Source organism: Aegilops tauschii, chromosome 4 (genome assembly GCF_002575655.3).
Source record: "Aegilops tauschii subsp. strangulata cultivar AL8/78 chromosome 4, Aet v6.0, whole genome shotgun sequence".
Lineage (NCBI taxonomy): Eukaryota > Viridiplantae > Streptophyta > Magnoliopsida > Poales > Poaceae > Aegilops > Aegilops tauschii.
The window spans coordinates 441,196,952-441,269,040 of NC_053038.3; the positions used below are offsets into that span (position 1 = coordinate 441,196,952).

At 49.1% G+C, this 72,089-nt stretch overlaps 1 protein-coding gene across 1 annotated transcript; it reads right to left on the reverse strand.

Annotated features, from left to right (window-relative positions):
• Positions 1-29,592: 29,592 nt before the first annotated feature.
• Positions 29,593-30,420, reverse strand: LOC109778861 (pollen allergen KBG 41-like). Its single transcript, XM_020337447.2, has one exon. It carries the CDS (start codon positions 30,418-30,420, stop codon positions 29,593-29,595), a length of 828 nt encoding a protein of 275 aa, XP_020193036.1.
• Between the last annotated feature and the right edge of the window lie 41,669 nt (positions 30,421-72,089).

Below are 72,089 nucleotides of genomic sequence, written 5' to 3' on the forward strand. Positions count from 1 at the left end.
CCAATTTGTTTCAAGGCAACCATGGACCGGGCGGCGGTTCGGGACCCGGATCCCACGGACCGGGTTATGGTGGTGGCGGTTCAAGTTCTGGATTCCAGGGCAATCAGGGCAATCAAGGCAGTCAGGGTGGTTACAATCAGCAGAATAATCATGGGAGTCAACAGCAGCAACAGTCGGGTTATCAGAACAACCTGAAGCGGTTGAATAGTGGACAGTATCATGTTTTCACCACTAGCTTATGCAAGAGCGACCAGAAGCTTCATAAAAGGATGGTGAACTCCGTTGAACCGGCAGTTCCCTGTTATTTGCGCTGGTCTGAGCAACCCATCGTGTGGAGCCGAGAAGATCACCCGCCCCGGGTTAATAATCCGGGTCATCTGGCGTTGGTAGTGGCACCACAGGTTGGAGGGTATAAGTTCACCAAGGTACTCATGGACGGAGGTAGCAACATTAATATTCTCTATTATGAGACTTTCCGTCGCATGGGGTTAGCATATAAAAATCTTAAACCGTCGAATACTGTTTTTCATGGCGTGGTACCTGGAAAGTCGGCGTACCCAGTTGGTAAGATAGCTCTGGAAGTTGCTTTTGGAGATGATCATGACTCTCGATCAGAGACCTTGACCTTTGAGGTGGTGAAAATCAAGATCCCTTATCATGCCCTGTTTGGACGGCCGGCTTATGCCAAGTTCATGGCCAGGCCCTGTTATGTTTATCTACAGCTCAAGATGCCGGGTCACAAGGGGACCATTACAGTACACGGGAGCCGGAAGGTAGCCTTGGAGTGTGAAGAGGGTGATGCAGCTTATGCTGAGTCAGTTTGTGCTACAGAGGAGTTGAAGTTTTATAAGGATAATGTTGATCCGGCCGATATGACTTCTTTGAAAAAGCCAACTACAGAGCATGATCCGACACTGAAGTTTAAATCGGCTGATGAGACTAAGCTAGTCGATTTCGTTCCTGGCGATTCATCCAAGCAGTTTAGCATCAGCGCTAATCTAGATCCGAAATAGGAAAGCACGCTCATCGAGTTCATCCGTGAGAACCGGGACATCTTTGCATGGAAACCTTCTGATATGCCAGGTGTACCGAGGGAACGCGCTGAGCACACTCTTAATATTGATCCCAAGTTTAAACCGGTCAGGCAATTTCTTCCTCGTTTAAATGAAGAAAGGCGCAAGGCCATTGGTGAGGAGGTAGCCCGGCTCTTGGCGCCTGGGTTTATTGTTGAATTTTTTCATCCTGAGTGGTTGGCTAATCCGGTGCTCGTACTTCAGAAGAATGGCACGTGGCGTATGTGTGTGGACTACACGGATTTAAACAAGGCTTGTCCGGATGATCCTTTTGCTCTCCCCCGTATTGATCAGATTATCGATGCTACGGCGGGTTGCGAGTGTTTAAGTTTTTTGGATGCTTGCTTTGGTTATCATCAGATAAAGATGGCAGTTAAGGACCAGGAGAAAACGGCTTTCATAACTCCCTTTGGAGCCTTCTGCTATGTGTCTATGCCTTTTGGGCTCAAGAGTGCCCAGGCGACTTATCAGCGATGTGTGCAAAATTGCCTTCACAATCAGATTGGGCACAATGTTCATGCCTATGTAGATGACATGTGGTGAAGTCAAGAGAGAAGGAGACCCTGATTGATGATTTGAAGGAGACATTTGACAATCTCCGGGTCTACAAAATGATGCTTAATCCGGCCAAGTGTGTTTTTGGTGTACCGGCAGGCAAGCTTTTGGGTTTTTTGGGTGTCTAACAGAGGCATTGAAGCTAATCCGGAGAAGATCAAGGCCATCACTTCTCTAGCTAAACCGGCGTGTATCAATGTGAAGGAAATATGCCCTAGAGGCAATAATAAAGTTATTATTTATTTCCTTATATCATGATAAATGTTTATTATTCATGCTAGAATTGTATTAACCGGAAACATGATACATGTGTGAATACATAGACAAACAGAGTGTCACTAGTATGCCTCTACTTGACTAGCTTGTTAATCAAAGATGGTTATGCTTCCTGGCCACAGACTAAGAGTTGTCATTTGATTAATGGGATCACATCATTAGGAGAATGATGTGATTGACTTGACCCCATTCTGTTAGCTTAGCACTTGATCGTTTAGTATCTTGCTATTGCTTTCTTCATGACTTATACATGTTCCTATGACTATGAGATTATGCAACTCCCGTTTACCGGAGGAACACTTTGTGTGCTACCAAACGTCACAACGTAACTGGGTGATTATAAAGGTGCTCTACAGGTGTCTCCGAAGGTACTTGTTGGGTTGGCGTATTTCGAGATTAGGATTTGTCACTCCGATTGTCGGAGAGGTATCTTTGGGCCCACTCGGTAATGCACATCACTATAAGCCTTGCAAGCATTGCAACTAATGAGTTAGTTGCGGGATGATGTATTACGGAACGAGTAAAGAGACTTGCCGGTAACGAGATTGAACTAGGTATTGAGATACCGACGATCGAATCTAGAGCAAGGAACATACCGATGACAAAGGGAACAACGTATGTTGTTATGCGGTTTGACCGATAAAGATCTTCGTAGAATATGTGGGAGCCAATATGAGCATCTAGGTTCCGCTATTGGTTATTGACCGGAGACGTGTCTCAGTCATGTCTACATAGTTCTCGAACCCGTAGGGTCCGCAAGCTTAAAGTTCGATGACGGTTATATTACGAGTTTAAGTGTTTTGATGTACCGAAGGTAGTTCGGAGTCCCGGATGTGATCACGGACATGACGAGGAGTCTCGAAATGGCCGAGACATAAACATTGATATATTGGACGACTATGTTCGGACACTGGAATGGTTTCAGGGAGTTTCGGGCATATACCGGAGTACCGGGGGGTTACCGGAACCCCCCGGGGAGACTAATGGGCCTATTGGGCCCTAGTGGAGAAGAGGAGGGGCGGCCAAGGGCAGCCGCGCGCCCCCTTCCCCCCTAGTCCGAATTGGACAAGGAGAGGGGGCGGCGCCCCCTTTCCTTTCCCCCTCTCTCTCCTTCCCTCTCCTCTCCTACTCCCACTTGGAAGGGGGGAGTCCTACTCCCGGTGGGAGTAGGACTCTTCATGGGACGCGCCTAGGGTGTCCGGCCCCCTCCCCCTCCTCCACTCCTTTATATATGGGGAGGAGGCACCCCTTGGAGACACAACAATTGATCCCTTGGATCTCTTAGCCGTGTGCGGTGCCCCCCTCCACCATAATCCACCTCGGTAATATCGTAGCGGTGCTTAGACGAAGCCCTGCGTCGGTAGAACATCATCATCGTCACCACGCCGTCGTGCTGACGGAACTCTCCCTCAAAGCTCGGCTGGATCAGAGTTCGAGGGACGTCATCGCGTTGAACGTGTGCTGAACTCGGAGGTGCCGTGCGTTCGGTACTTGATCGGTCGGATCGTGAAGACGTACGACTACATCAACCGCGTTGTGCTAACGCTTCCGCTTTCGGTCTACGAGGGTACGTGGACACACTCTCCCCTCTCGTTGCTATGCATCACCTTGATCTGGCGTGTGCGTAGGAAATTTTTTGAAATTACTACATTCCCCAACAGTGGTATCAGAGCCAGGTTTTTATGCGTTGATGTTATATGCACGAGTAGTACACAAGTGAGTTGTGGGCGATACAAGTCATACTGCTTACCAGCATGTCACACTTTGGTTCGGCGGTATTGTTGGATGAAGCGGCCCAGACCGACATTACGCGTACGCTTACGCGAGACTGGTTCTACCGACGTGCTTTGCACACAGGTGTCTGGCGGGTGTCAGTTTCTCCAACTTTAGTTGAACCGAGTGTGGCTACGCCCGGTGCTTGAGAAGGTTAAAACAGCACTAACTTGACGAACTATCGTTGTGGTTTTGATGCGTAGGTAAGAACGGTTCTTGCTCAGCCCATAGCAGCCACGTAAAACTTGCAACAACAAAGTAGAGGATGTCTAACTTGTTTTTGCAGGGCATGTTGTGATGTGATATGGTCAAGGCACGATGCTATATTTTATTGTATGAGATGATCATGTTTTGTAACCGAGTTATCGGCAACTGGCAGGAGCCATATGGTTGTCGCTTTATTGTATGCAACGCAATCGCCTTGTAATTGCTTTACTTTATCACTAAGCGGTAGTGATAGTCGTAGAAGCAATAGTTGGTGAGACGACAACGATGCTACGATGGAGATCAAGGTGTCGCGCTGGTGACGATGGTGATCATGACGGTGCTTCGGAGATGGAGATCACAAGCACAAGATGATGATGGCCATATCATATCACTTATATTGATTGCATGTGATGTTTATCTTTTATGCATCTTATTTTGCTTTGATTGACGGTAGCATTATAAGATGATCTCTCACTAAATTTCAAGATAAAAGTGTTCTCCCTGAGTATGCACCGTTGCCAAAGTTCGTCGTGCCCAGACACCACGTGATGATCGGGTGTGATAAGCTCTACGTCCATCTACAATGGGTGCAAGCCAGTTTTGCACACGCAGAATACTCGGGTTAAACTTGACGAGCCTAGCATACGCAGATATGGCCTCGAAACACTGAGACCGAAAGGTCGAGCGTTAATCATATAGTAGATATGATCAACATAGTGATGTTCACCATTGAAAACTACTCCATTTCACGTGATGATCGGTTATGGTTTAGTTGATTTGGATCACGTGATCACTTAGATGATTAGAGGGATGTCTATCTAAGTGGGAGTTCTTAAGTAATATGATTAATTGAACTTGAATTTATCATGAACTTAGTACCTGATAGTATTTTGCATGTCTATGTTGTTGTAGATAGATTGCTCGTGCTGTTGTTCCGTTGAATTTTAATGCGTTCCTTGAGAAAGCAAAGTTGAAAGATGATGGTAGCAATTACACAGACTGGGTCCGTAACTTGAGGATTATGCTCATTGCTGCACAGAAGAATTACGTCCTGGAAGCACCTCTAGGTGCCAAACCCGCTGCAGGAGCAACACCAGATGTTATGAACGTCTGGCAGAGCAAAGCTGATGACTACTCGATAGTTCAGTGTGCCATGCTTTACGGCTTAGAACCAGGACTTCAACGATGTTTTGAACGTCATGGAGCATATGAGATTTTCCATGAGTTGAAGTTAATATTTCATGCAAATGCCCAGATTGAGAGATATGAAGTCTCCAATAAGTTCTACAGCTGCAAGATGGAGGAGAATAGTTCTGTCAGTGAGCATATACTCAGAATGTCTGGGTATAACAATCACTTGATTCAACTGGGAGTTAATCTTCCGGATGATAGCGTCATTGACAGAATTCTTCAATCACTGCCACCAATCTACAAGAGCTTCGTGATGAACTATAACATGTGTCGGCGTTCTGGGAACGGGGGTCCCCAGACTTGCCTGCCTGCGGCCCACGGCGTGGCTAAGTTAGCGGGCCGTACGGCCCACCTTCGTCAACAAAGCATCAAGACCCTCGCAAGGGGTCAAGCCTCGCGAGGCGGCCGGCGCAAGACCTCCTCGGGAGTGGCCTAGCCAGGCAGGCTCACGAAGAGCGGAGATGTCAAGGCGGGGCAAACCTCACGAGGCTTTCGTGTTGTGAGCCATGACGGTCGACACCAGGCGGGCGCCAGCACGCGCAGCCTCCTTGTTTCCTCTTTGATGCTAAGGAGGCAAGCGCAGGCGAGGAGTACCGAGGCATCAGGCAAAGGTTGCCATATCGGTGCAACCAGACCAAGACCAGAAGGATGGCAAGACGGAGGTCACCATGGAGCTCAAGACGGCGTCACCACCAGAGCCTTTTGCAGGCGAATACCGCTTTTGTCAGGATAGCTTGTACTAGCTATTCCCCTTCAAATTCGCCTGCCATTGTTGGCTCCCTTCCCGCTCAATATTTGGGGAGAGGACCAGGGCTTGTATAAGTAGAGCTAGCCACCATAGTATGGGGGATATAGAGCAGTTCATCTAGCTCTCACCCGCTAGTCCACAGAGCACAAGAACACCTCAACCTCAGGAGGCTGTTCTTCCCCTTGTACTGTTCATCATCAGCCCAAGAGGCAATCCACCACCACCACACTGGAGTAGGGTATTACACCACAACGGTGGCCCGAACCAGTATAAATCTCGTGTCTTTCTGTGTTGCGAGTTCGTCGAGTTCGTCCGCGAGATCTTAGTGAGCTAGGGCGTAGATCGGTAGGAGGGAAAAACTTCGCACACACCCCAGAGTTCGAACCTTAAGGGTTTTGCCGGAACCCCACATCCGACAACATGCAAGGGATGGATAAGACGATTCCCGAGCTCTTCGCAATGCTAAAGGCTGCGGAGGTAGAAATCAAGAAGGAGCATCAAGTGTTGATGGTCAATAAGACCACCAGTTTCAAGAAAAACGGCAAAGGGAAGAAGAAGGGGAACTTCAAGAAGAACAGCAAACAAGTTGTTGCTCAAGAGAAGAAACCCAAGTCTGGACCTAAGCCTGAGACTGAGTGCTTCTACTGCAAGCAAACTGGTCACTGGAAGCGGAACTCCCCCAAGTATTTGGCGGATAAGAAGGATGGCAAGGTGAACAAAGGTATATGTGATATACATGTTATTGATGTGTACCTTACCAGAGCTCGTAGTAGCACCTGGGTATTTGATACTGGTTCTGTTGCTAACATTTGCAACTCGAAACAGGGACTACGGATTAAGCGAACACTGGCTAAGGACGAGGTGACGATACGCGTGGGAAATGGTTCCAAAGTCGATGTGATCACCGTCGGCACGCTACCTCTACATCTACCTTCGAGATTAGTTTTAGACCTAAATAATTGTTATTTGGTGCCAGCGTGGAGCATGAACATTATATCTGGATCTTGTTTGATGCGAGACGGTTATTCATTTAAATATGAGAATAATGGTTGTTCTATTTATATGAGTAATAACTTTTATGGTCATGCACCCTTAAAGAGTGGTCTATTTTTGATGAATCTCGATAGTAGTGATACACATATTCATAATGTTGAAACCAAAAGATGCAGAGTTGATAATGATAGTGCAACTTATTTGTGGCACTGTCGTTTGGGTCATATTGGTGTAAAGCGCATGAAGAAACTCCATACTAATGGACTTTTGGAATCACTTGATTATGAATCACTTGGTACTTGCGAACCATGCCTCATGGGCAAGATGACTAAAACGCCGTTCTCCGGAACTATGGAGCAAGCAACTGATTTGTTGGAGATCATACATACTGATGTATGTGGTCCAATGAATGTTGAGGCTCGCGGCGGGTATCGTTATTTTTCTCACATTCACAGATGATTTAAGCAGATATGGGTATATCTACTTAATGAAACATAAGTCTGAAACATTTGAAAAGTTCAAAGAATTTCAGAGTGAAGTTGAAAATCATCGTAACAAGAAAATAAAATTTCTATGATCTGATCGTGGAGGAGAATATTTGAGTTACGAGTTTGGTCTACATTTGAAACAATGTGGAATAGCTTCGCAACTCACGCCACCCGGAACACCACAGCGTAATGGTGTGTCCGAACGTCGTAATCGTACTTTACTAGATATGGTGCGATCTATGATGTCTCTTACTAATTTACCGCTATCGTTTTGGGGTTATGCTTTAGAGACAGCCGCATTCACGTTAAATAGGGCACCATCAAAATCCGTTGAGACGACGCCTTATGAACTGTGGTTTGGCAAGAAACCAAAGTTGTCGTTTCTTAAAGTTTGGGGCTGCGATGCTTATGTGAAAAAGCTTCAACCTGATAAGCTCGAACCCAAATCAGAGAAATGTGTCTTCATAGGATACCCAAAGGAACTATTGGGTACACCTTCTATCACAGATCCGAATGCAAGACATTCGTTGCCAAGAATGGATCCTTTCTAGAGAAGGAGTTTCTCTCGAAAGGAGTGAGTGGGAGGAAAGTAGAACTTGATGAGGTAACTATACCTGCTCCCTTATTGGAAAATAGTTCATCACAGAAACCGGTTCCTGTGACGTCTATACCAATTAGTGAGGAAGTTAATGATGATGATCATGAAACTTCAGATCAAGTTGTTACTGAACCTCGTTGGTCAACCAGAGTAAGATCCGCACCAGAGTGGTACGGTAATCCTGTTCTGGAGGTTATGTTACTAGACCATGACGAACCTACGAACTATGAAGAAGCGATGGTGAGCCTAGATTCCGCAAAATGGCTTGAGGCCATGAAATCTGAGATGGGATCCATGTATGAGAACAAAGTGTGGACTTTGGTTGACTTGCCCGATGATCGACAGGCCATCGAGAATAAATGGATCTTCAAGAAGAAGACTGACGTTGACGACAATGTTACTGTCTATAAAGCTCGACTTGTTGCAAAAGGTTTTTGACAAGTTCAAGGGGTTGACTACGATGAGACTTTCTCACCCGTAGCGATGCTTAAGTCTGTCCGAATCATGTTAGCAATTGCCGCATTTTATGATTATGAAATTTGGCAAATGGATGTCAAAACTGCATTCCTGAATGGATTTCTGGAAGAAGAGTTGTATATGATGCAACCGAAAGGTTTTGTCGATCCAAAGGGAGCTAACAAAGTGTGCAAGCTCCAGCGATCCATTTATGGACTGGTGCAAGCCTCTCAGAGTTGGAATAAACGTTTTAATAGTGTGATCAAAGCGTATGGTTTTATACAGACTTTTGGAGAAGCCTGTATTTACAAGAAAGTGAGTGAGAGCTCTATAGCATTTCTGATATTATATGTGGATGACATATTATTGATTGGAAATGATATAGAATTTCTGGATAGCATAAAGGGATATTTGAATAAGAGTTTTTCAATGAAAGACCTCGGTGAAGCTGCTTATATCTTGGGCATCAAGATCTATAGAGATAGATCAAGATGCTTAATTGGACTTTCACAAAGCAGATACCTTGACATAGTTTTGAAGAAGTTCAAAATGGATCAAGCAAAGAAATGGTTCTTGCCTGTGTTACAAGGTGTGAAGTTGAGTAAGACTCAATGCCCGACCACTGCAGAAGATAGAGAGAAAATGAAAGATGTTCCCTATGCTTAAGCCATAGGCTCTATCATGTATGCAATGCTGTGTACCAGACCTGATGTGTGCCTTGCTATTAGTTTAGCAGGGAGGTACCAAAGTAATCCAGGAGTGGATCACTGGACAGTGGTCAAGAACATCCTGAAATACCTGAAAAGGACTAAGGATATGTTTCTCGTTTATGGAGGTGACAAAGAGCTCGGCGTAAATGGTTACGTCGATGCAAGCTTTGACACTGATCCGGACGATTCTAAATCGCAAACCGGATACGTGTTTATATTGAACGGTGGAGCTGTCAGTTGGTGCAGTTCTAAGCAAAGCGTCGTAGCGGGATCTACATGTGAAGCGGAGTACATAGCTGGTTCGGAAGCATCAAATGAAGGAGTCTGGATGAAGGAGTTCATATCCGATCTAGGTGTCATACCTAGTGCATCGGGTCCAATGAAAATCTTTTGTGATAATACTGGTGCAATTGCTTTGGCAAAGGAATCCAGATTTCACAAGAGAACCAAGCACATCAAGAAACGCTTCAACTCCATCCGGGATCAAGTCCAGGTGGGAGACATAGAGATTTGCAAAATACATACGGATCTGAATGTTGCAGACCCGTTGACTAAGCCTCTTCCACGAGCAAAACATGATCAGCACCAAGGCTCCATGGGTGTTAGAATCATTACTGTGTAATCTAGATTATTGACTCTAGTGCAAGTGGGAGACTGAAGGAAATATTCCCTAGAGGCAATAATAAAGTTATTATTTATTTCCTTATATCATGATAAATGTTTATTATTCATGCTAGAATTGTATTAACCGGAAACATGATACATGTGTGAATACATAGACAAACAGAATCACTAGTATGCCTCTAGTTGACTAGCTTGTTAATCAAAGATGGTTATGTTTCCTGGCCATAGACAAAGAGTTGTCATTTGATTAATGGGATCACCTCATTAGGAGAATGATGTGATTGACTCGACCATTCCGTTAGCTTAGCACTTGATCGTTTAGTATGTTGCTATTGCTTTCTTCATGACTTATACATGTTCCTATGACTATGAGATTATGCAACTCCCGTTTACCGGAGGAACACTTTGTGTGCTACCAAATGTCAGAACATAACTAGGTGATTATAAAGGTGCTCTACAGGTGTCTCCGAAGGTACTTGTTGGGTTGGCGTATTTCGAGATTAGGATTTGTCACTCCGATTGTCGGAGAGGTATCTCTGGGCCCACTCGGTAATGCACATCACTATAAGCCTTGCAAGCATTGCAACTAATGAGTTAGTTGCAGGATGATGTATTACGGAACGAGTAAAGAGACTTGCCAGTGACGAGATTGAACTAGGTATTGAGATACCGACGATCGAATCTCGGGCAAGTAACATACCGATGACAAAGGTAACAATGTATGTTGTTATGCGGTTTGACCGATAAATATCTTCGTAGAATATGTGGGAGCCAATATGAGCATCCAGGTTCCGCTATTGGTTATTGACCGGAGACGTGTCTTGGTCATGTCTACATAGTTCTCGAACCCGTAGGGTCCTCACGGTTAAAGTTCGATGACGGTTATATTATGAGTTCATGTGTTTTGATGTACCGAAGGTAGTTCGGAGTCCCGGATGTGATCACGGAGATGACGAGGAGTCTCGAAATGGTCGAGACAAAAAGAATGATATATTGGACGACTATGTTCGGACACCGGAATGGTTTCGGGGAGCTTCGGGCATATACCAGAGTACCGGGGGGTTACCGGAACCCCCAGGAAACTAATGGGCCTATTGGGCCCTAGTGGAGAAGAGGAGGGGCGGCCAAGGGCAGCCGCGCGCCCCCTTCCCCCCAGTCCGAATTGGACAAGGAGGGGGGCGCCCCCCTTTCCTTTCCCCCTCTCTCTCCTTCCCTCTCCTCTCCTACTCCCACTTGGAAGGGGGGAGTCCTACTCCCGGTGGGAGTAGGACTCCTCATGGGGCGCGCATCGGGTGGCCGGCCCCCTCCCCCTCCTCCACTCCTTTTGATATGGGGAGGGAGGCACCCCTTGGAGACACAACAATTGATCCCTTGGATCTCTTAGCCGTGTGCGGTGCCCCCCTCCACCATAATCCACCTCGGTAATATCGTAGCAGTGCTTAGGCGAAGCCCTACGTCGGTAGAACATCATCATCGTCACCACGCCGTCGTGCTGACGGAACACTCCCTCAAAGCTCGGCTGGATCGGAGTTCGAGGGACGTCATCGAGTTGAACGTGTGCTGAACTCGGAGGTGTCGTGCGTTCGGTACTTGATCGGTCGGATCGTGAAGACGTACGACTACATCAACCGCGTTGTGCTAACACTTCCGCTTTCGGTCTACGAGGGTACGTGGACACACTCTCCCCTCTCGTTGCTATGCATCACCATGATCTTGCGTGTGCGTAGGATTTTTTTTGAAATTACTACGTTCCCAGCACAATGACGTCCAACATCTGGCAGGTCGTATTGTGGCGCTAAGCCGGTTTATAAGCCGGTTGGGAGAGAAGGCTATTCCTTTATATCAGATGATGAAAAAGACGGATGATTTTGTTTGGAGTGATGCTGCTAATGCGGTGTTTGAGCACTAGAAGAAATAGTTGGCTGAGCCGCCCGTTCTTGCAGCTCCTATTGATAAAGAGCCGTTGTTGTTATATGTGGCTGCCAATGCCCGGGCTGTTACCGTAGCTATTGTGGTGGAACGGAAGGAGGCAGGCAAGGAGTACCCCATTCAGAGGCCGGTTTACTACATCACTGAGGTGCTTATTGAGTCCAAACAGAGATATCCGCACTGACAGAAACTTGTATATGGGGTTTTCATGGCAAGTCCAAAGCTTAAACAATACTTTCAGGGTCTTCCCATCACTGTGGTTAGCTCTGCTCCTCTGGGAGATATCATCCAAAACAGGGAGGCAACTGGCCGGGTTGCTAAGTGGGCCATTGAGCTTGGCCCGCACGGTTTAAAGTATGTGCCTCGTACGACCGTCAAGTCCCAAGCACTTGTGGATTTCATCAATGACTGGACGGAGTTGCAGGCACCGGAGGAAAAGCCAGATAACACGTATTGGACTATTCACTTTGATGGGTCCAGGCAATTGGAAGGCTCGGGGGCTGGAGTCGTGTTAGCTTCCCCTCAAGGTGATAAATTTTGTTATGTTCTCCGTTTGTTGTTCCCTTGCACTAATAGTGCAGCTGAATATGAGGCCTTATTACATGGTCTTCGGATGGCTAAGGAGATGAGCTTAAGCCGAGTAAGGTGCTTTGGGGACTCAGACTTGGTGGCTCAGCAACTCTCTGGTACTCGGGATTCTAAGGATCCCCTCATGGCGGCTTATCGACGAGAGGTGGATGTCATTGCTGGTCATTTCAAGGGTTATCAAGTCGAGCACATTGATCGGAGAAAAAATGAAGCGGCTGATGCTTTAAGCCGGTTGGGTTCTCAACGTAAACCGGTGCCGCCTAACGTCTTTCTTGATGTTTTGCATAACCCGTCGGTCAAGTTACCTACGGAGGAAGATTAGGCTATTCCTGATCCGAAAGCTCAGTTGGTGGCAGCTCTTCATGCAATTCCGGATTGGACAGTCCCTTATTTGGCTTATATGACCCGGGGCGAGTTTCCTGAGGATGAAACCTTAGCCAGGTAGATAACCCGACGGTCTAAGTCAATGACAATAGTCAATGGCGAGTTACACCATTGCAGTGTTACTGGGGCTTTTCAAAGATGTGTTTCTTCAGAAGAGGGCCATGAGATTCTTCATGAGATTCATGAAGGGGATTGTGGTCATCACGCCGGATCTAAGTCTCTTGTGGCTAAGGCTTTCCGTCATCGCTTTTATTGGCTGGCGGCTCATGCTGATGCAGAGGACCTGGTCAGTAAGTGTGATGGTTGTCAAAAGTTTTCTCGGCGCGCCCATGTGCCGGCTCAAGAATTGAGGATGATTCCAATTACTTGGCCGTTTGCAGTCTGGGGGCTTGACATGGTTGGGCCTTTTAAGAGGTCCAAAGAGAAGAAGACCCACCTCTTGGTAGCGGTTGACAAGTTCACTAAATGGGTAGAGGCAGAGCCAGTGAGTAAGTGTGATGCAGCAACGGCGGTTCAATTCATGAAGAAGGTGATCTTCCGCTTTGGTTTTCCACACAGCATTGTAACAGACAATGGCACTAACCTCTCCAAGGGTGCTATGAAGGACTTTTGTTAGCGTGAGCACATCCAGCTTGATGTGTCATCAGTGCCTCACCCCCAATCTAATGGTCAAGCTGAGAGAGCCAATCAAGAGATCCTGAGACGCATCAAGCCCCGGCTTATGGTTCCCCTGCAGAGGACGCCGGGTTGTTGGGTGGAGGAGTTACCTTCCGTGTTATGGAGCATTAATACCACCCCAACAGATCTACGGGTTACACGCCTTTCTTCATGGTTTACGGAGCAGTGGCGGTTCTCCCTAGTGATATCCGTCATGACTCACCTCGCGTGGCGGCTTATGTTGAAGCTGATAATGAAAAGGCACATCAGGAAGCACTTGACCTGTTGGATGAGGAGCGTGACATTGCAGCGGCTCGTTCGGCGATTTATCAGCAGGATCTGCACCGTTACCACAGCCGCCGGGTTAAAACCAGAACTTTCCAAGAAGGCGATCTGGTGCTCCGGCTTATTCAGGATCAGACTGATATGCACAAGTTATCCCCACCTTGGGAAGGACCCTTTGTGGTTAGCAAGAATCTGAACAACGGGCCATACTACCTTGTCGATGTTCGAGAGCACAAAGACTCATGGAAATCAGAGGAGGAGACCCACCGGCCGTGGAATATTGCTCATCTTCGGCCTTACTACACCTGAGCCACAGGCTCTCCTTATGTACATATTCTAGACAATGTATATATTATGATTAATATAATAAACCGGCATCCCAGCTAAAGCAGGGCCTCTGTCGTTTTTCTCTTTTCATGAATTTTTGGTTACTTGGGGGCTTCCGGTTTATGTGCAAAGTTATGATTCCCTTTGAATCGGCTTATAAGCCAAATTGAAAAAAATAACTTGGGGGCTGCCCACCCAGGTTAAAGGGACCAAAGAGAGTCTGTTGCCAAAGCAACAGCTCAAACATAGGTGCCCCTTGAGGACAGCTCACAATATTACCTGGGGGCTCTTTTGTTCTAAAGAACATATGTTGCTATAACCCTTGTGATAGGCTTAAAAGCCAGGCTTGGAAGCCAGGTGTATTCACCTAAAACCCCGGGTTATCCTGCCTGTATGCCAGATGCTTCTCCATCAGGTAATCCTGATTGATCCGGCAAACTCTTAACAATCAATCTTTTCCACAAGACCCTGAACTTGTTAAGGTTAAAACGCCGGTTTATCATGAGAGGGCATGGTTTACGGATAGCAAGGAGAAGCTCAGGCTGATAAAGCCGCCTTCCTTGAAACTTGGATAAATCGGCCTGTGATGCATGATGCTACTTTGGCCCCGCGTACTCCTGATAAGTCTATCTTTAAATAAGAACTGAACTTATCTGGGTTAAAATGTTGATTGGGTAATGTGAGTGCTGACTCACGGAAAGCGCGTACCTTCCAGTGGCTAATGCTAGTTTCATTGAAGAAGATATTTTGGCTTGGGGGCCTATGAAAGCCTTGGATTTTTTTTCTTGATTTGATTTTAACGTCTTTTTGCGATTTTTCTCTTATGACATCGCAGTACATGGTTGCAAATCAACAAGGCTTATAAAGCCTCGTGAGTCATATATGATATCCGGTGTTTATTAACCCGACCTGGTTTTTGACTATAAGTCGCCAATATGAGATAACATAATATCTGGTGTTTATTAACCCGGCCCTGGCTCTCTTCATAAGCTGGCAGTATATGGTCAATTACCAATATTTCAATTTGGGTTTTCGCCCTTATCACATTGGCTTGGTAAACCGGCCGTGCAAGTACACATCACAGGTATGATATATCTGTATTTTTAAATCCATCTTTGGTTATAAACTAGGCTGTTTTCCCCATAAGTTTATGTTGGGTATCATAACCCGTCTAGCGGTAAACCGCCGAGACGCTTGTTATCTGTTATATGCAGGAACAAATTAAACATTGCTAATATCATAAGCATACATGACATATTTAAATATAGTAACTCATCAGTGTCATGCAAAAACAACATATGCGCGATGGCATAGAAGATCGAGAGTTTGAACTAGCCTATTACAAGGCGTTTGATGCCCAAAAGAATGATTGTTTTCAACAAGACTTGCAGAAAGCAGAAGCTAATCCGGCTCTGGTTTATGAGTCTTGGCCGGGCTGACTGGAAGGTTGCGGATCATCCTGCGCCGGTTCATCATCCTCGTCTCTACCCAGTGGCTGGAAGTCAAAGGTTATCCAATCGATCCCAGTTAAAGCTTTGAATACAGCTTCATCACTTATAAGGGTGGAGGGGTCAATATCAGGGGCATAAGTATGCTTACGGATTGGAGGAGTAACATTTGGAGCATCATAACTTGGCGCGCTAACTTTCTTCTTGTTGGCATCATAAATCGACTGATAATATGAAAGATCAGTCTCCTCAACCAATTTGCTAGCCAATGGACGCATTTCCCTTGTTATGGCCCTAAGGTCTTCATTATCAAATTCTGACCCGTCCTCCTTTATGCTCGGGTAGCCATTTCCAACATCGGCCGGATCAAGATCAGATATCCATGCCTTGGCCTGAGTTAATGCATTCATAGCACCGGCCCTAACAGCTGATTTCTTCAATTCTTCAAATCGGGCAAGCATCATAGCCAGCCTTTCCAATGTCTCCTTGATCAAGGTTGGGGATGGTTTGTTATGTGAGGCTCTGCAGATGACCCGTTGTACACCGGTATATAACTGCTCTATAAGTGTATAGGCAGCTTTCAGTTTCTGGTGCATATCCGAGCCAAGATGGGTAACGCGACTTCCTGCATTATCAACAATGTCGGTAAACCGGCAGTTTCATGGATATTACATGTTTTAAGCTTAGGAAGAGGTTCTTTACCAAAAACAGCAGAGGTTATGGCATTGATTTGCCGTTTTAAGCCAGTCAGCTCCTCTGTTACCGGTTTAAGGGCTGTTTCAGCATCCTCAGCCCTCTTTAGCAGAGTTGTTTTTTCTGAGTCCCAGTCTGCCCGCTTGTCTTTGAAGTCTTCCTTCAATTTCTCCATGGTTGCTAAAGCGCTGGAAAATTCTTCCTTGGCCTTGGAAGTTTCTGCCTCTTGAGACTTGATATTTTCTTGCAGGTCGGCGATTTGAGATTCCTTTTTGCTAAGATCAGCCTGCAAAAGACATTCAATTTATGAGTTGGCAGTACATATTTGAAGTCCCAAGCACATAACAAGTTATACACTTGGCACTTGGGGGCTAATGCCTATTGCTTCTTATCAAACGTTATTACAAGTCCCAAGCACATAACAAGTTATACACTTGGCACTTGGGGGCTAATGCCTATTGCTTCTTATCAAACGTTATTACATGTCCCAAGCACATAACAAGTTATACAGTTGGCACTTGGGGGCTAATGCATATTTATGAAGAGTTAACAATATTTACCTCATATCGCTCCTTCATCATGTTCACTAAACCGGCTTCATAGTCACGGCTTGTGTACAAACGGTTTAAATACCCAGAATGGATGTCTTGGGCGTTGAGGTGGGCATAACTCTCCAAATCTGATTTCCATTTGCCTTTGTCAACAGCAGAGTTTTCTTCTTTGGCACTGTGTTTTGACAGAGCAATAGGGTTGCCAGGGGGTGTGAAGCCAAAGCCAGTAACTACAACATAATCCGTTTTATCATCAGCAGCTTTGACTGGGCTTGGCGGTTTATCAGTAACTTGGACTGGGCTTGGCGGATTACCTGCATGACCCGTCGGATCAATTTCCATCTGCTCAACAAAGGTTTCATGATCTTGCGGTGGCGGATCGTCAAGAATGGTTTCAGTATTTGGATGAGTTTGTTCCGGATTTTGTTCCAGATCTGGTGGAGTACTATCATCAGCCGGTTTATTCAGCATTGCCTTCTCGCTGCGCCTGGCCTGGTGGTACGTCTCCGTCGTATCTATAATTTTTGATTGTTCCATGCCAATATTCTACAACTTTCATATACTTTTTGGCAACTTTTTATACTATTTTTGGGACTAACATATTGATCCAGTGCCCAGTGCCAGTTCCTGTTTGTTGCATGTTTTATGTTTTGTAGAAACCCCATATCAAACGGAATCCAAACGGGATAAAAACGTACGGAGAATATTTTTGGAATATTTGGAAAATATGGGAGGAAGAATCAACGCGAGACGGTGCCCGAGGGGGGCACGAGGCAGGGGGCGCGCCTGCCCCCCTCGTGGGCCCCCCGTAAGGCGGTTGCTGCTCTTCTTTGGCCACAAGAAAGCTAATTTTTGGGAAAAAATCTCGGCGAAGGTTTCAATCCAATCGGAGTTACGAATCTCCATATATATACGAAACGGTGAAAGGGCAGAATACGAGAATGCAGAAACAGAGAGACAGATCCAATCTTGGAGGGGCTCTTGCCCCTCCCATGCCATGGAGGCCAAGAACCAGAGGGGAAACCCGTCTCCCATCTAGGAAGGACCAGAGGGGAAACCCGTCTGAGTAGATTTTCGTTGTCCTATCGGTGGTTGATGAATTGCTATGATTGATTTAATTTGCTTGTGGTTATGTTGCTGTCCTTTGGTGCCCATCATATGAGCGCGTGCGTGGATCACACCATAGGGTTAGTTGTATGTTCATAGGACTATGTATTGGAGGGCAAGAATGACAGAAACTTCAACCTAGCATAGAAATTGATGCATACGGGATTGAAGGGGGACCAATATATCTTAATGCTATGGTTGGGTTTTACCTTAATGAACGTTAGTAGTTGCGGACGCTTGCTAATAGTTCCAATCATAGGTGCATAGAATTCCAAGTCAGGGATGACATGCTAGCAGTGGCCTCTCCCACATAAAACTTGCTATCGGTCTAGTAAAGTAGTCAATTGCGTAGGGACAATTTCGCAACTCCTACCACCACTTTTCCACACTCGCTATATTTACTTTATTGTGTATTTATCTAAACATCCCCTAGTTTTTATTTACGCGCTCTTTATTTTCTTGCAAACCTATCCAAAAACACCTACAAAGTACTTCTAGTTTCATACTTGTTCTAGGTAAAGCGAACGTTAACCGTGCGTAGAGTTGTATCGGTGGTCGATAGAACTTGAGGGAATATTTGTTCTACCTTTAGCTCCACGTTGGGTTCGACACTCTTACTTATCGAAAGAGGCTACAATTGATCCCCTATACTTGTGGGTTATCAAGACCTTTTTCTGGCGCCGTTGCCGGGGAGTCATAGCGTGGGGTGAATATTCTCGTGTGTGCTTGTTTGCTTTATCACGAAGTAATTTTTATTTGCTATTCTTAGTTGTTTTCTATCTTTAGTTATGGGTAGGAAACGCAAAATACCAAACAAATTAGTTGTACCTACTAAACCAATGGTTGAAGACCCACTCAAAATCTATCACACTCCTGAAGCTTATTACTTGGATCATCTTCAATCCCTATGTGCTCGTGCTGAAACCCCAACTAGCTTAGTTGAGGGCAAATCTTTAGATGAGCATGCTTGTTATGTGTGACACCGTATATCTGAAAAAGGGAACTGTTTACTGGATCAAATTCATCGTTTGCAATGCTATGCTTGGAATGTATGTGAAATATATGATGTTACTTGTTGTTCTGAAAACCCTAAGAAACACCTTCCCTACCAATGTGAGTTTATCCATAATGGAATCATATCTTCGTATGCTAAAGGTGTTTATAGTAACTACGATGTTCAACAAATTGAAGAATTTGTTGCTTTTAAGGGTGCTTATGAAATTGCTTCTTTGATTGAAACGTATGATGCTACTCTTTACAAATCTGAAAATTTTGCAATACTTGAATATTGTTATGAGAATTATGCTTCTAATGCCTATGTTAAACCATATATCGAGGTCTCCTCCGCTGTCCAAAACGAGACTAATATTTTGCAGGAGTCTATGGAAGAAGAAATTGATGAAACTATGAGCTCATTGGATGAAAAATATGATGAGGAGAGCGAAGAACAAAAGGAGGAAGAGCGGATTAGCTACCCGTGCCCACCTTCTAATGAGAGTAACTCTTCAACTCATACATTGTTTAATTTCCCTTCGTGCTTACCGAAGGATGATTGCTATGATGATTGTTATGATCCCGTTGATTCTCTTGAAATATCCCTTTTTGATGATGCTTGCTATGCTTGTGGCCAAGATGCCAATATGAATTATGCTTATGGAGATGAACTTGCCATAGTTCCTTATGTTAAACATGAAATTGTTGCTATTGCTCCCACGCATGATAGTCCTATTATCTTTTTGAATTCTCCCGATTATACTATATCGGAGAAGTTTGCCCTTATTAAGGATTATATTGATGGGTTGCCTTTTACCGTTGCACATGATGATTTTCATAGATATATTATGCATGTGCTTGCTGCTCCTACTTGCAATTATTATGAGAGAGGAACTATATCTCCACCTCTCTATGTTTCCAACATGATAAAATTGCAAGAAACTGCTTATACTATGCATTGGCCTTTACTATGTGTGCATGAATTGTTCTTTTATCACATGCCGATGCATAGGAAGAGAGTTAGACTTCGTCATTACTTGATATATGTTGCTTTGTGCTCACTACTAAATTCCAAGTCATTGCTAATTAAAATTGGCTTTGATATACCTTGGGATCCGGGTGGATCCATTACTTGAGCACTATATGCCTAGCTTAATGGCTTTAAAGAAAGTGCTGCCAGGGAGACAACCCGGAAGTTTTAAAGATTCATTTATTTCGGTTGAGTGCTTTCATATAGTTTAAAAACAAAAATAAAAATAAAGAGGGGAACCTAAAACTTTTTCAGAAAAGGAAAGTGAAAGTGAGAAAGACGAGCATTGTTAAAGTGGGAGGTAGCCTTGAACTTTGTTCATGCTCACGGAAACTTTGTGAATCTTGATTACAGAAACTTTTCAACAAAAATAATTATCCCCTTGTAAAATTCCATTGTATTATAAAAATAATGCGCCAAGATTTTCCTTTAGGATGTTTACAATGCTTGTTGGTTTGTACGGTGCAGGACAGAAACTTTGGCTGTAGTGCGCGATTTTTCATTTTTTACTGGAACGTCAAACGGTTCTGAAACTTTTTGCACTGTCTTTATATACAAATTATTTATTTGTCTTAATTGTGGAAGAATTGTTTAAGTACAAGAAGTGTGGTTAATGTTCAGATTGCTACAGACTGTTCTGTTTTAGACAAATTCTGTTTTTGATGCATAGTTTGCTTGTTTTGATGAAACTATCAATTCCTATCAGTGGATTAAGCCATGAAAAGTTATATTACAGTAGCTATAATGCAAAAACAAAATATGAAATGGTTTTCAACAGTACTTAGAGTAGTGCTTTGCTTTATTATACTAACGGATCTTACCGAGTTTTCTGTTGAAGTTTTGTGTGGATGAAGTGTTCGATGATCGAGAAGGTCTCGATGTGAGGAGAAGAAGGAGAGGCAAGAGCTCAAGCTTGGGGATGCCCAAGGCACCCCAAGTAAATATTCAAGGAGACTCAAGCGTCTAAGCTTGGGGATGCCCCGGAAGGCATCCCCTCTTTCTTCAACAAGTATCGGTATTGTTTCGGATTCGTTTCGTTAATGCGATATGTGTAAATCTTGGAGCGTCTTTTGCAATTAGTTTTTACTTTTATTTAATGCACCATGCTGGTATGAGATAGTCCTTGGTTTATTTACAGGATTCTCTATGCACTTCACTTATATCTTTTGAGTATGGCTTTATAGAATGCTTCATGTCGCCGTTTGTAGAATGCTCTTTTGCTTCACTTATATTTGTTAGAGCGTGGGCATATCTTTTGTAGAAAGAATTAAAACTCTCTTGCTTCACTTATATCTATTTAGAGAGATGACAGGAACTGGTCTTTCCCATGGCTAGTCATAAAATCCTACATAAAACTTGTAGATCACTGAATATGATATGTTTGATTCCTTGCAATAGTTTTGCGATATAAAGGTGGTGATATTAGAGTCGTGCTAGTTGAGTAATTGTGAAATTAAGAAATACTTGTGTTGAGGTTTGCAAATCCCGTAGCATGCACGTATGGTGAACCATTATGTAACAAAGTTGGAGCATGAGGTGTTCTTTGATTGCTTTCCTTATGAGTGGCGATCAGGGACGAGCGATGGTCTTTTCCTACCAATCTATCCCCCTAAGGGCATGCGTAGTAGTACTTTGCTTCGAGGGCTAATAAACTTTTGCAATAAGTATATGAGTTCTTATATGACTAATGTGAGTCCATGGATTATACGCACTCTCACCCTTCCATCATTGCTAGCCTCTTCGGTACCGTGCATTGCCCTTTCTCACCTCGAGAGTTGGTGCAAACTTCGCCGGTGAATCCAAACCTCGTGATATGATACGCTCTATCACACATAAAGCTCCTTATATCTTCCTCAAAACAGCCACCATACCTACCTATGATGGCATTTCCATAGCCATTCCGAGATATATTGCCATGCAACTTCCATCATCATCATATACATGACTTGAGCATTTATTGTCATATTGCTTTGCATGATCGTAAGATAGCTAGCATGATGTTTTCATGGCTTGTCCGTTTTTTGATGTCATTGCTACGCTAGATCATTGCACATCCCGGTACACCACCGGAGGCATTGATATAGAGTCATATCTTTGTTCTAGACATCGAGTTGTAATATTGAGTTGTAAGTAAATAAAAGTGTGATGATCATCATTATTAGAGCATTGCCCCAGTGAGGAAAGGATGATGGAGACTATGATTCCCCCACAAGTCGGGATGAGACTCCGGACTTTAAAAATAAATAAAAGAGGCCAAAGAATCCCAAATAAAAAAAGAGGCCAAAGATACCCACCAAAACAAAAAAAGAAGAAAAAAAAGAAAAAAAGAAAAAAATGAGAGAAAAAGAGAGAAGGGGCAATGTTACTATCCTCTTACCACACTTGTGCTTCAGAGTAGCACCATGTTCTTCATATAGAGAGTCTCTTGAGTTATCACTTTCATATACTAGTGGGAATTTTCATTATAGAACTTGGCTTGTATATTCCAACGATGGGCTTCCTCAAATGCCCTAGGTCTTCATGAGCAAGCAAGTTGGATGCACACCCACTTAGTTCCCAGTTTGAGCTTTCATACACTTATAGCTCTAGTGCATCCGTTGCATGGCAATCCCTACTCCTCACATTGACATCAATTGATGGGCATCTCCATAGCCCGTTGATTAGCTGCGTTGATGTGACACTTTCTCATTTTTGTCTTCTCACACAAACCTCCATCATCATATGCTATTCCACCTATAGTGCTATATCCATGGCTTGCGCTCATGTATTGCGTAAGGGTTGAAAAGGCTAAAGCGCGTTAAAAAGTATGAACCAATTGCTCAGCTTGTCATCGGGGTTGCGCATGATTTGAATGCTTTGTGTGGTGAAGATGGAGCATAGCCAGACTATATGATTTTGTAGGGATGAGCTTTCTTTGGCTATGTTATTTCAATAAGACATAATTGCTTGGTTGGTATGCTTGAAGTATTATTGTTTTTATGTCAAAAGATAGACTATTGCTTTGAATCACTCGTGTCTTAATATTCATGCCATGATTAGATACAAGATCAAGATTATGCTAGGTAGCATTTCACATAAAAAATTATCTTTTTTATCATTAACCTACTCGAGGCCGAGCAGGAATTAAGCTTGGGGATGCTGATACGTCTCTGTCGTATCTATAATTTTTGATTGTTCCATGCCAATATTCTACAACTTTCATATACTTTTTGGCAACTTTTTATACTATTTTTGGGACTAACATATTGATCCAGTGCCCAGTGCCAGTTCCTGTTTGTTGCATGTTTTATGTTTCGCAGAAACCCCGTATCAAACGGAATCCAAACAGGATAAAACGGATGGAGAATATTTTTGGAATATTTGGAAAATATGGGAGGAAGAACCAACGCGAGACGGTGCCCGAGGAGGGCACGAGGCAGGGGGGGCGCGCCTGCCCCCCTCATGGGCCCCTCGTAAGGCGGTTGCTGCTCTTCTTTGGCCGCAAGAAAGCTAATTTTCGGAAAAAAAATCTCGGCGAAGGTTTCAATCCAATCGGAGTTACGGATCTCCATATATATACGAAACGGTGAAAGGGCAGAATACGAGAACGCGGAAACAGAGAGAGACAAGTTGACAGATCCAATCTCGGAGGGGCTCTCGCCCCTCTCATGCCATCTAGGGAGGAGGTCAAGGAAGAAGAAGAAGAAGAAGAAGAAGGGGCTCCCTCTCCCCTTCTCTTCCGGTGGCGCCGGAACGCTGCAGTGGCCACCATCATCATCATCGCGATCTTCACCAACACCTCCGCCATCTTCACCAACATCTCCATCACCTTCCCCCTCTATCTACAGCGGTCCACTCTCCCGCAACCCGCTGTACCCTCTACTTCAACATGGTCCTTTATGCTTCATATTATTATCCAATGATGTGTTGCCATCCTATGATGTCTGGGTAGATTTTCGTTGTCCTATCGGTGGTTGATGAATTGCTATGATTGATTTAATTTGCTTGTGGTTATGTTGCTGTCCTTTGGTGCCCATCATATGAGCGCGCGCGTGGATCAGACCATAGGGTTAGTTGTATGTTGATAGGACTATGTATTGGAGGGCAAGAGTGACAGAAGCTTCAACCTAGCATAGAAATTGATGCATACGGGATTGAAGGGGGACCAATATATCTTAATGCTATGGTTGGGTTTTACCTTAATGAACGTTAGTAGTTGTGGACGCTTGCTAATAGTTCCAATCATAAGTGCATAGAATTCCAAGTCAGGGATGACATGCTAGCAGTGGCCTCTCCCACATAAAACTTGCTATCGGTCTAGTAAAGTAGTCAATTGCGTATGAACAATTTCGCGACTCCTACCACCACTTTTCCACACTCGCTATATTTACTTTATTGTGTCTGTATCTAAACAGCCCCTAGTTTTTATTTAGGTGCTCTTTATTTTCTTGAAAACCTATCCAAGAACACCTACAAAGTACTTCTAGTTTCATACTTGTTCTAGGTAAAGCGAACGTTAAGCGTGCGTAGAGTTGTATCGGTGGTCGATAGAACTTGAGGGAATATTTGTTCTACCTTTAGCTCCTCGTTGGGTTCGACACTCTTACTTATCGAAAGAGGCTACAATTGATCCCCTATACTTGTGGGTTATCACCTGGGCTCTGAAGATAAGATGCAAGTTGCAGGTTAAGTGCAATGGTCAATCATAAGGCATGAAGGGTTAATTAAGTATGCTCACCCCGGGACAGTTTTGAGGACTGGAATTTGTGTTCCTGTTGACTCGCCAGAGGAAGAAGTTCCCTGATAATTTGAATCAGACGGATTAAGAGGTTGTCGGAAATAACCCGCCTTGGGATAACATGTGTCAGCAGTATAAGAGACCTCTGGGCGACGTTTACGAACCGACGTATTAGGTAAACCGGAAGAAGTTACCACCTGGCCGCTATGACGGGTTGTGCGGCGAGCTTCATGTTGCTGTTTCTTCAAAAGAAAGTTTGGATCCAAGTGAGCTAGAGGGTGAGAAAATCTTACTTTCCAGCTTGCTTGACGGGTTTTCTGGGTTGGCTGAGGGTCTGAGTCAGAAGAAAGAATAATTACCTCTGCGTCCCCAGCACGGCTAGCTTCTGCGTCACCCTGATAATAATCATTGTCAATGAGGTGTATGAAAAAAGAGCCAAGTGAATAGTGTTCTACCTCTGACTCATGATTATCATCATCGTCATCAATGTTTAACTCGGTGGACTCGGCGGTTTTCTTCTTGGCAAGCTTCTTGTTGGCCTTGTTTTTGACACGGGGTGTTTTGGCAGGTTTATCTTGCGTTTTCTTCTTCCAGAACGGATCATCACCCTATTAAAGATTGAAACGATTATCAGGGGGTTTAAGAATATGGATTAAAGCAAGGAATTGGGCGCTCTTACAGCTGGCGGTTTATTTGAAGCGTAGAACGGACTAAGCCCTATTTTATTGCAGTCGGCCAGCGGTTCATCCAGCATCTTCTTGACAGATTCAGTAATTTCAGCATCAGTCAGCTGAATATCAATATGCCGTTGAGGATCTTTCACGCCCCTTGTGTACTCACACATTAAATCGGGGCGACGGCTTAAAGGTAAAATGCTCCAAGACACCCAGCAGCGGACGAAGTCAATGCCTGTTAAACCGTTGGCTACAAGGGCCCTGAGCTTTGAAAGCTGTGATGCATATTTGGCCCGTTCCTTTGCAGCCAGCCTTTGAGGGAGTGGATGTGTGCTAGTAAGCCGGTGAGCACGGTAACCAGGCAGAGGATTTTCACCAGATGGAGATGTATCCCAGCAATAGAACCAAGTTTGGTTCCAATCTTTCGGGTGGCTATGATGCTTAGCACGAGGGAAGCTGACGTCTTTCCTTTTCTGAATTGACATCCCGCCAAGTTCAGTGTTGGGTCCATCTGTAAATTCTGTATGGCGGTTTAAATAGAAGAAATCTCTGAATAATTCAACCGTGGGCTCTTCTTGCAGATAAGCTTCGCAAAACACTTGAAAGTTGCAAATATTGGACAGAGAGTTAGGTCCAATATCTTGAGGGTGAAGTTGGAAGCAATGGAGCACATCACGGAAGAATTTTGATCCGGGAGGGCTGAACCCTCGACTAAGATGATCGACAAAAATGATCACTCCCCATCCTTGGGCTCAGGAGGATTTTCTGGACCGGGGGCTCTCCAGTGGATGTCTTCCTTTTTCGCTAAAGCGCCGGTTGCAACAGATCCGTTCAGTTGCTCTTCTGTAACCCGGGATTGAACCCAGTTACACGCATAAAAGGAATTGGCCATTATTTCACGACCTGAAAGAAAGATTTGTGTTGGTTTAAGGTTCACGGATAATCCGCCAAAGGTTAAAAGACAGAAAGTGTTGAAGCATGCAGAAGTGTTAAACCGGAGATTGGGATTCTCAAGGTTACAAAGATGAGCGCGTGGCGGTTTAAGAGAGAGCTAATGGTACCTGGCGGGTTATTATTTTCTAAGAGCTAAGCCGCCTACATAGGTTTTGAAAATATAGATCTGAAGTTGGAAATAAGGCTAAGTGATGAAAAACAGGTTTCACAGATTTATATCACAATTTTGGATCTGCCGCACGTCAGAAAAGGAAAACATATTCAGATTTAAAATAGGTGCTTGAGCAGTTCATCAGATTCAGATGGGTTTTTTCTGTACAAAAGGAGATGTTCTAGTGATGAAAAAGGGAGCTATAGTTACTACCGTATAGGAAAATATCAAGTTTGAATTGACCATTTACGCTGCGGAGAAGAACGGGGGAAGAACAACACTGAACTTCGATGAGCTCGCTGAAACCCTAATGGGATATATGGGAAGAAGAAGGAGAGATCACTAGGGCTGTTGAACAGCGGAGGTGTGCGGACGAGAATCTGGTCAGATCAAGTTGATGCAGCGGCCGTTGTTGGGGCAGAGGCGAAGATCGACGGCGGCGGCAGCACTCGAGCACTGGGGCGACGCGAGGTGGAAGAAAGACGAAGAGGCAAAGGGGGGAAAAGGAAAGGGACCCTCGGCCCTATTTATAAAGGCGAATGGATAAGTGGCAAGCGCGGGAATCGAGGAGGTCGAAAACGGATCTGTATCAGGGTGGACGCCTTGATTTTCGGGGATTCATTAAAAATAAGGAGATACAGTAAAGATTTTAGTTCTGCGTAAAATTAATGATAGGTGACGTCACGATGGGTTATCATGATTCCAGAAGATGACGTCATGGCGATTTACAAGCGTCGCAAGGATAATAAAGGAGGTTTTTTTTCTAAGTGTTGAAAATTGGCATGAACAAGTTCAAATCAATTTGGGGCCTAATGTTGGGGATATAACTATTGAGTATAAACCGCCCAGGAGGGGCCGGGTTATACTCATAGTGATTTACCCATATTGGAAGCCCATGAAGACATGGAAGATGGCGCTTTATGAAGGAGGCTCAATAGTAAGGCCCAAAGCCTAAAGGCGGATTAGGGCCCAAAGATGTAAACCGCTGTAAGATGTATAACTTGTATTGTAAGATAGGAAAGAGTAGATACCGAACCGGACACGTTTATGAGCCGGCCGGGAATCTATAGACCGCCGGGTGTCAACCTGTGTATACAAAGGGACGACCCGGCGGCGGTTTAGGGACAAAAAACAACAACCCGAGAGCCAGGCAAAGCGTATTCGCTCCCTGGTCATCAAAACCCTAACAGTACCACCTCAAACTTGATTAGGCCTTTAACTTCACCACAAGGGGCCGAACCAGTATAAACTCCCCTTGTCCTTTGGTCCTGTTTAACCCCTTTAAACTAACCTCGTCGCAATTGCTCCACAACTAAGTCCTTCCATGAGTACATCTGCCGTGACAAAACCACGACAGGAACCTTTGCCAAAAATATAGGATATTGAACACATAGTCGACCACGTGCCATAATAAGATCTAAATCTTCTCCGCACTTAATTAAGTTTACATGTTCGTTGGTAAATAAAATGGAGACAAATTATGGACAACATATATGGTAATAAATTATCTTATTTCCATTTAATATATGGCATGGTCATTTAACATAATGGTATTCTGTCGAGCTATCGCGCTAAAATCGAGCGAGCCAACATTGGCTCAAGATCGGCTCGTTTCTCGGTCGAGTTACATAAAGTGTTTAAACTCAGCTTGTTTCTTTTCGAGTCGATCTCGAGTCGAGTCAAAAAACGAGTCGATCTCGAGCGGCTCACGAGCCTCGAGCTTTTCTTGCAGCCATAACTGTAACCTACCTTGTACAATAATATTCGACACAATGTAACAAAAGGATGAGTTTATATTCATATGTATATGTTTTTTTAGACAAATGCATATGTATATGTATAAGCGCGTGCGTGTGTTGAAAAAAAAGAAGTTCAACATACAAGACCGGCCTATGCATGCTTTTCTTTTGACGGGCCCGCCTACTACATGCTAGCTAAATCGACACTGGTCACCGGCCCGAACGAGCGAGACCCACCGGATTCTGCGTGTCCCGCGGAAGACCTACAACGACACGCGCGCCCGCGATCTCACGTCGCCACGCACGCTAACAAAACCTAGTAAATCCGTGCTAGCCGAACACGTACGTCCGTGTTGAGTGATGGCACGCCCCATCTATGGATCTCATTCATTCATGTCCAGGCAGCTCGAGGAGGCTCCTTTCCATGGCCATGGGTGCGCAGCGCGCTCGTCAAATCATGGGGGCCGCGGAGTACGGACCCGAGGTTGCTTCATATCGCTTCAATCGCATCGCGCGTCGCCATGCCTTTTAGCATGGAAAAATAACTACGCACTCGTGAGATGCGTCGCATTTTGATTTTGATTTTGTTCGCCGACGTGCGTGTGTGCGTGCATGCTCTTGTGTTGTGCCGGGCCGGCCGCTGGACGCATGGTATTCGTTTCAACGCCAGGTTGCGATGATGCACGAGTCAATGAGCGTTTCATTCTGTCATGTCCGCGCGGGCACGGAGCCGATAGACTCTTGGGAGGTGTTTGTTTGCAGATCGGTAACGGCAACGTAAACGTAATGGATTTACACCGTTAATGTAAACGGTATGGGCATAAACTGAAATCTGTTTGGCTATCAGATGTAATGGTAAGAGGAAAAGCAGGGATGGAAACAGGAACCCGTCGGCCATGGCGCAGGGAAGAAAACAGGAACCCGTCGGCCATGGCGCAGAGGAAAGCACGGATGGGTTCTAGATTGGTAGAACTAAGGCCACCGCCGGCCGCTGCTCCTGGCGTGTCGCCGCCGCTGCATGCTGAAGAGGGGAAGCTCGGGACCATGGCAACCAGGGCTGACGGCGACTCGGTGGAGGAGGGTGGGTGAGGACCGGAGGAAGAGATCTGCCGCTGCCACTAGCGCCGCAACTCGCGGAGATCGGTGGGCGGCAAGAGATTTTCTGTGTTGGGGACGGGGGTTGACTCGGTTTTCTCCCTGTAACGTAATTCGTTTACGCGGGGGTGTGGGCGGTATCGTGCTAAAACTACGCTGGGATCTGTTTATACTTTATACTCTTTTTGTCTAGATGTGTAAGTCATATTACGAAAATCAAATAAACCCAAAACACTTAGGCGTGGTGCATTAACTTCTACCTCGTTTCTTGTTTCTTCACATATCAACCAATAATAGATGTGGGTTGTGAATGCTTTTAATGACTTGAGACTACCAAACACAATATGCAGTGGTTAGTTCATTGCATGCAATGCTATTAATTAGCAAATAAACATTAAGTTCTCTCGTTTTTCCTCCTTGGTCATGGTGCACAACCTAAGATGACTTATTCACCTAGACGGAGGGGTACAAAGAAAGAAAAACCAAACATGGGTAACGGTAAGAGGTTACATTGTAATCAGATGTCGGATGAAAAACTGCGAACCAAAGACCTCCTAATATTGGTATATATATATGAGCTAGACTTTGTCGCCACCGGTGGCGGAGGCGGGAGTGGGAGTGGGAGTGGCGGGGGTGGCGGCGGCGGCCGCGGTGGCCATGGCGCCGATGGTGTCGGTAAGGGCGCTCTCAAAGATGAAGCTCTTGTCCTCGGGACTCTCGGGAACATATACGGCGTACATCTTCTTGACGGCAGACTCGATGGCGGGGACGAACTTGTAGTCCTTGTATGCATCGCCCATGGTCTCCTTAATGGCCTTGCTGAAGGCGGAGTCGAAGACGGTGGACCTGTCCTTGGCCGGGGCAGTGTCGGCTGCGGTGGCTGCAGTCCTGAAGGCGGTGTCGATCTGGTCAATGGCCTTGAGCTCGCCAGCAGGGATCGCCCCCTTGACTTCCTCGCGGGTGGGCTTGACGGCGTGGACCTCTAGGATGCCGGCGATGATGCGGAGCGACTCGCCAAAGATGGCCACGAAGGAGTCATACTTGGCCTCCGGGGTAGCGCCCTGGGCGTTCATTGCGGCCGCCGCCTGAGCGAAGACGACCCTAGTGCTGATACTGGCGTTGGCGCTAGACACGTTGGCTAACCCTTCGAGTGTCCAGTTGCCCAAGTTGTTGCCGAAGGTGGTCTCGAAATACTTGGGCTTGTCCGCTGGAGGGACCACGGCTGCAGCCGCCACGGCTGCCTTGAAGGCGTTGTTGTCCTTCTCAATTAGCTTCTGCTCCTCGGTTGTGGCCTTGGGTTGTTCCCCGGCTGGGGCGTGGCCGGCTTTGGCAGCGTACGAGACGGCTGGCCCGGCCACGAGGGCGACGGCCACGAACATCGCCACCGTGCATTGCTGCACTGCCATTGTTGATGCTCTTGTCTTGCGTTGGTTGGTTTGCACAGTACGTAGGAGGAGAGATTGTGGTGTGGTGTGAGGATGAAGGAGCTTAGCTCTATATATACATGCCCAAATTATCAATCTCCTCCTCTCCTCTCCCTTTTTAGCCAACCTAATTATATCTATGAGCTCGTCATCCCACAGACCAATCAATTAGATCGCTAAATACCGGTTGACCTCGTGGGGTAATAACCTTCCCATCCGAACTGGATATGATCCTTTCCTCTCTACCAATCCTCCAAATATATCCACCCTTGAAGGATGAAAGACCAAACATGATGTTGTGGCCACGTGAATGATGAACCTCTCTTAGGGGTAGATTGTAACAGATCATACTTATAGGGTTCTGATTACGCCCACACGTGTGGCATACTAGACATCCGCCCACACACCGTGTGTGGCGTGAGCAGGAGGCAGCCCACACGGGCTGTGTGTGGGCGAACATTAGAATTGCGCACACGTGTGGGCGCAGCTATTTCGTGCCACACGCCCAACAAGTACTACTCATCTCCACCCCGCACGTGTGGCACGAAGCAAAAATGCCCACACGTCCTGCGCAGCTACGTTAGGTACCCGCGGGATGACGATTTACTTGCCATCCGGGATGGCAGATGTAGTTATCCGGGATAGCAGATGTAGTTGTAAAAGCATGGCAACTCTATATGTTTTGGTTAACTATAGTTGCCATGTTTAATTTATGGTAGTTGCCGCGTGCATTCAAACCATAGTTGCCGTGTGTGATTAACTACTTGCCACATATGGTCAAACAGAGGTTGCCATGTGTGTTTACCTAGTTGTCAGGTGTGTCCCAACCATAGTTGCATGTATGGTTAATCATAGTTGCCATGTGTGTTTATCTGGTTGCCACGTACGAGCAACTGCAGTTGCCGTCTAGCAACGAATCATAGTTGCCATGTGTGTTTACCTAGTTGCCACGTACGCGTAACTGCAGTTGCCATCCAACAACGTACGAATGTCGTGTGGGCGAAAAGTAGTTCGCCCACACGCGCGTGGACTAGGTGATGGTTGTGCGGACAGAAACTAGTTCGCCCACACAGCGCAGCTAGCAAACCGCGTGCTGCGGGGCGTGTGGGCGAACTCTCCAACGCGCACACACCAGCCCCGTCCTACGTGGCACGCAAATTATGCCTCAATGTGTCAAGATTCGTGCAAACTCGACTGGACGGTGATCCACGCGTGTGAATGAGTTGCAAAACTGTCACACATGTGGGCGTTAGTATTTTCGTACTTATATTAGGGTAGTACTTGGCGTTTAAAATTCTTGGACATAACAAATCAGGGGTGGTTATCAATCTCAAACATTGCTTGGCAGACATTGCAAGCCTAAAAAATGTAATCTCTAAAGCTTTTACCTCCCTCACTTTTAGGAAAGCAAAGTGTCCACCAAGCGAGCCAATCCATCTTTTTAGTATCCTCTTCATCTCGCCACCAAAACTGAGCAATAATGACATTAATTTCTTTGCAAATTCCTTTAGATAAACAGAACATAGAGACGGCGAACACAATTATAGCTTGAGCTGTGGCCTTTAGTAAGATCTCCTTCCCTCCAATGGAATAATTGCTTCTCAATCAATCCTTTCAACCGTTGTTTATATCTAGAGAATCTACTGAATTAGGAAATTTGTGTTAATCAGGTTGCTATACGAGCTGCATTGTTAGGATAAAATCAGGTCAATAAGAAAGCCTGAAGCTAGAATATCTACCGATTTAGGCCAACTCTAACCGATCCCCTATCCAACATTAGAGGAGTAAAATTTTGGTTTTACTCCCCTAACCGGCACCTATCCGATCCCCAGAACCGAATGGAGGAGGATGATTTTTTACTCCGCCTCCTATTTGGCGCTTAAATTTACTTGGCCGGTATCGCTCGGAGGAGAAAGTCAGCCTTTCTCGCGCCTCTCCGCCCGCCACTGCCTCTTCGGTGGCGCACCTCCCGGTGACCGTCCGCCAACCCCGCCTGTTAATTGGAAGGAAAGGATTGTGTGCATCGATAATTCTCATTGATCGTCCACTAGGCACATATATAGATACAAGGGGTGCGCCTGGTGTCTTGTCTCCCAAGATACAACAAGTTACAGAGAGGAGAGAGACGCGACAGGTGCAATGTACAATAGCCAGACCTATATACGTATATGCATGTTCAACCCCCCCCCCCCCCCCCCCCCCCCGCAGTCGAAGCGTCGCCGGAGACACAAAGACTGGACCGAAAGCCCTCGAAAGTCAAGGTGGGCAGTACCTTCGTCATGACATCGGCGAACTGCTGATCGGTGGGCATATGCAGGACCCGGACACGGCCAAGTGCAACCTGCTCCCAGACAAAGTGGATGTCAAGCTCAATGTGCTTTGTCCGGCGTTGATGGACAGGGTTGGCAGAGAGGTAGACCACGAAGATGTTGTCACAGTAGACAATCATGGCCTTGGGAACCTCACACAACAACTCCTGAAGCAGCTGTCGTAGCCAGGAACATTCCGCGACGACGTTAGCCACATCCCTGTACTCGGCCTCAACACTCGAGCATGAAACCGTGGGTGGTCGTTTAGGCGACCATGAGATCAAAGAAGGCCCGAGGTAGACGCAGTAGCCTAAGGTGGAGCGACAAGTGTCGGGGCACCCAACCCTGTCGGCGTCGGAGTAGGTGACGAGGTCGGTGGCAGAGGAAGCCGTCAGAGTGAGACCCATAGCCTTGGTGCCACGTATATACTGAAGAATACGTTTCACTAGAGCCCAATGAGTATCACGGGGGGAGTGCATGTGAAGGCACACCTGTTGCACGACATACTGCAAATCCGGCCGCTTTAGCGTGAGGTACTGTAGAGCACCGACGATGGAGCGGTAGAAGGCAGCGTCGGACGCCGGAGAGCCCTCACCGGTGGACACCTTAGCCTTCTTATTGACAGGCGTGGGAGCAGGCTTGCAATTAAGCATGCCGGCTCGCTCCATAAGCTCGTAGGCGTACTTCGGCTGATGCAGAAAGAAGCCAGTGGCACGATGAACAACCCCGATGCCGAGGAAGTAATGGAGAGCCCCCCAAGTCCTTGAGGGCGAACTTGGTGCTAAGACAAGCTGTGATCTGCTGAAGGAGCGCTAGCGAAGACGCAGTCAGAATTATGTCATCACCGTACATGAGGAGGTACACAGTGCCGGCACCCTGATGATAGACGAATAGGGAGGCATCGGACCGTGTGCATCGAAACCCCTCCCGCTGAAGGATAGCCGCAATACACTGGTACCAAGCCTGTAAGACCCCGCATGTAACTTGCCATATTCGTAACTCCGACTCTTGCCATTTTCGGCTATGTGCTATGATATTCCCTCCATGGTCGGGTTTTGTCTTTCGTTTTGCATTTTGTTCATGTCATGCATTTCATATCATGTCATCATGTGCATTGCATTTGCATACGTGTTCGTCTCATGCATCCGAGCATTTTCCCCGTTGTCCGTTTTTCAATCCGGCGCTCCTATCTCCTCCGGTGCACCCCTTTCGTTTTCTTTCGTGTGCGGGAGTCAAACTTTCTCGGAATGAACCGAGGCTTGTCAAGTGGCCTTAATATACCACCCGGAGACCACCGGTCAAGTTTCGTTTCATTTGGAGGTCGTATGGTACTCCAACGGTTAACCGGGCATCCGCAAAGTCCATTTGAGTGTCCAGCAAAAACCCCGTCAAAACCAGCTCAAAACCCACCAAACTCTCTTTCATGCTCTAGGTCGTTCGATCACGATCGTGTGGGCGAAAACCACACCTCATTTGGACTGTCCTAGCTCCCTCTACCTATAAAACTCCATCCCCTCCCGTATACATCTGCAGTCCAAACCCTAACCTCGCCCTCCGACGCCGGCGGACGTGTCCGTCTGCGCCGGAAAAATCTCCGCCGCCGCCCGCGCCCAATCGGGAAGCGCCACGTGTCGCCGCCGCCACCTCCACCGCGCCGGCCCGCCCGGCCCGCCGCGGGCCCGCCGGCCCGCACCGCCACCGCGCTCGCCCGCCGTCGCCCGTGCGCCGCCGCCGCTCCTCGACTCTGCCCTCGCCGCCCCGCGCCACCGCGGCTCTCCACCGGCCGGCGCCGCCCGCCGCCGACCTGCCGCGCCTCCTCGACCCCGTTCGCCGCCGCGTCGCCGTGCCCGCCGGCGCCGCCCGTCGCCGCCGGGGCCCTCCTCGTCCTCGCCGTCCTCCTCCTCGTCCCGCACCTCCGACGCCACCGCGGCCTCTTCTCCGACGAGAGGCTCCGACCGCCGTGCCCCCCGAACCCTAGCGAGCCTCGATCGCGATCTGGATCGAGTCAACAGCGTGGGTTGACTTCCTTCTCGAACCCCGTTTTTTCTCTAAGTTTTCATCTTCTTACAGCATATGCCTCTATTCAACAGTGCGTAACTTCTTGCATGCAGCTCCGATTCGCGCGTGTAATATGTCAAATTGTTCGCCTCGTGATACTCTTCATTTTGTTCAATTGCACCATGTTCATTAGGGGTCATCTTGATGCCCAAATCTCTGTTGGAAGAGGGCTAGTTGCTGTTATTCTCTGGTTCTTAGCAGAACTTGGAGATTTGTTATTTTTGTATCATTTATTCTGTGCATCTTATGGGCATGAGCTCTACATGTGTTTTGAAGTATGCCATGCCATCTTTCCATTGGTGTAGTCCATGTATTTTTGTGATCTCTGTAGTGACTAGCACAAGCATGCAAAGTAGGCTCCGTAATGTTTCTGATTTCAGGGACTTGTCTGCTGTTCTTTTGTTGCCACGTAAACTTGATGCTACAGGGAGATCCATGCATATTTTGGAGATGTTCAGTAAGGATGTTTTGTATCTATAGTTGAAATTGATCCATTACTGCAATTTTTTGCAATTGTGGAGTGCCATAGCATGACTCAATCTTGCTCTACGTTTGCTATAAAATATTTCTGGCAGATTCTTAACATGATATTCATTTTTGCCAAGCTTATTGTAGTTGATCCATACATGCTATGCTTTTGTTCTTGCCATTCATAGCTTCATAAACATGCCATATTGCTGTAGGTATGCTTGGTTTGTCATGAATTGCTCTGTAGTGAGTGCATCAAGCTCACAAAGAGGCCTACATATTATTGTTTCTGCCATGCTCTGTTTTCTGCTAAGTCTGAAACCTGATAACGAAACTTGCTATGTTCACATGCTTTCCATCATATCTTCTGGTCCTTTATCGCTTATGGTCTTTAAGGGACTTTTGTCATATGCATTTAGTAGAACATTGCCGTGCCTGGTTTTGCTATATTAAGTTCCTGTAGCATGTTGATTTCGTGCTCTGAACATTGCTACCTGATGCTGTTTTCTGCATGTCCAGTAATTTCACCAAGTCTGTGATCCTGTTATCTTTTGCACTTTTGCCATGCTTGTTTGAGCTTGATATGTTGTGATCTAGCGTAGCTCAGTGTTCATCTTTTGTCAAGCATCTCCTGTAAATTACTGCCATGTGCTTTGTTGCTATGTTGGAGTACTGTAGCATTGTTACTTGTTGTATTTTAAGTGCTATCTTGCTGTTAATCGCATATTCGTGTCATTCTTGTTTTGGTTGCCATTTGCAGGCCGTGCATCCGTTTCCGGTGATCTTTATATCGATTTCGACCGAAATCATATCATCTTTCCAGTGGCATGCTTTGTTTGCCAAGTTACTGCCATGTTCATCATTTTCCTTCCGGAGCACCCATATGCATCGCATATCATTTCTCGCATATCAGACCTGTTTTGCATCATGTTGCTTGTGCATTTCTCGTGGTTGATTGTGGTTCCGTTTGCTTGTGTTCTTGTCTTGGGTAGAGCCGGGATACGAGTTCGTGAACAAGGAACCTGTCGAGTACGCTTACGAGGATCAAACTTTCGACAACTTTGAGAACCTTGCAGGCAAGATGACCACCCCTCGAAATCACTTCTATCTTTGCTTTGCTAGTTGTTCGCTCTATTGCCATGCTCCGCTACCTATCACATGCTATATCATGCCTCCCATATTGCCATGTCAGCCTCTAACCATCCTTTCCTAGCAAACCGTTGTCTGGCTAAGTTACCGCTTTTGCTTAGCCCCTCTTATAGCGTTGCTAGTTGCAGGTGAAGTTGAAGTTGTTCCATGTTGGAACATGGATATGTTGGGATATCACAATATCTCTTATTTAATTAATGCATCTATATATATTTGGTAAAGGGTGGAAGGCTCGACCTTATGCCTGGTGTTTTGTTCCACTCTTGCCGCCCTAGTTTCTGTGATACCGGGATTATGTTCCTTGAGTTTGCGTTCCTTACGCGGTCGGGTGATTTATGGGACCCCCTTGACAGTTTGCCTTGAATAAAACTCCTCCAGCAAGGCCCAACTTTGGTTTTACAATTTGCCGCCTAAGCCTTTTTCCCCGGGTTTTCGCGAGCCCGAGGGTCATCTTTATTTAAACCCCCGGGCCAGTGTTCCTCTGAGTGCTGGTCCAAACTAGAGCCACTTGCAGTGCCACCTTGGGGAAACTCGAGGATTGGTTTTAGCTGTACGTAGTGTTCATCCGGTGTGCCCTGAGAACGAGATATGTGCAGCTCCTATCGGGATTTGTCAGCACATTCGGGCGGCTTTGCTGGTCTTGTTTTACCATTGTCGAGATGTCTTGTAAACCGGGATTCCGAGACTGATCGGGTCTTTCTGGGAGAAGGTTTATCCTTCGTTGACCGTGAGAGCTTATGATGGGCTAAGTTGGGACACCCCTTCAGGGTATTATCTTTCAAAAGCCGTGCCCGCGGTTATGAGGCAGATGGGAATTTGTTAATGTCCGGTTGTAGATAACTTGTCACTTGACCCAATTAAAATACATCAACTGCGTGTGTAGCCGTGATGGTCTCTTCTCGGCGGAGTCCGGGAAGTGAACACGGTCTGAGTTATGTATGACGTAAGTAGGAGTTCAGGATCACTTCTTGGTCATTGCTAGATGACGACCGTTCCGTTGCTTCTCTTCTCGCTCTCATTTGCGCAAGTTAGCCACCATATATGCTTATTGCCGCTGCAGCTCCACCTCATTACACCATCCTTTCCTATAAGCTTAAATAGTCTTGATCTCGCGGGTGTGAGATTGCTGAGTCCCTGTGACTCACAGATTCTACCAAAACAGTTGCAGGTGCCGACGATGCCAGTGCAGATGATGGGGTCGATCTCAAGTGGGAGTTCGACGAGGAACATGGTCGTTACTATGTGTCTTTTCCTGATGATCAGTAGTGGAGCCAAGTTGGGACGATCGGGGATCTAGCATTTGGGGTTATCTTATTTTCATCTGGATTTTGGCCGTAGTCGGTCTATATGCTTGTATTTTGGATGATGTATGAATTATATTCATGTATTGTGTGAAGTGGCGATTGTAAGCCAACTCTTTATCCCATTCTTGTTCATTACATGGGATTGTGTGAAGATGACCCTTCTTGCGACAAAACCACTATGCGGTTATGCCTCTAAGTCGTGCCTCGACACGTGGGAGATATAGCCGCATCGTGGGCGTTACAAGTTGGTAATCAGAGCCATCCCCGACTTAGGAGCCCCCTGCTTGATCGAATCGCTGGCGTTGTTGAGTCTAGAACAAAAATATTTTGAGTCTTAGGATTATATATATCGGAGAGTAGGATTCTTTTTACTCCTCAGTCCCTTCGTCACTCTGGTGAGGTCTCCTGACGTAGATGTTTTGACTATTCTCTCCTCAAATTTCACTAAATTTTTTTTAGAATCACGCGGGTATCTTGGAATCGTTCTGATGGTTTTGTGACGAGAACATTGTTCTTGGTGCCTCCTGTCATTTAGGGGTTGTGGCAGTGTCCTGGGGAGTTGAGCTCTGAGGTGTTGTCGTCACAATTTTATCGTTGCAGTTCTGGAATACCTGAGTTTCGCCGACATCGAAATCTCTTTTATGCAGTTGTTGGTGAGATCACCTCGACGCCACCCAGTACTGGGGCGGGAGTTCGGGAGTATTGCCATAACTTGTATAACGGATGTTTTTTCGAAGGTTGAGGTAAACGATTTCCGAAGGTTTCTTGGTTATGTGTTGACGGATGGATACAGCTGGATCTAGGGATTGTTATCTTGGGTGATATATTTTGTGTCCCCTGTATCCCCAACACCAGATTGCATAACCAGAAAGTTTTGGGAGTTTATAAGTGGGAATTCAAGTAGCCTTAGGATATCTTTCCGACAGACGCATGATATGAGATTGGGGTTCGACGTCTAGTGGTCCGCCTGTACACGGTTGGTTTTACAGTGGTCTTGTAGTGTCTTAAAGAGTCCATGGCTATGCCGACTCGGGGACGCTTCGTATGTCATGTGCACAGCCTTGTACATGATGGTGCTGTACGATTGAGCCCGTGTGGGCCCCACCACGAAAACTTCGGACGAAATCTCTATCATATGTTTGTTCTGGCTTATTCTGCAAGCCAATACTTTGTTTTGTTTTGTATTGTGGTATTCGAGTTGCTTCGAAGTCATATGTTGATTCCATATCTTTTTCTAAGTGGCTTCTCAACTTATGGAAGTGTGATGATTTACTACGGAATTCATTCGTTCATCTTCGTTCGAATGTTTATTGTGAAGACTATATGTTGCAATTTCTATCCGTTGATTCTACTTATCTATTTGTCTATCAAGATGCTAACGGATGTCACCCTCTTCAGGATGGCTCCGCCAACGCGTCAGAATCCGGATCGCAATGAAGGGAGTCAAGCGAACCCTCCGCCACCACCTCCACCTCCGGAGGCATGGCAAGCTATCATGGCAGCCACCAACGCCAATGCTCAGATGATTCTGCAACTCTTGCAAAAACGTACTCAAGGGCAAGGCAATCAAGGCAATCAAGGTCAAGGCAACAATTAGTTTCACTTTGCTACACTCAACCAGTTTCTCGCAAATCAGCCCAAGTCTTTCAGCTACTGTGCCGAGGCCACGGATGCCGATGATTGGCTCGTGGACATCAACAAGCATTTTGAATGTAGCAATGTCAGGCCTGAGGACTATGTCAAGTTCGCTTCTTTCCAGCTCAAGGACCAAGCTGCTGATTGGTTTCAGCAATACAAAGATTCCAGAGGAGGTCGTGTGATCACTTGGACTGACTTCTGCCGGGACTTCAAAGCGCACCACATTCCACAAAGTGTTGTTGAGAGCAAGCGTGAGGAGTTCCGCAATCTCAAGCACAGCAACATGTCTGTGTACAATACAACATCCAGTTTCAGAAACTTGCTCGCTTCGCTAAACAAGACGTTCCTGATGAGAGAAGCATGATTTATCACTTCAGAGGTGGCCTTAAAGAGGATCTGCAGTTAGCTCTCGTTCTTGTTGAGCCTACTCAGTTTGATCAATTCTATAATATGGCACTGAAGCAAGAGGCTGCTCAGCTCAAGTGTGGGGCTTCAAAGAAGAGAGTCAGGGACGCAGTTCAGTCTTCTTCTTCCTCACTTGTGACAGCTAAGCAACAGAAGTTCTGGTTGCCTCCTCCTCCTCCGTTTCGTCAGCCTTACCAGTAGAAGAACAAAGGTGGCCATGGTTCTTCCAACTCTTCCAACTCTGGCTATCAGAACAAGTCTCAGAATCAAGCTCCAAAGTCCAATGCTCCTTATCACCGTCCACTCTCAGAGGTGACTTGCAACAAATGTCAGCAGAAAGGTCACTATGCTAACAAGTGCTTCAACCAAAGGCTTCTTCCTCCTCCTCCTCCTCCTGTCAGATCTTCCAGCAATGCAGTGGTCAAGCATAATCCAAAGTCTGCAAAGGTGAACATGATGAATGCAGCTCAAGCAGAGGAATCTACTGATGTGATAATGGGTAATCTTCCTGTTAATGATATTCCTGCAAAAGTTCTTTTTGATACTGGTGCATCTCTTTCTTTCATTTCAAGACCTTTCGTTGCCAAGCATGAATTTGTGATGGAAAAGATCCCTATCCCGTTGAAGGTTGTGTCTCCGGGCAAGCAAATGACTTCTAATAATTGTGTCCCGGATGTTTCCATCAAGATGGGCGACTATAAATTTCTGTCTAAACCAGTTGTTCTTGGTGACTCGGATATTGATCTTATTCTCGGGATGGACTGGCTTTCTAAGCACAAGGCTCAACTTGATTGTGCTGCCAGGGAAATTCAATTGACACATTCTTCTGAGGATGTGATTATTTATGCCGCTCGTGATGAAACCATTTGGTTTTTCCCTCTCAATGAGAAGGGCGAATTGAATGCCATCTCTCAAATTCCAGTCGTTTGTGAGTATCAAGATGTCTTTCCAGAAGAGCTTCCGGGTGTGCCTCCTCACCGGCCAGTTGAGTTCGTTATCGAACTAGAGCCTGGCACTGAACCCGTTTGCAAGCATCCGTGCAAGCTTGGACCCAGCGAGCTGAAGGAATTGAAGAAACAGCTCGATGAACAAGAGCGTCTGGGTTTGATCAGACCGAGTTCTTCTCCATGGGGTTGTGGTGTTCTTTTTGTCAAGAAGAAGGATGGCACGGACCGACTTTGTGTCAACTACCGTCCATTGAACAAGAAGACAATCAAGAACAAGTATCCACTTCCCAACATCAATGAGCTATTTGAGCAACTCAAAGGTGCTAAAGTATTCTCGAAGCTTGACCTTCGTATGGGTTATCATCAGATTCGCATTCGTGAAGAAGATATTCCCAAGACAACATTCAGAACAAGCTTTGGTTCTTATGAATATACTGTTGTGTCTTTCGGCCTTGTCAATGCTCCTCCAGTTTTCTCTCGGATGATGAATTTCATCATCAACCCCTATACCAATGAATTCGTTTTGGTGTATCTCGATGATATCTTGGTCTTCTCCAAGAATAAGAAGGACCATGCCAAACATTTGCGTTTGGTGCTCGACAAGCTCAGAGAGTATCAATTCTATGCGAAGTTCTCCAAATGCGAGTTTTGGCTTGATGAAGTTTTTTTCCTTGGTCACATCATCTCTGCCAAGGGCATCACTGTTAACCCCGAGAAGGTGTCCGCAATTGTGAATTGGGAACCTCCTCAGAATGTCAAGCAGCTCCGCAGTTTTCTGGGTCTTGCAAGCTATTGCCGAAGATTCGTTGAGAATTTCTCCAAGATTGCAAACCCTCTTTCCAACCTCCTACAGAAGCATGTGAAGTATGTCTGGTCTCCTGAGTGTGACGTTGCTTTCAACACTCTCAAAGAGAAACTAGTCACAGCTCCTGTCTTGACTCCACCTGATGAATCCAAGCCGTTTGAAGTTTTCTGTGATGCTTCTCTCCAAGGTCTCGGTGCTGTGTTAATGCAAGAGAAGAAAGTTGTGGCCTATACCTCTCGTCAGTTGAAGCCCAACGAGAAGAACTACCCCACTCACGATCTTGAGTTGGCGGCAGTTGTCCATGCATTAATAACGTGGAGACATCTCTTGTTGGGAAGACAAGTGGACATTTTCACCGATCACAAGAGTCTCAAGTACATCTTCACTCAGCCCAACCTCAACCTCAGGCAGACTCGATGGGTCGAAATGATTCAAGAGTACAATCCGAGTATCGAATATACTCCAGGCAAAGCAAATGTCATTGCAGATGCCTTAAGCAGGAAGGCATATTGCAACAGCTTAATTCTCAAGCCTTTCCAACCGGATCTTTGTGAAGCTTTCCGCAAGCTGAATCTCCAAGTTGTTCCTCAAGGCTTTCTTGCCAACCTCATAGTCTCTCCTACTTTGGAAGATCAAATTCGTGAGGCACAACTCCTTGATGCCATGGTGAAGAAGGTGAAACGTGGTATCGACAAGGGTCTTTCCAAATACAAGTGCTATCGCATTGATGACAGAGACACTTTATTCTTCGAGGACCGGATTGTGGTTCCTAAAGGGGATCTAAGGAAAGTCATTATGAACGAGGCGCACAATTCTCTCCTTTCCATTCATCCTGGAAGTACGAAGATGTATCATGACCTCAAGCAGTCATATTGGTGGACTCGAATGAAGCGAGAAATTGCTCAATTCGTGAATGAATGTGATGTCTGCCGAAGAGTGAAAGCAGAACACCAACGACCAGCTAGTCTCCTCCAACCTCTTGCTATCCCAGAGTGGAAGTTTGATCATATCTAAATGGACTTCGTGACTGGTTTTCCCAAGTCCAAGCGCGGAAATGATGCTATCTTTGTTGTCATTGACAAGCTTTCTAAAGTGGCTCATTTCCTTCCAATCAAAGAATCCATCACAGCAGCTCAGCTGGCAGAGCTTTACACCTCCAGAATTGTCTCTTTGCACGGCATTCCACAATTGATTTCTTCAGACTGTGGAAGCATCTTCACCTCTAAGTTCTGGGACTCCTTCCAGAAGGCCATGGGCACAAACATTCGCTTCAGCACAGCTTTCCATCCTCAAACTAGTGGCCAAGTCGAGCGAGTCAATCAAATTCTTGAAGATATGCTCAGGGCTTGTGTCATTTCCTTTGGCATGAAATGGGAAGATTGTCTTCCATATGCTGAATTCTCCTACAACAACAGCTTCCAAGCAAGTTCGGGCAAGGCCCCATTCGAGATTCTCTATGGCAGAAAGTGTCGTACTCCTCTTAATTGGTCAGAGACTGGTGAACGCCAACTTCTTGGCAATGACTTCATCACTGAAGCTGAAGAAATGTGTAAAGTCATCCGTGATAATCTCAAAGCCGCGCAATCGCGCCAGAAGAGCTACTATGATAGTAAGCATCGTGATGTGGCTTTCGAGATCGGAGACCATGTCTACCTCCGCGTCTCTCCAATGAAAGGCACTCGTCGCTTCGGTATCAAAGGGAAGCTTGCCCCTAGATATGTGGGTCCTTTCAAGATCATTGGCAAAAGAGGCGACCTCGCCTATCAACTTGAGCTTCCTTCCAACTTCGCGAACGTGCACGATGTGTTCCACGTGTCACAGCTCCGCAAGTGCTTCAAGGCGCCTGAGCGTACTATCAACTTCTAAGAGATTGACCTCCAAGAAGATTTGTCTTATCATGAGCACCCCGTTGCTATTCTTGAAGAAACTGAGCGCAAGACTCGCAACAAGTCAATCAAATTCTTGAAAGTGAAGTGGTCGCACCATTCCGACCGGGAAGCCACCTAGGAACGCGAGGACCATCTCCGTTCCGAATATCCGGAGTTGTTTCAGTCCTAGATCTCGGGACGAGATCCTCTCGTAGTGGTGGAGTGTTGTAACACCCCGCATGTAACTTGCCATATTTGTAACTCCGACTCTTGCCATTTTCGGCTATGTGCTATGATACTCCCTCCGTGGTCGGGTTTTGTCTTTCGTTTTGCATTTTGTTCATGTCATGCAATTCATATCATGTCATCATGTGCATTGCATTTGCATACGTGTTCGTCTCATGCATCCGAGCATTTTCCCCGTTGCCCGTTTTTCAATCCGGCGCTCCTATCTCCTCTGGTGCACCCCTTTCGTTTTCTTTCATGTGCGGTGTCAAACTTTCTCGGAATGGACCGAGGCTTGTCAAGTGGCCTTAATATACCACCCGGAGACCACCGGTCAACTTTCGTTCCATTTGGAGGTCGTTTGGTACTCCAACGGTTAACCGGGCATCCGCAAAGTCCATTTGAGTGTCCAGCAAAACCCCCCCTCAAAACCAGCTCAAAACCCACCAAACTCTCTTCCATGCTCTAGGTCGTTCGATCACGATCGTGTGGGCGAAAACCGCACCTCATTTGGACTCTCCTAGCTCCCTCTACCTATAAAACTCCATCCCCTCCCGTATACATCTGCAGTCCAAACCCTAACCTCGCCCTCCGACGCCGGCGGACGTGTCCGTCCGCACCGGACAAATCTCCGCCGCCGCCCGCGCCCAATCGGGAAGCGCCACGTGTCGCCGCCGCCACCTCCACCGCGCCGGCCCGCCCGGCCCACCGCGGGCCCGCCGGCCCGCACCGCCACCGCGCTCGCCCGCCGTCGCCCGTGCGCCGCCGCCGCTCCTCGCCTCTGCTCTCGCCGCCCCGTGCCACCGCGGCTCTCCACCGGCCGGCGCCGCCCGCCGCCAACCTGCCGCGCCTCCTCGACCCCGTTCGCCGCCGCGTCGCCGTGCCCGCCGGCGCCGCCCGTCGCCGCCGGGGCCGTCCTCGTCCTCGCCGTCCTCCTCCTCGTCCCGCACCTCCGACGCCACCGCGGCCTCTTCTCCGACGAGAGGCTCCGGCCGCCGTGCCCCCCCGAACCCTAGCGAGCCTCGATCGCGATCTGGATCGAGTCAACAGCGTGCGTTGACTTCCTCCTTGAACCCCGTTTTTTCTCCAAGTCTTCATCTTCTTAGAGCATATGCCTCTGTTCAATAGTGCGTAACTTCTTGCATGCAGCTCCGATTCGCGCGTGTAATATGTCAAATTGTTCGCCTCGTGATCCTCTTCATTTTGTTCAATTGCACCATGTTCATTAGGGGTCATCTGGATGCCCAAAGTTCTGCTGGAAGAGGGCTAGTTGCTGTTATTCTCTGATTCTTAGCAGAACTTGGAGATTTGTCATTTTTGTATCATTTATTCTGTGCATCTTATGGGCATGAGCTCTACATGTGTTTTGAAGTATGCCATGCCATCTTTCCAGTGGTGTAGTCTATGTATTTTTGTGAGCTCTGTGGTGACTAGCACAAGCATGCAAAGTAGGCTCCGTAATGTTTCTGATTTCAGGGACTGTTTTCTCCGAGTCCTTGTCTGCTGTTATTTCGTTGCCACGTAAACTTGATGCTACAGAGAGATCTATGCATATTTTGGAGATGTTCAGTAAGGATGTTTTATAGATATAGTTGAAATTGATCCATCCCTGCAATTGTTTGCAATTATGGAGTGCCATAGCATGACTCAATCTTGCTCTACTTTTGCTATAAAATATTTCTGGCAGATTCTTAACATGATATTCATTTGTGCCAAGCTTATTGTAGTTGATCCATACATTCTATGATTTTGTTCTTGCCATGGATAGCTTCATAAACATGCCATCTTGCTTTAGGTATGCTTTGTTTGTCATAATTCCTTTGTAGTGAGTGAATCAAGCTCACAAAGGGGCCTACGTATTATTGTTTCTGCCATGCTCTGTTTTCTGCTAAGTCTGAAACCTGATAACGAAACTTGCTATGTTCACATGCTTGCCATCATATCTTCTCGTCCTTTTTCCCTTATGGTCAGTAAGGGACTTTTGTCATATGCATTTAGGAGAACACAGCTATGCCTTGCTTTGCTATGTTAAGTTCCTGTAGCATGTTGATTTCGTGCTCTGAACATTGCTACCTGATGCTGTTTTCTGCATGTCCAGTAATTTCACCAAGTCTGTGATCCTGTTATCTTTTGCACTTTTGCCATGCTTGTTTGAGCTTGATATGTTGTGATCTAGCCGTAGCTCAGTGTTCATCTTTTGTCAAGCATCTCCTGTAGATTACTGCCATGTGCTTTGTTGCTATGTTGGAGTTCTGTAGCATTGTTACTTGTTGTATTTTAAGTGCTATCTTGCAGTTAATCGCAGATTCGTGTCATTCTTGTTTTGCTTGCCATTTGCAAACCGTGCATCAGTTTCCCGTGATCTTCATATCGATTTCGACCGAAATCATCTCATCTTTCCAGTGGCATGCTTGGTTTGCCAAGTTACTACCATGTTCATCATTTTCCTTCCGGAGCACCCATATGCATCGCATATCATTTCTCGCATATCAGACCTGTTTTGCATCATGTTGCTTGTGCATTTCTCGTGGTTGATTGTGGTTCCATTTGCTTGTGTTCTTGTCTTGGGTAGAGCCGGGATACGAGTTCGTGAACGAGGAACCTATCGAGTACGCTTACGAGGATCAAGCTTTCGACAACTCTGAGAACCTTGCACGCAAGATGACCACCCCTCGAAATCACTTCTATCTTTGCTTTGCTAGTTTTTCGCTCTATTGCCATGCTCCGCTACCTATCACATGCTATATCATGCCTCCCATATTGCCATGTCAGCCTCTAACCATCCTTTCCTAGCAAACCGTTGTCTGGCTAAGTTACCGCTTTTGCTCAGCCCCTCTTATAGCGTTGCTAGTTGCAGGTGAAGTTGAAGTTGTTCCATGTTGGAACATGGATATGTTGGGATATCACAATATCTCTTATTTAATTAATGCATCTATATATATTTGGTAAAGGGTGGAAGGCTCGACCTTATGCCTGGTGTTTTGTTCCACTCTTGCCGCCCTAGTTTCTGTGATACCGGGATTATGTTCCTTGAGTTTGCGTTCCTTACGCGGTCGGGTGATTTATGGGACCCCCTTGACAGTTCGCCTTGAATAAAACTCCTCCAGCAAGGCCCAACTTTGGTTTTACCATTTGCCGCCTAAGCCTTTTCCCCCGGGTTTTCGCGAGCCCGAGGGTCATCTTTATTTAAACCCCCGGGCCAGTGTTCCTCTGAGTGCTGGTCCAAACTAGAGCCACTTGCAGCGCCACCTTGGGGAAAATCGAGGATTGGTTTTAGCTGTATGTAGTGTTCATCCGGTGTGCCCTGAGAACGAGATATGTGCAGCTCCTATCGGGATTTGTCGGCACTTTCGGGCGGCTTTGCTGGTCTTGTTTTACCATTGTCGAGATGTCTTGTAAACCGGGATTCCGAGACTGATCGGGTCTTTCCGGGAGAAGGTTTATCCTTCGTTGACCGTGAGAGCTTATGATGGGCTAAGTTGGGACACCCCTGCAGGGTATTATCTTTCGAAAGCCATGCCCGCGGTTATGAGGCAGATGGGAATTTGTTAATGTCCGGTTGTAGATAACTTGTCACTTGACCCAATTAAAATACATCAACTGCGTATGTAGCCGTGATGGTCTCTTCTCGGCGGAGTCCGGGAAGTGAACACGGTCTGAGTTATGTATGACCTAAGTAGGAGTTCAGGATCACTTCTTGGTCATTGCTAGATGATGACCGTTCCGTTGCTTCTCTTCTCGCTCTCATTTGCGCAAGTTAGCCACCATATATGCTTATTGCCGCTGCAGCTCCACCTCATTACACCATCCTTTCCTATAAGCTTAAATAGTCTTGATCTCGCGGGTGTGAGATTGTTGAGTCCCTGTAACTCACAGATTCTACCAAAACAGTTGCAGGTGCCGACGATGCCAGTGCAGATGATGGGGTCGATCTCAAGTGGGAGTTCGACGAGGAACGTGGTCGTTACTATGTGTCTTTTCCTGATGATCAGTAGTGGAGCCCAGTTGGGACGATCGGGGATCTAGCATTTGGGGTTATCTTATTTTCATCTGGATTTTGGCCGTAGTCGGTCTATATGCTTGTATTTTGGATGATGTATGAATTATATTCATGTATTGTGTGAAGTGGCGATTGTAAGCCAACTCTTTATCCCATTCTTGTTCATTACATGGGATTGTGTGAAGATGACCCTTCTTGCGACAAAACCACTATGCGGTTATGCCTCTAAGTTGTGCCTCGAAACGTGGGAGATATAGCTGCATCGTGGGCGTTACAAAGCCCGAGGTGCCTGCTTCAACCCATAAAGAGAACGGGAAAGCAAGCACACATGGTCCGATTATGTGGTGTCGACGAAGCCGGTGGGCTGCTGACAAAACACCTGCTCATCGAGATGACCATGCACGAAATCATTGGACATGTCGAGCTGGTGAACTGGTCAGGCTCGAGAAACAGTCAGCTGGAGGACAGCGCGAATCGTGCCTAGTTTGACAACCGAGGCGAAGGTGTCGGTGAAGTCCACGCCAGCACGCTGTCGAAAACCTCGCACCACCCATCGTGCCTTATAGCGCTCAAGGGAGCCGCCGGGGTGAGTCTTGTGGTGGAACACCCACTTGCTAGTGATGACATTAGCGTGGGGAGGCCGCGGAACAAGCTGCCACGTACGGTTGCGCTGCAGGGCGTCGAATTCCTCACACATCGCAGCGAGCCAGTTCGGATGCCGAAGGGCTACGCGAGTGGAGGAAGGTAGCGGAGACGGCGCCGAGGTGGATGCAGCACACGCGTACTCGTCGGAGGTGTAACGCATGCTAGGGCGGAACATCCCAGTACGAGCCCGGGTGACCACACCGGAGGGGGGTGCAGCACCCTCCGAAGGAGCCGGAGGGGAGACATGTGATGATGAAGTCGAGCCAGTCTCAGAGCACACCGAGGTCAAAGCAGCCGTAGGGACCGTAGCAGCCGAGCCAGAGGAGGTCACACCCGAGGCGACCGAGCCGGAGGCTGCACCCGAGGCGGGCGAGCCTGAGGTGGCCGCACCGGAGGCGGCCGAGGGAGGGGGCGCCGCTAGAGGAGGCGGCCGGGCCAGAGACGTCCGAGGGGACTGCTGTGGCAGAGGGCGCCGAGCTCGGGGGTGAGGCGGGGGCGGGACTCGGCGAAGGGGGCGGACCGCCAGCTGTGGTGGCGAGCCGTGGCCGAGTGCTGCACCAAGGTAGGGCACCGCGGGAGGAACCGGAGGCAGCTCGGCGGAGGATGGTACCTGCTGGAAAGGGAACACCGTCTCATCAAAGTACAGGTGCCGCGATGTAAAAACGCGGTGGGACACTGGATCATAGCACCGGTAACCTTTGGTGTTGGGAGGGTAGCCGAGAAAAATGCAAGGAACCGACCGGGGAGCTAGTTTGTGGGGAGTGGTGGATGCGGTGCTAGGATAACAGAGACACCCCGAAGATGCGAAGTCCATCATAAGATGGGGGTGCACCAAAGAGGAGCTGGTGAGGAGCATAGTTCCAGCAGGGGCGACACGGGCAGATGTTCATGAGAAGGCTGGCGGTGGCGAGAGCGTCCGGCCAAAACCGAGGGGGCACGTTAGAGTGAAATAGCAACGTGCGGACGCATTCATTAAGAGTGCGAATGACACGCTCGGCGCGGCCATTTTGTTCGGACGTATAGGGACAAGTGAGGCGAAAGATGGTGCCGTGGGAGGCTAGGAGGTTATGAACAGGGACATTGTCAAACTCTTTTCCGTTGTTAGTTTGTAATGCAAGGATGGGATGACCAAACTGTGTGGTGACGTACGAATAAAAGGCGGTGAGTGTGGCAAGAGCGTCAGACTTGCGACGAAGAGGAAATGTCCACACATAATGAGAGAAATCATCTAAAATCACCAAATAGTATAGGTAGCCCGTGTTGCTTGCAACCGGGGATGTCCAAACATCACTATAAAATAACTGAAATGAAAAAGTGGAAATAGTTTTAGACACACTAAAGGGAAGATGAACGTGCCTCACAAGTGTGGTCGTCAACCATATTACATGAGAACGAAAAACTCTGAAGAATCTGACGCAAAACGATGGAGTTGGGATGACCGAGACGAGCATGCCAAAGGTCGACACTGGTGGCAAGGGCGATTGGGCGGGTGGAGGTGGTGGCGGAGGAGGGCACCAGGTAGAGCTCGTCGGGGCTATCACATTGGTGGAGAACCATCCGGGTACGGGTGTCCTTCATAGAAAAGTCAACATCATCAAATTCAACAGTACTAGGATTCTCACGAGCAAGGCGACAAACAGACACAAGGTTCGTGACTAAGTCAGGAGAGACGAGAACATTAGACATGGTGATAGGAGTAGAAGTAGAAGGAAATGACATATGACCACATGTGTAATGGCTAAGGAGGAACCGTTACCAACGGTGATGCGAGTGGGAGTATGAGCGGGAGTGGAAGAGGTGAGGTTACCGGGATGAGATGTCATGTGAGCGGTGGCACCCGAGTCCATGTACCAGTCGCCACTGCCACCATAGTTACTGGGTGACGGAGCCGAGTGCAGGGCAGCCAGGAGGGCGGGATCCCATGGCGCCAGAACCTGGGGCGGGTAGAACCCGCCATAAGGGGCACCGGGGTGGCGCCATAGCCACCGGCGGTGCAGGCAGGGCCGGATAGGCGATGGCGCCGGGCACGGCGAGGTACATCTGGTGGCTCGCCGGACGAGGCCCGAGGATGCCCGGTGCAGGAGGCCGTGGGACCGGCATCGAGTATGCGTGAACAATGTCGGTCCACGGGTTGGTGCCGTACGTCCACGGCGGCGTGGGCTGCTGCTGTCGAGCCTCCCCCCCCGTGCGCCTGCTGGTTCTGCTTTTGGCGCCCGCCCTCGCGGCTGTTGTTGCGCCGGCCGCAGCTCGTTTGCCGCTGGGGTGGGGTGGGAGGGGCAGGTGGCGCAGGTGGGAGGGGGAAGTACCCCGGGGGCGCGGGAGGCGGCTGTTGCCGCGGCGCTGGTGGAGTGGGCGGCGGCGGTGCGCCGCGAGAGGTGCCGCCGGCGAGGGCGGTGTGCTGCACGCGCTTCTTCACCTGCTTCATCCCGCACTCCTCCAACCGCAAGTACGCCACAAACTTGGGGAAGGAGGTGTCGGAGTAAATGGCCACGGGTAGCCTAACCGACTGCCCCTGGCTCTTCAAAAATTATCAGGCCATTTGAGCCTTCAAGCATTCAAAGCATTGGGCCGCCTTCCCCGGTCGGCTACCTCTGAAGCCGACTCTCAGAAGGCGACCTAGCCTCAGCAAGCTCCCCCCAAGATAACCACGGGATGGCCGACTCCAGGAAGCCGGCCATAGAGGATGTCGACTCCCCAGAGCCGGCCATGAAGAACGCCGACTCCCCAGAGCTGGCCACGAAGAGCGCCGACTCCAAGAAGCCGGCCAAGACCGCACTACACCCACATAACGGTGACAAGACGGGGTGTGGCCACAGTGCGGCCCATTACCCCCGAAGCCCGAGGCAAGCATGGCCACAGGACGCCGTACGGGTCAGCCATCTCCTGTCCGGCTCGACACTGTAGCCATGCTGGCCTCAACGTCATCCACGACAGACGCCAGTACGGCCCACGGGCGGCGGGCCCCTTTAGCCAGAGAGAGGCGCGAAGGCGGCCCAGCCCCTGAGAGGCGGCCAGAGAGAGGCCCGAAGGCGGCCCATCCACTACAGGCTTCTCGGAGCCGGCTACTCCCCTCCCTCGAAGCATGTGCCACATTAAGGAGACAAGACGAGGTAAGGCTACAGTGAGAGCCCTCGAGGCGGCACACTGTAGCCACACTTACCTCGACGAAGCCCTCGTCATCAGAGATGAGGCTACAGTAAGCGGCCGCCGACAAGACCCCTAGGTAGTGGGGCCGGCCTATCGACCAAGAGGCCGGCAGCTGGCGGGACCCACCAGTCGGCGGGCCCCAACGGCCGGCGGAGAAGCCGGCGAGCGTAGACACTGACGACTGGGACCCGCGCCCAGCCGGATTACAATTGTACCCCCGGGGGGTAGGCCTATATAAAACCCCCGGGGCACCCATGCAAAGGGTTGGCTTCTTAGAGTTACACAAACACCATAGAGAGAGGGAAGCAAGAGCTAGCCTTGCCCTTCTTCTCCCTTGAACCCAACAGCTCTAGGAGCATTTGTAGCTACTCTTTCCGATCTAGTGATCATGCGGAGACCCCGCAGAGCAGGACTAGGGGTGTCATCTCCATGGAGAGCCCCGAACCTGGGTAAGATTCGCCGGCGTGCATGTCTTCGCCTCATCCCGTTTCCAGGCACCGGCGACGTCTTACTGGCACCCACCATGATAAGCCACCCGTTGGCATATGTTGCACCTACCACCCGACAGGAGGGCTCCGCCTTCAAGGTGAGGTTGGCGACGGCGTTGCCGAAGTCCTCTTTGAGGCCGGTGGTGAGCGTGCTGAGGAGGAGATCACGATCAATCTTGGCGCCGATATCACGAAGTTTATCAGACAACATATTGAAACGACTACAGTAGTCATCAATTTATTGATCATCCTGATGACAACCAACAAAATTCCTGCTACAGAAAAACGCGACACTGAAGCTTGTTGTCGGTAAAGAGGCCGTTGAGTTTCACCCACACGGCGCGTGCATCATCACCATCGCCGACGACTGTGTGAAACAGGTCCTTCGAGATGGTGAGGAAGAACCACCGAATGAGCATAGCATCGATCGCGGTCCACTCAAAGTCATCGTCCAGGTGTGGGAGTCGACTAAGCCGTCGACGTGGTCCACAAGATTGTTCTCACGAAAGAGGAGCGAGAAGTAGGTCTTCCATGCATAGTACGTGGAGTCGGTCTGATCGAGGATCATGGGAACGCACTCATGGATATTGATGTTGCGGATGTCAGCGGGGTCTGGACCGGCGAAGGGGGTTGGTGGCACCGGAGATGGATGAGTGGATGGACATGGTGGCGTGGTCGGTGGGAGGGAGAAGAGGCGGCGGCTAGTGTCGGGTGGTAGGTGCGACATATGCCAACGGGTGGCTTATCATTGTGGGAGCCAGTAAGAAATCGCCAGTGCCTGGAAATGGGATAAGGCGAAGACATGCACGCCGGCGAATCTTACCCAGGTTCGGGGCTCTCCGTGGAGATAACACCCCTAGTCCTGCTCTGCGGGGTCTCCGCATGATCACTAGATCAACACAAATGACTACAAGTGGCTCCTTGAGTTGTTTGGCTAGAGGAAGAAGAAGGGCAAGGCTAGCTCTCCTTTTCTCTCTACGTGGTGTCGAAAACTCTAAGAGATCAACCCTTTGCATGGGTGCCCCGGGGGCTTTATATAGGCCTACCCCCAGGGGTACAATGGTAACCCGGCTGGACGCGGGTCCTAGCCATCAGTGTCTGTATTCATCGGCTTCTCCGCCGACCGCTAGGGCCCGCCGACTGGTGGGTCCCGCCGGCTGCCGGCCTCTTGGCCGATAGGCAGGGCCCCACCGCCTGGGGGTCTTGTCGATGGCTGGTTACTGTAGCATCGCCCCTGATGACGAGGGCTTTGTCGAGGTCAGCATGGCTACAGTGCCGCCGCCTGGCGGGCTCTCACTATAGCCTTACCTCGTCTTGTCTCCTTAATGATGCACATACTTCGAGGGTGGGAGGTAGCCGACTATTGGGACCCGGCTACACCCCAGGCCGACTGGGGGAGGCTTGGCCGCCTTAGAGCGTCTCTCTGGCTGAAGGGGCCCGCCGCCCGCGGGCCATACTGACAACCTGTCGTGGGTGGCATCATGGTCAACATGGCAACAGTGCCGCGTCGGACGGGGGATGCCCGACCCGTACGGTGCACTGTGGCCACGCGTGCTTCGGGATTCGGGGGTGGCAGGCTGTACTGTAGCCACGCCCCATCTCGTCACCGTTATGTGGGTGCAGCCCTTGAGGGTGCAGTCTTGGCCGGCTTGCCGGGAGGCGGTCTTCTTGTGGCCGGCTTCTAGGAGTGGGTCCTGTTGTGGCCGGCTTCCTGGAGTCGTCCATCTTGTAAATCTCTTCGGGAGGTGTTTTAGGGCCGGGCCATCTTCTCGTACTCGGTCCTTGAGATAGCCGGCCAGGGGTAGGCGGCCCTGTGCTTTGGGTGCTTGAACGCTCGATCGGCCCAATAATTTTTGAAGAGCCACGGGGAGTCGGTTAGGCTACCCGTGGCCATTTACTCCGACAGTAGTCCCCGAAGTTGGTTGGGCTTCGAGGCTGAAAGGAGGACGAGAAGCTCAATCAGCTTCCTATCTTGAAGAGCCAGCAGCTAGGAGCCGGCTTTGATCAGGTACGCCATCTTGGTGGGGGTTTGATGTCTGAGGGCGGGAGCCAGCCGGCGCGCACGCCGGGTTGCGGGCCGGCCACTTGCTGCCCGCGCTCCACGTGGCACCCTCCGGCTGGAAGGGCCTGCCAGCCCACGCGCGTGACGGGATGCCGTTGTAGGCCGGGGCCCGCCACTTCCACGCCTAGGCCTAGGTGTGGATCTTCTGTGGCCCAAAACGGACCGCTCGCCTTCCAACGGCAGTTTCCGCACGCCGTTAGGGCGCAATAATCGCGGGACGTGGGGGAGTGGGCGCAGTTAATCCCACGTTCCCCCCACGCCTCGCCTCCTCGGCTTCGCCGCACGAGGCTATAAATAGGGGGAGGAGGGGGAGCGGCATACGCTCGCACGCTCACCCTCGCTCCGCCATCTTCTTCTTCTTTCTCTCCGTCGCTGCAGCCCCTCGCCGCCGCGCCGTCCCTCTAGTCTTCGCACTACCCCGCAGCTTCGCCGCCGCGGGGCCGTGGTTTCGCTGTCGCCGCGCCCTTTCTCATTAGCTTCTTGCGGTCATGTTGCGCGGCGAAGACTGGGACGGCTCCAACGTTCACGTGGACCACATCGACTTCCTCCGCAAGACGCGGCGGTTGCCCGGCGAGGACCATGTGCGGGTCCGTCTTGCGCCGAAGAGGGAGATCTCGCCGGCGCCGGAGGAAGGCGAGCGGGTAATCTTCCGCTCGCACTTCCTGCGCGGCCTTGGCCTGCCTGCGAGCGCCTTCTTCCGCTCCTTCCTCGAATTCTACCAGCTCCAGCCGCACCACCTCACTCCAAACACGGTGGTGCTGTTGTTTGCCTTCGTCACTTTGTGCGAGGGCGTCCTTGGCGTCCTTCACACCCTCGAGCTCTGGGGGGAATTCTTCCAGTCCAAGCTCGGCACCGCCATGCAGGGCGTACCGGCTCAGAGCGGCGCCTTCATCGCGGTGCCGAGGCCGGTAGCCGACAACCCTTTTCCTCCCATCACGCTGATCCAGTCGGTGAAGCGCTGGCAGAAATCCTACTTCTACATGAAGAACGTTGCCCGGCAGGGCGACTTCATCAACTTGCCGGCTTATGTAGCCGGCCCGCCGGCTGGGAGGCGGCCCCAGTGGTCCCATCGGGCCAGAACGCTGTCGCCTGCTGGAGCCACCGCCGTTGCGCGGCTTCGGGTAATGGTCCAGTCGGAGGGCCTGACCGGGCCCGACCTGCTGGCCGCCTTCGTGGTGCGCCGGGTGTTCCCGCTCCAAGGCTTCCCTCATATGATTTGTCAAATGAGCGGCCAACTCGATCTGAGTCGGATGTGCACCAAGGAGATGCCTCATGCCGAGGTAGCTCTCATGGTGAACTACCTCGCGAACTGCAAGCTCACTGACGAGTGGCAGTTTGCCAAGGAGCCGTACTCCCGTGCCCATCCCCCGGCTATGGTAAGCTTTCTTTATCTTCTCTTCTTTACTTTTGTCACGAAGTTTCTCTTGGCCGACTCTGACCAGTCGGTTTGTCTTGGCAGAGCCCCCTCCTTCGACCGGCGGCCGCTCTGGATGACAACACCGAGGGGGGAGGCGGCGAGGCAGGCGGCTCCAGGCTTGGAGCCAGCTTCGACTACTGGCCGGATGATGACGAGGCAGAAGACGTCCCGCGCCGCCAGCCGGCGTCCGACCATGGCGCGGGTTCATCTGCCGCGCTGGCTACCCGAGGCGGCGCGCAGAAGCGCCGAGCCGCACCGAGCCTATTCGGCAGTCGGCCGAAGAAGCCCAAGAGCGCGGCGGCAGCGACCAAGCGGGACGAGGCAGCCGCGAAGGCGGCCCACTTCCGCAAGGTGGTGAAGCAGCCACAAACGGTTTCGGCGTAAGTGTCAATTCTTCTTACATATTCCTTCTTCTTTTTTGTCGATATTCTTCTTCTATCTCCTTGTCCTGACTTAAAAAACAGGGCTCCGCTCTTCCTTGATCGGACTGCTACCGCCTCCATGGTTGGATCGGCGGGAGGATCCGCAAGCACCCACCGCGTGGACCCCCGTGCCGAGCTTCAAGCGGCGACGGAGCGGAATGCGCGAGAGGCGCGGGAGGCGGAGGAGCTGAGGGCGGCCGCTACCAAGGCGGCGCAGGATCTCGCGGAGGAGTCGGCGGCGGCACAAGCCGACGCGGCGGCCAAGACCCAGGCGGAGGCTGCAGCCACACAGAGGGCGGCGGAGGCCCTGCTTGTCGTTCCCCTGCACGCCGTGGTGCCCGAGATCCTGGAGCCCCCGCCGGAGGAAGCCGGTGGCGACCTGCCGGGGATGGAGAGGGAGCAGGACGACGTCGTCGTTCGGGAGAGGGAGGCGGCACCACCATCGCCGACTGGGGCGGACCAAGGCAGCCGGCCTAACGCGCCTCCCGTGCAACCGGCAGGAGGCGAGCCGGCTGCGAGGACAGACCCGGTGGTCCAGTCGCCATCGCGTCAGCACGCGGGGAAGGCGACTTCGGCGCCGGACCCGCAGAAGGCCGCGGGCTCTAGCTCGTCGGCCCAGGATCTTGAGACGGCCAGCGCCAGCTCGGGGTGGACGCCGGGTGGTCGGACGGCCGTGGTGAACATGGCGGCGCAAGAAGTCCGGAACCGGCTTCAGTCCCAGGCCGTCGTGCTGAGGCAGTACAATCAAGAGTTCCTCGCGACACGGACGGCCATTCGGGTGAGTCTTCCCGCTTTTTTGTTTCTTGATCTTGATTTCTTCCGTGGGGGCGCGTCAGCGCACCCACTGGGTGTAGTCCCCGAGTTCCGAGTCGGCTGCTGAGCAGGCGGCTTGGAACTTCTTAGTAGACTTCGGTTGCTATCTTGTTCTTATTCGCTCCTCTGTCCTACTTGCAGGACTACCACAACCTCCGCGCGGCTGCCTTCAACTCCCAGGCTTGGGAGCTGACCCAGAAGAGCGCTGATCTAACTGAGAGCCGGAGTAAGTGCTTCATCTTTTATCTCACGTGGGGGCGCGTCAGCGCACCCACTGGTGTAGTCCCCGAGATTCGGGCCGACTGCTGAGCAGTCGGGCTGGATCTTTCCTGGCGACTTCTTTCTTATTGCTTCTTTCTTCTTCACCATATCTGCAGAGGCCAATGCCAACCTGAGGGAGCAGTTGGGTGGGGCCCAGGCCGCCCTTCGCGCTAAAGAAGCCGAGTTCGACGCCTTGGCTTAGGAGCGTGACCGCTTGGTCAAGAAGCTGGCCGACCAGGAGGAGAGCCATAAGGCGGCCCTAAAGGCGGCGCAGGACAACGAGGCCGCCCTCCAAGCCGAGTACGAGACCGAGGCGGCGAGCTGGGCTGAGGCAAGGCAATCGCTAATCAGTGGCTATGGCCAGATCGAAGACTTGGTTGACGGTAGGCCTTCTTCTTCTTCGTTCCTTTGCTTACCGCTTGCCATTTGGTCCATTTTCTGACTTTGTGTTTTTTCTCTTCCTTTCTTACTTGTGCAGAGTACTTCCCTGGTTACTCTGTTGCCGCCAACCAAGTCGTCAATGCCCACCGCGAGGCGCAAAGGCAGGCTGGTGCTGAGATCGCACCGGATGCTCGCCGGTCGCTTGAAGAGCAGCTTCTGGCGATCCAAGCCCGCCTCCAGCCGGCTCACCGCATGCTCCACCGTCTTCAGCGCGTTGGAGCGCAAGTGCTGGCCGCCCTCTGGCCCGGCGAGGTGGTTCCCCGTACCCCCAGTCGGACTGCCGACTGGCTGGAGGTAGCGGTTGGCCGCTTCGAGGCCTGGAAAGCCTCTGCAGTTCGGTCAGGCGCCAGGCGGGCGCTGGAGTTCGTCAAAGCTTAGTATCCTGAGCTGAGTTTGGACCAGCTGGCCACCTGGCAGCAGGAGGCCGACGAGGAGCTGGAGGCGGTGCTGCCGGCTATCATCCAGCGCGCCTCGGCGATCGCCGACTACACCGACACCAGTGCTTTTGCCCCTGAGGTGGATGATGACGGCGTTGCTCAGCCGGAGGAGTGGTTTGGGCTGAACCTGGCGGATGGTGAGGACTCGGCGGAGCAACCGGCCAGCCTCAGCTTGATCGTGCCTCCAACAACGAGGTGCATGCGAGCGCGCCGCCTGCAGCCGGTGATGATCAAGCCGAGACTCGTCAGCCGACCACTCCTCCAGCCAGCACTGCCGTCTCCACCGACCTACCTGGCTCGCCTGTTGCGCCTTTAGCCTAATCCGCGGCCTTCGCTTTCCTGTTTGTTACTCTTTGAACAATATTTTGTTAAGTTTGCGTAGTTCCACCCACTGGAGGGTGTATTCAAACTATGTTGAATGCCTGCCTTTCGAAGACCTTTTGTGTAAATATAATCATGCATGTGCTTGGCTTCCAATTGTATTTGCTTTTCATCCTTTTGGTTGTTTCCTTTGCCCTCCCTTGGTCGCCGCCTTCCCAGCCGGACAGCTGCTCTGCAGTCTGTGGCTGGGGAAGGGCTTGGCCGTCTGGGAGGGCAAGTACTCTAGCTTTCTTGGATTGTAGCAAGGTGAATGGGAAGCCGGCCAGCCGGCAGTTCTGACAGCGGGTAGGCGGGGTGGGAGGCTGGCTTGTGTTATATAAGTACGTTAGTCCTTAGCCGTTGTTCGTGTGGGCACCCTTTCCTGCCTTTGACTCTTTCCAGTCGGACAGTCGGCTCTTCGAGCTGCGACTTTCAACAAGAGAGGGCTCGGGTGCCGGCACACTACTTGTCTGACTGCAGGTAGAACTTTAATATAACTCAAGGCGGCAAGTCCCAGGGCCGACTGATCAAACCCGGTGCCGGACAAAAAATCAAATGTAGTTATACATTCATAGGTATGACACTCGTCATACATAGATAAAAGATTGTAGTCCCCGAGTGCTCCTCGGGGGGCCCCTTGTCTTGTACTTAATACAAAAGGTAGTTTGGTACATACTGCTTTTACCTGTAAAATCTTCGAAGGAGATTGGCGTTCCATGGTTGTTCCGACTCCTTGCCAGAATCATCTCTCTTGCGTGCCTTCGGCTTCTGTGCATCGATCAGGTAGTAGGAGTCGTTGCCTAAGGCCTTGCTGATGACGAAGGGGCCTTCCCAAGGGGCCGAGAGCTTGTGCTGGCCAACTGTTCGCTGGATCAGCCGGAGCACAAGATCGCCTTCTTGGAAGGATCTTGGCTTGACCTTCCGGTTGTGGTAACGGCGCAAACCCTGCTGGTAGATGGCAAACCGGCTGAGTGCTAACAGCCGGCCCTCTTCCAGCAGGTCAATGCCGTCTTCTCACGCTTCCTTGGCCTCCGCCTCCGTGTACATGGTGACCCGAGGTGAGTCGAACTCAATGTCAGTTGGGATGATAGCCTCGGCACCATATACAAGGAAGAAAGGGGTGAAGCCGGTTGACTTGTTCGGGGTAGTACGCAGACTCCAGAGGATGGCGGGCAGCTCGCCGAGCCAGCAGCCGGCCGAACGCTCCAGTGGTACGACCAGTCGGGGCTTGATGCCAGAGAGGATGAGGCCGTTTGCTCCCTCGACTTGGCCGTTTGACTGCGGGTGGGCAACGGACGCTAAGTCCAGTCGGATGCCCTGTGTCGCGCAGAAACGTGCCAGTGCTCCTTTGGCAAAATTCGTGCCATTGTCAGTGATGATGCTGTGTGGTATGCCATACCGGGTGGTGATATCTGCGATGAATGTCATAGCTGTCGGCCCGTTCAGCTTCTTGATTGGCTTCGATTCAATCAACTTGGTGAATTTGTCCACGGCGACAAGCAGATGTGTCATGCCGCCGCGCGCCGTCTTGAATGGGCCCACCATGTCCAATCCCCAGACTGCAAAGGACCAGGTGAGGGGGATGGTCTTGAGTGCAGAAGCTGGCAGGTGCTGCTTGGAGCTGAAGACTTGGCACCCTTTGCAGCATTTGACTAATTCCTTGGCGTCTTCCAAAGCAGTCGGCCAAAAGAACCCATGGTGGAAAGCTTTGGCGACAAGTGATCTTGAGGCCGCGTGGTGGCCGCATTCGCCTTGGTGGATGTCCTTGAGGATTGCTATGCCCTTCTCTGGCTCGACGCAGCGCTGGAAAACTCCAGTGACGCTGCGCTTAACGAGTTCTCCATTTATTATTGTGTATGCTCTGGCTCGGCGTTGAACTTGTCTTGCCGAGATCTCGTCAGCCGGCAGCTCTCTGTTTACCAGGAAGTTGAGGATGGGTTGGGCCCATGATGGAGCTGTGACTTCTTCTATTGCCAATGCGGCTACTGCGACCAGGGTGGGTGGGTTGGGTGGTGAAGAGTTGGAGTCGGCCACCGCCTGTTGTGTCGTTGCAGTCCCCGGGCCGGGTTCTGAAGTCCCCGAGCCGGGTGAGACTATGGCAGTCCACGGGCCGCCTGTCGAAGTCCCCGAGCCGCCTGCTGGGTTCCCTAATTCAGATCCGACTGCATCAGGGGCAGACGGTACGAAGATGGAGTCTGATTCTGGAGACGGCTTGACAGACGGTTTGAGGAGGCGTTAGAGAGAGACGCCGGTTGGTATAGCTTGTCGGGTGGAGCCGATTCGTGCCAGGGCATCTGCTTGCTGGTTGTCGGCCCGTGGCACGTGGAGGAACTCGCATCCTTCAAAGTATCCGCTGATTTGCTGAACGAGGAATCGGTAGCTCGCCATGTTTGCGTCCTTGGTGTCCCAGTCGCCGGATGATTGCTGGACTACCAAATCCGAGTCGCCATAGCACAGGATCCGGCGGATGCCGAGCTCTTTGGCTAGCCGGAGCCCGTGTATGAGCGCTTCGTACTCAGCCACGTTGTTGGAGGCGGCAAAATGAATTTGCAATGTGTATCTGAGTTTGTCGCCCTTGGGAGAGGTGAGGACGATGCCGGCTCCCAAGCCAGTGCGCATCTTGGATCCATCGAAGTGCATCCACCAATGAGTGGAGTCGGGAGCCGGCGGCAGGTACTGGGTCTCGGCCCAGTCGACAAGGAAGTCGGTTGACGCTTGGGACTTGATGGCGGTGCGAGGCTGGTAGAAGATCGTGTAAGGAGCCAGCGCAATGACCCACTTGGCCACCCAACCGGAGGCATCCCGGCTGCCTATGATCTCGGCAAGCGGGGCAGTACATACGACCATGATGGGATGCTCTTGAAAGTAGGGCTTCAGCTTCTTGGCAGCAAAGTATACTCCATAGCACATCTTCTGCTAGTGCGGGTAGTTTTGCTTCGAGGTGGACAGTACTTTGCTCAAATAATACACCGGCCTCTGGAATAACTGAGCCCGGCCTTCTTCTGGGCGTTGGACCACAATAACTGTGCTGACCACTCGGCTAGTCGCGGCAATGTAAAGGAGCATGGGCTCTTTCTCAGTCGGCGCCGCCAAGACAGGTGGCGTGGTCAGCATCTTCTTCAACTCATGGAAAGCTTGGTCTGCTTGGTCGTTCCACTCGAAGTGGGTGGACTTCTTCATGAGTCGGTACAGGGGGAGAGCCTTCTCTCCTAGCCGGCTGATGAAGCGGTTCAGGGAGGCCAGGCACTCGGTAAACTTCTGGACGTCTCGCAGCTTGGTAGGAATCTCCATTCTCTCTATGGCCTTGATCTTCACTGGGTTGCACTCGATGCCACGTTCGGAGACCAAGAAGCCTAGAAGCTGGCCGGCTGGTACTCCGAACACGCATTTCTCAGGGTTGAGCTTGATCTGAAACCGGTGCAAGTTGTCAAATGTTTCTCTGAGGTCTTCCAGCAGGGTGCCGCGCTTCTCCGTCTTCACCACAATATCGTCTACATAGACGTGGGCATTTCTGCCGAGTTGCTTGAGGAGGCATTTCTGCATGCAACGCTGACAAGTGGCACCGGCATTTGTCAAGCCGAATGTCATAGTCAGGTAGCAGAAAGCTCCAAATGGTGTGATGAAGGCGGTCTTCAGGCGGTCGGCTGGATCCAACTTGATCTGATGGTAGCCTGAGTAAGCATCCAAGAAACTCAACAGCTCGCATCCGGCTATGGAGTCTATCACTTGATCGATTCGAGGTAAGGTGAACAGATCTTTGGGGTAGGCTTTGTTGAGGCTGGTGTAATCTATACACATGCGCCATTTATTGTTTTTCTTCAACACCAGAACCGGGTTGGCAAGCCATTCTGGAAAAAACACCTCCATAATGAAGCCGGCTGCCAGAAGCCGGGCTATCTCTTCTCCTACAATCCTTCTCTTTTACTCTGACAGTCGGCGGAGAGGTTGTTTGACTGGTTTTGCGTCTGCTCGGACGTGTAGCTTGTGCTCGGCGAAACCCTTCGGAACACCCGGCATGTCCTTTGGGGACCATGCAAAGATGTCCCGATTCTCACGGAGGAAATCGATGAGCTCGCCTTCCTATTTGCTATCCAGGTTTGCTCCAATGACGGCAAACCTCTCCGGGTTCTCTGGGTCCAGAGGTATCTTCTTTGTTTCCTTGGCCGGCTGGAAGGAGACTTGAGCATCATATTCCTTGGGGTCAGGGGACAGGGCCGGCTGCTTGCCGGCCATGGCCACGACTCGGTCCAGCATCTTCTTCTCTTCAGCAATCACGAGGGACTCGGCCAGCCGGCTGCTGGCTGCAACACACTCGGAGGATTTCTTGTAGTCTCCGGCTATGGTGATGATCCCCTTCGAACTTGGCATCTTCATCTTGAGGTATGCGTAATGGGGCACAGGCATGAACTTGGCCAGGGCAGGTCGGCCAAGCAACGCGTGGTAAGGGCTCTCTAGATCCACCACTTCAAACCAGATTGCCTCTCGGCGGAAGTGATCCTTGTCTCCGAAGAGAACATCCATCTTGATCTTGCCGATTGGTGAGTAGGACAGGCCGGGTACGATGCCATGGAACACAGTCCGGCTTGGCATGAGTTGCTTCGTCTTGATGTTCAGCTTCTCCATGGTGTCGCGGTACAGTATGTTGATGCTGCTCCCACCATCAATCAGTACACGGGAGAAACGGGCAGCTCGTCTTTCTGTCGCGAGGGTGGCCTCTAACACCAATGCATAGGAGCCGGGAGACGGCATCACCTCTGGGTGATCGGCCCGGCTCCAGCTGATAGGCTTCTCAGACCAATGCATAAACTCTGGGTTGTTAGAGGCGACCGCGTTGACTTCTTGGTGCTGTCGGCGCCGACTGCGCCTATCTTCAGTTTGGCTTGTAAAGACGACGTAGGCGGCGTGCTCGTCTGGGAACTTGTCTTGAATGGCTCCGAGTGCTAGTCGGGCAGCCGGCTGCTGAGGGGCTGGGGGTGGCTGGCCAGCAGGTGGAGGCGGCACCAGCCCTTCGCCTTTGGAGATCCGCGTGAGCCAATGACACTTCCGGGTCGTGTGGTAGGACGGCTTCGTGCCGCTGTGGAACTTGCAGGGAGCATCAAGGGTTTGCTCGTAGGAGAAAGCCGGCTGCCAAGCCGGCCTCCCGCCCTTCTGCTTCTTGGGCGCGGGCCGTTCTGCAGGTAGTTCGTCTTCGACTGTGGCTATTTGCCGACTGGTGGAAGGCGGCATGGGGGCCTTGCGCTTGTTGTCGTTCTGGTAAGGACGTTGACTGGAGTCACCAGCCGGCGTCTTGGGAGCCGGAGCGAGTACCTTTCCAGAGGCATCCACACGGAGCTCGGTCTTCATTGAAGAGTCGGCCGTGGCGTACTTGTCTGCTATGATCAGCAGCTCGTCAAGGGTAGTCGGCTCGTCGCAGAGGAGTCGGTGCTTGAGGAGGGTGCCCTCCCGGCACCCGGCGGTGAAGTTCTCTATGGCTTGAACCTCGTGCACCCCTTTGCAAGAGTTGCGGAGCTCAGCCCAACGCGTGAGGTAGTCGCGAGTTGATTCGCTGGGCCCTTGGACGCACAAGGAGAGCTGGCGGGGCTTGGGAGGCCGCTTGTATGTGTTGGTGAAATTGCGGATGAAGACTTCCGTGAAGTCTAGCCAGCTGTTGATGCTGTAGGGCTTGAGGCTGTTCAACCAAGTGCGTGCCATGCCTTGAAGCATGAGCGGGACGTACTTCACGGCAACGCACCTGTTGCCGTTCGCTATGCGGACTGCGGTGGAGTAATCGATCAACCAGTCTTCCGGCTTCACGGAGCCGTTGTATTTTGGCGTGTCTCTTGGGAGTGAGAACCCTTTGGGGAAGGGCTCGTCGCGGATGCGGGGGCCAAAGCAAGGCGGGCCGACATCATCTTATTCTTCTAGCGCCAGGGATCGGGCTAGGCGGTCGATCCGGTGGCGGGCGTCATTCTCACCGACTCCTTCGCGGTGGCCCAGTCGGGCGCCGAGAGATGGATGCGTAACAGGCGGCGGGGTGGGATATCTCTCCTCACGAGGCGGGGGAGGAGGCGGATCGCCTAGTCGTTCCACAGCTCGGGGGCGGCCTTCTGCGTCGCGCTCGATGGTGAGCCGAGTCCGACTACGGCTAGCAGCCGGCTCCTTGTATTTTCTTGCGCGGGCGCCGTCTGCAGTCGGCGTCCGGGATGTCGCGCCGTGCTCTCGGCGTGGGAGAGGACTTTCAGCGCGGGCGCTGGCTTCATGCCGCTCTGCGGCCGCGTCGATCAGCTGCTGGATGCGTCTAGTCATGTAGAAGAGCTCATCGGCCCCCAGCTCGTTCAGCTCATCTACGGCCGCTTGAGCGGCACGTAGGTTCTCAAGTGGCGTGGCGTAGACTGGGCGGTCTGCTCCCAGCATGCTGGCGATGGCCGCGCCGCGCTTCTTGACGAAGCCGGCTCGGCTCGGCCCGCCAGGAGGCGGCGTACCAAAGGCGGCGCGGTCGACTTCGCGCTGGTGAGCCTCAGTGAGGCGTCTCATGGATGCTATCTTCTAGCCCTCCGCGATGAGGGTGAGGCGGCGTGCCTCCAGTGTCTCGGCGTCGGTGTCGGCCGGGATGGGGACAGACAAGTCGTGTAGCGCCCCTTGTAGGGCGTCGTGGCGTTCTCGCCTGAGACGGCGCTGTGGCTGATGACCAGTACCTCGGTGATAGCGCTGCTGCCACTGTCGGCTCGAGGAAGAGGGTCGTCGATGATCACCACATTGGTGGGGAAGGCGTCAAGCGACGCCATGTCGGAGTCGACAAGCATCGGGTCGGTGGAGCCGACCGACTCCAAGTCCATAGCAAGCTTGCTGGAGACGTGAAGCTGGTCGAGGAGGCTGACGAGGCGGCTCTCGGGGCAGTCTGTGCCCGCGTCGGACGCAGGCTCGTCGGAGATGCGAGCCTCGCCAAGAAGATCGGCGAGGCAGCTCACCGCGCAGGCGTCGTCGACGCCTTGCAGCGCGTCGGGGCAAGCGCCATCGGGCGTGCTGGGCTAGCTACGCTCGCTGGGGAGGAAAAGGGTTCCTGTCCAGAATAGGTCTCCGGAAGACGGTGCACCTGGCCCCACGGTGGGCGCCAAATGTCAGGTGGTAGGTGCGACATATGCCAACGGGTGGCTTATCATTGTGGGAGCTAGTAAGACATCGCCGGTGCCTGGAAACAGGATAAGGCAAAGACATGCACGCCGGCTAATCTTACCCAGGTTCGGGGCTCTCCGTGGAGATAACACCCCTAGTCCTCCTCTGCGGGGTCTCCGCATGATCACTAGATCAACACAAGTGACTACAAGTGGCTCCTTGAGCTGTTTGGCTAGAGGAAGAAGAAGGGCAAGGCTAGCTCTCCTTTTCTCTCTACGTGGTGTCTAAAACTCTAAGAGATCAACCCTTTGCATGGGTGCCCCGGGGGGTTTATATATGTAGGGGAACGTAAGAATTTCAAAAATTTCCCTACGCACACGCAAGATCATGGTGATGCATAGCAACGAGAGGGGAGAGTGTTGTCCACGTACCCTCGTAGACCGAAAGCGGAAGCGTTAACACAACGCGGTTGATGTAGTCGTACGTCTTCACGATCCGACCGATCAAGTACCGAACGCACGGCACCTCCGAGTTCAGCACACGTTCAGCTCGATGATGTCCCTCGAACTCCGATCCAGCCGAGTGTTGAGGGAGAGTTTTGTCAGCACGACGGCGTGGTGACGATGATGATGTTCTACCGACGCAGGGCTTCGCCTATGCACCGCTACGATATTATCGAGGTGTAATATGGTGGAGGGGGCACCGCACACGGCTAAGAGATCAATAGATCAATTGTTGTGTCTTTGGGGTGCCCCTGCCCCCGTATATAATGGAGCAAGGGGGGAGGCGGCCGGCCTAGGAGGAGGGCGCGCCAAGGGGGGAGTCTTACTCCCACCGGGAGTAGGACGCCTCCTTTCCTTGTTGGAGTAGGGGAAGGGAAGGGAGAAGGAGAAGGAAAGAAGGGGGCGCCCCCCTCCCTAGTCCAATTCGGACTAGTCCATGGGGAGGGGTGCGGCCACCCTTTGGGGCCTTTCTCTCCTTTCCCGTATGGCCCATTAAGGCCCAATACGAATTCCCGTAACTCTCCGGTACTCCGAAAAATACCCGAATTAGTCGGAACCTTTCCGATGTCCGAATATAGTCGTCCAATATATCAATTTCAAGACTCCTCGTCATGTCCCCCATCTCATCTGGGACTCCGAACTACTTCGGTACATCAAAACTCATAAACTCATAATAAAACTGTCATCGTAACGTTAAGCGTGCGGACCCTACGGGTTCGAGAACTATGTAGACATGACCGAGACACGTCTCCGGTCAATAACCAATAGCGGGACCTGGATGCCCATATTGGCTCCCACATATTCTACGAAGATCTTTATCGGTCAGACCGCATAACAACATACGTTGTTCCCTTTATCATCGGTATGTTACTTGCCCGAGATTCGATCGTCGGTATCTCGATACCTAGTTCAATCTCGTTACCGGCAAGTCTCTTTACTCGTTCCGTAATACATCATCCCGCAACTAACTCATTAGTCACAATGCTTGCAAGGCTTATAGTGATGTGTATTACTGAGTGGGCCCAGAGATACCTCTCCGATAATCGGAGTGACAAATCCTAATCTCGAAATACGCCAACCCAACAAGTACCTTTGGAGACACCTGTAGACCACCTTTATAATCACCCAATTACGTTGTGCCGTTTGGTAGCACACAAAGTGTTCCTCCGGTAAACAGGAGTTGCATAATCTCATAGTCATAGGAACATGTATAAGTCATGAAGAAAGCAATAGCAACATACTAAACGATCGAGTGCTAAGCTAATGGAATGGGTCAAGTCAATCACATCATTCTCCTAATGATGCGATCCTGTTAATCAAATGGCAACTCATGTCTATGGCTAGGAAACATAACCATCTTTGATCAACGAGCTAGTCAAGTAGAGGCATACTAGTGACACTCTTTTTGTCTATGTATTCACACATGTATCATGTTTCCGGTTAATACAATTCTAGCATGAATAATAAACATTTATCATGATATAAGGAAATAAATAATAACTTTATTATTGCCTCTAGGGCATATTTCCTTCAGTCTCCCACTTGCACTAGAGTCAATAATCGAGTTCACATCGCCATGTGATTTAACATCAATAGTTCACATCACCATGTGATTAACACTCATAGTTCACATCGTCATGTGACCAACACCCAAAGGGTTTACTAGAGTCAGTAATCTAGTTCACATCGCTATGTGATTAACACCCAAAGAGTACTAAGGTGTGATCATGTTTTGCTTGTGTGATAATTTTAGTTAACGGGTCTGTCACATTCAAATTCGTAAGTATTTTGCAAATTTCTATGTCTACAATGCTCTGCCCGGAGCTACTCTAGCTAATTGCTCCCTCTTTCAATATGTATCTAGACCGAGACTTAGAGTCATCTAGATTAGTGTCAAAACTTGAATCGACGTAACCCTTTACGACGAACCTTTTGTCACTTCCAAAATCGAGAAACATATCCTTATTCCAGTAAGGATAACTTTGACCGCTGTCCAGTGATCTACTCCTAGATCACTATTGTACTCCCTTAGCAAAATCAGTGTAGGGTATACAATAGATCTGGTACACAGCATGGCATACTTTATAGAACCTATGGCCGAGGCATAGAGAATGACTTTCATTCTTTTTCTATCTTCTGCCGTGGTCGGGCTTTGAGTCTTACTCAATTTCACACCTTGTAACACAGGCAAGAAACTCTTTCTTTGACTGTTCCATTTTGAACTACTTCAAAATCTTGTTAAGGTATGTACTCATTGAAAAAACCTATCAAGCGTGTTGATATATCTCTATAGATCTTGATGCTCAATATGTAAGCAGCTTCACCGAGGTCTTTCTTTGAAAAACTCCTTTCAAAAACTCCTTTATGCTTTGCAGAATAATTCTACATTATTTCCAATCAACAATATGTCATTCAGATATACTTATCAGAAATGCTGTTGTGCTCCCACTCACTTTCTTGTAAATACAGGCTTCACCGCAAGTCTGTATAAAACTATATGCTTTAATCAACTTATCAAAGCGTATATTCCAACTCCGAGATGCTTGCACCAGTGCATAGATGGATCGCTGGAGTTTGCATATTTTGTTAGCACCTTTAGGATTGACAATACCTTCTGGTTGCATCATATACAACTCTTCTTTAATGAATCCATTAAGGAATGCAGTTTTGTTTATCCATTTGCCAGATTTCATAAAATGCGACAATTGCTAACATGATTCGGACAGACTTAAGCATCGCTGCGAGTGAGAAAGTCTCATCGTATTCAACACTTTGAACTTGTCAAAAACCTTTTGCGACAAGTCTAGCTTTGTAGATAGTAACACTACTATCAGCGTCCGTCTTCCTCTTGAAAATCCATTTAATCTCAATGGCTCGCCGAGCATTGGGCAAGTCAATCAAAGTCCATACTTTGTTCTCATACATGGATCTCATCTCAGATTTCATGGCCTCAAGCCATTTTGCGGAATCTGGGCTCACCATCGCTTCTTCATCGTTCGTAGGTTCGTCATGGTCTAGTAACATAACCTCCAGAACAGGATTACCGTACCACTCTGGTGCGGATCTTACTCTGGTTGACCTACGAGGTTCAGTAATAACTTGATCTGAAGTTTCATGATCATTATCATTAACTTCCACACTAATTGGTGTAGGTGTCGCAGAAACTGGTTTCTGTGACGATCTACTTTCCAATAAGGGAGCAGGTACAGTTACCTCATCAAGTTCTACTTTCCTCCCACTCACTTCTTTCGAGAGAAACTCCTGCTCTAGAAAGGATCCATACTTAGCAATGAATGTCTTGTCTTCGGATCTATGATAGGAGGTGTACCCAACTGTCTCCTTTGGGTATCCTATGAAGACACATTTCTCCGATTTGGGTTTGAGCTTATCAGGATGAAACTTTTTCACATAAGCATCGCAACCCCAAAATTTAAGAAAGGACAACTTTGGTTTCTTGCCAAACCACAGTTCATAAGGCATCGTCTCAACGGATTTTGATGGTGCCCTATTTAACGTGAATGTAGCTGTCTCTAATGCATAACCCCAAAACGATAGTGGCAAATTGGTAAGAGACATCATAGATTGCACTATATCCAATAAAGTACGGTTATGACGTTCGGGCACACCATTATGCTGTTGTGTTCCAGGTGGCATAAATTTGTGAAACTATTCCACATTGTTTTAATTGAAGACCAAACTCGTAACTCAAATATTTGTCTCCGCGATCAGATCGTAGAAACTTTATTTTCTTGTCACGATGATTTTCCACTTCACTCTGAAATTCTTTGAACTTTTCAAATGTTTCAGACTTATGTTTCATCAAGTATATATACCCATATCTGCTCAAATCATCTGTGAAGGTTAGAAAATAACGATACTCGCCGTGAGCCTCAACACTCATTGGATCGCATACATCAGTATGTATTATTTCCAATAAGTCAGTTGCTCGCTCCATTGTTTCGGAGAACGGAGTTTTAGTCATCTTGCCCATAAGGCACGGTTTGCAAGCATCAAGTGATTCATAATCAAGTGATTCCAAAATTCCATCAGCATGGAGTTTCTTCATGCGCTTTACACCAATATGACCTAAACGGCAGTGCCACAAATAAGTTGCACTATCATTATTAACTTTGCATCTTTTGGCTTCAATATTATGAATATGTGTATCACTACGATCGATATCCAACAAACCATTTTCATTGGGTGTATGACCATAGAAGGTTTTATTCATGGAAACAGAACAACAATTATTCTCTAACTTAAATGAATAACCGTGTTGCAATAAACATGATCAAATCATATTCATGCTCAATGAAAACACCAAATAACACTTATTTAGGTTCAACACTAATCTCGAAAGTACAGGGAGTGTGCGATAATGATCATATCAATCTTGGAACTACTTCCAACACACATCGTCACCTCGCCCTTAACTAGTTTCTGTTCATTCTGCAATTCCCGTTTCGAGTTACTACTCTTAGCAACTGAACCAGTATCAAATACCGAGGGGTTGCTATGAACACTAGTAAAATACACATCAATAATGTATATCAAATATAGCTTGTTCACTTTGCCATCCTTCTTATCCACCAAATACTTGGGGTGGTTCTACTTCTAGTGACCAGTCCCTTTGCAGTAGAAGCACTTAGTCTCAGGCTTAGGTCCAGACTTGGGCTTCTTCACTTGAGCAGCAACTTGCTTGCCGTTCTTCTTGAAGTTCTCCTTCTTCCCTTGCCCTTTTCCTGAGACTAGTGGTCTTGTCAATCATCAACACTTGATGCTCTTTCTTGATTTCTACCTTCGTTGATTTCAACATCACGAAGAGCTCGGGAATCGTTTTCGTCATCCCTTGCATACTATAGTTCATCACGAAGTTCTAGTAACTTGGTGATGGTGACTAGAGAACTCTGTCAATCACTATCTTATCTGGAATATTAACTCCCACTTGATTCAAGCGATTGTAGTACCTAGACAATCTGAGCACATGCTCACTAGTTGAGCGATTCTCCTCCATCTTTTAGCTATAGAACTTGTTGGAGACTTCATATCTCTCAACTCGGGTATTTGCTTGAAATATTAACATCAATTCCTGGAACATCTCATATGGTCCATGACGTTCAAAACGTCTTTGAAGTCCCGATTCTAAGCCGTTAAGCATGGTGCACTAAACTATCAAGTAGTCATCATATTGAGCTAGGCAAACGTTCATAATGTCTGCATCTGCTCCTGCAATAGGTCTGTCACCTAGCGGTGCATTAAGGACATAATTCTTCTGTGCAGTAATGAGGATAAACCTCAGATCACGGATCCAATCCGCATCATTGCTACTAAGATCTTTCAACACAATTTTCTCTAGGAACATATCAAAATAAACATATGAAAGCAACAACGCAAGCTATTGATCTACAACATAATTTGCAAAATACTACCAAGACTAAGTTCATGATAAATTTAAGTTCAATTAATCATATTACTTAAGAACTCCCACTTAGATAGACATCCCTCTAATCCTCTAAGTGATCACGTGATCCATATCAACTAAACCATGTCCGATCATCACGTGAGATGGAGTAGTTTCAATGGTGAACATCACTATGTTGATCATATCTACTATATGATTCACGCTCGACCTTTCGGTCTCAGTGTTCCGAGGCCATATCTGCATATGCTAGGCTCGTCATGTTTAACCTGAGTATTCCGCGTGTGCAACTGTTTTGCACCCGTTGTATTTGAACGTAGAGCCTATCACACCCGATCATCACGTGGTGTCTCAGCACGAAGAACTTTCGCAATGGTGCATACTCAGGGAGAACACTTTTATCTTGAAATTTTAGTGAGAGATCATCTTATAATGCTACCGTCAATCAAAGCAAGATAAGATGCATAAAAGATAAACATCACATGCAATCAATATAAGTGATATGATATGGCCATCATCATCTTGTGCTTGTGATCTCCATCTCCGAAGTACCGTCATGATCACCATTGTCACCGGCGCGACACCTTGATCTCCATCATAGCGTCGTTGTCGTCTCGCCAACTATTGCTTTTACGACTATCGCTACCGCTTAGTGATAAAGTAAAACAATTACATGGCGATTGCATTTCATACAATAAAGCGACAACCATATGGCTCCTGCCAGTTGCCGATAACTCGGTTACAAAACATGATCATCTCATACAATAAAATATAGCATCATGTCTTGACCATATCACATCACAACATGCCCTGCAAAAACAAGTTAGACGTCCTCTACTTTGTTGTTGCAAGTTTTATGTGGCTGTTACGGGCTTAGCAAAAACCGTTCTTACCTACGCATCAAAACCATAACGATAGTTTGTCAAGTTGGTGCTGTTTCAACCTTCGCAAGGACCGGGCGTAGCCAC

Coding starts and splice junctions, on each gene's coding strand:
- LOC109778861 (XM_020337447.2), bottom strand. CDS start 30,420: ATGGCAGTGCAGCAATGCACGGTGGCGATGTTCGTGGCCGTCGCCCTC.